This window comes from Pecten maximus, chromosome 19 (assembly GCF_902652985.1).
Source record: "Pecten maximus chromosome 19, xPecMax1.1, whole genome shotgun sequence".
NCBI classification, from domain to species: domain Eukaryota; kingdom Metazoa; phylum Mollusca; class Bivalvia; order Pectinida; family Pectinidae; genus Pecten; species Pecten maximus.
This window is the reverse complement of record NC_047033.1, coordinates 25,371,937-25,432,884: the sequence shown is the minus strand read 5'-3', so window position 1 is coordinate 25,432,884 and position 60,948 is coordinate 25,371,937. Positions and strand designations below refer to the sequence as shown.

Below are 60,948 nucleotides of genomic sequence, written 5' to 3'. Positions count from 1 at the left end.
GTGTATACTGACAGTATAAGACTACCAGTCCTTACAGTTTCTGTACTGACAGTATAAGACTACCAGTCCTTACAGTTTCTGTACCGACAGTATAAGACTACCGGTCCTTACAGTTTCTGTACCGACAGTATAAGACTACCGGTCCTTACAACTTCTGTACTGACAGTATAAGACTACCGGTCCTTACAGTTTCTGTACTGACAGTATAAGACTACCGGTCCTTACAGTTTCTGTACCGACAGTATAAGACTACCAGTCCTTACAGTTTCTGTACTGACAGTATAAGACTACCAGTCCTTACGGTTTCCGTACTGATAAAGCTAGTAACAGTTTAACTAGTATCAGCAAGTAAAACTCTAACAGTAACAAAGCTATATATAACATTAAAGCAACTAAAACAGTTAATCTTCAAACACCATTTTGTGTGTTATACTCAAGGCTTTCACAAAGTATCCACTATCTAAAATATGCGTTGAGTAAAATTTGGCATTGTTATCCAGTAAATCAACAATCTCTTGATAAAGAACATGGCAGTTATAATTTGCTTACACAATCGTGTGTAATATGTGTATGTAAAACAAGGGTTTACCAAGCTGTTTAAAGAACACACAGTTACACTGCCCCTCCAATACAACTGTAAGTCCTTCAGCTGATACTAGAATTGTCTTTTGGAGCTCTCCCTGAACCTCTGAATGACCCAGAACTACTTTTTCTTTTTTCAAATGAAAACAATCTGTTTTTGGGTATGATCTAAGTGGCCCTACTGTCTTGAAAGCAAAAGATTAAATAAATAGCATATCATATATATATACACAAACACACACATTTTTTTCCAACTTTCAAATGAATCAAATTTTGCACTAATTTTATGAGTTTTCAATGAAAGGTTGGCATTCTACTGATATGGCTTCCAACAGTCTATTAGCAGACTTAAAACACACACACACCGCTCACACCCCAACAGTACTATTGGTAGCCCCAACACACTGACCTTTCATACCACAATCACAAGGAGAGTCGGTCATACTCGCTCCCGCAGAGCCATCAGAAATATACCCAATCAGAGCCATCAGAGATATACCCAATCAGAGCCATCAGAGATATACCCAATCAGAGCCATCAGAGATATACCCAATCAGAGCCATCAGAGATATTCCAATCAGAGCCATCAGAGATAAACCCAATCAGAGCCATCAGAGATATACCCAATCAGAGCCATCAGAGATATACCCAATCAGAGCCATCAGAGATATAGCCAATCAGAGCCATCAGAGATATAGCCAATCAGAGCCATCAGCTATACTCGCATACACAAAGCCATCAGCGATATACCCTCACACCCAGAGTCATCAGAAACCTTATACTCACATAGACAAAGCCATCAGCGATATACCCTCACACCCAGAGTCATCAGAAACCTTATACTCACATAGAGCAAAAAAGCAACAAAATGAAGAAACATTGGTTAACGTTGAGTAAGAAATGTTGAAGGTCAACGATCTGTTGCTCTATTGCCTGCCTGTCAAACTCTTTGACAGGACTGGCTGCATGTCAGCCAATCTAATCTGCTGTCTGTTCACCTCAGCCAATCACATCAGCTTTCTTATCCAGTTATTTGTATGTCTGTTCATCCCCAGCCAATCAAATCAGCTGTCCTATCCTTGTATGGTATGTGTTGTCTGTTCATTTCAGCCAATCAAATCAGCTTTCTTATCTAAGTTTTAAAATTGGGCATACTCAGTTTGACTGCATGCTCACTCAGTCAATCACCAGGTAATTTCAGAGTCTTTTCCAAGTATCCTACTTACTGTCTATTCTCATCAGCCAATCAAATCGGGGTTTGCCAGCTTACCTCAGCCAATTACATGAGGTGCCTCATTCAAGTACATGTATTGTACAACAGTAATTTTCGTAATATAACTGTCTACAAAATACAAAAAAAAACTGAACTTGATATCAATGAACAAGAGGCCCAGAAGGCCTGCATCGCTTACCTTGATTTTTCAGTAATTATGGTAAAATACTCTAACTGAAGTTAGATTTTTAATCAGTTGATATTTACTTAAGTTATCGTGTTCACAAGGTATAATATTAATATTATTACAAAGGGCAATAACTCTGTGAGCTACAATAAAATAATTTCCATTTTCAAACTTGTCCGAGAACTTGACAATATCTGACTGCATACAAAGTTTCATCAACTGGGTTGATATTTAAGTTATCATGTTCACAAGGTAGCAACGGACAAACGGACGGATGCCAGACGCCACGGTATATATGGCATAAGCTTACCTTGGTCCTTTGGACCAGGTGAGCTAAAAATGATCTGTTACATTAGGTTTTTGGGTATCTAGTGTAACGAATGTCATTCATTGAAATGTTTACTCAGCAAGTCTATCTGGCCAATCGTGTGTACATACGAGTGACTGGTGCTAGAGCCTACATACATATGTCTGGCCAGTCATATGTGTACACACATGTCTCTAAGCAGTCGTATGCACATATATATATGTGGCCTGTTATGTTTACATATACCCAGCCAGTTATTTGTGCAAATATGTCTGGCCGGACATGTGTACACATATGTAACCGGCCTTCTTTATAAATTACGATTAATGATAGTTGCCTTTGATTCTCACACAAAATAACAATGTTTAACCACACAAATATATATATATATATACATAAACTCATAAATTACACCATCTAACGCTTCATGTCATTGATTAATGCTCAACCTTTAGACAAACCGCCATTTGTCTGCTATCTGGAATATTTGACAGTGGCTAGTGACAGTCCACAGTTTTCTAGTAAGACAACCAAGAATTGAATTTCGTAGATCTGGAGACAACTTAAGCTTCAATATAAGCAGAAAAGCTGATGACTAGAAGGACTGTTCACACAACAACATCCTTCAGCAGTCTAGCTGTACAAAGGGGACAAGAAGTTCACCATGGACAATACTTCTGTACGACCTTCAGCTGTACAAAGTAGACTAGGTCACCATGGACATCACCTCTGTATGACCTTGTCACCATCGACAACACCTCAGTATGACCTTCAGCAGTCCAGCTGTAGAAGGAGACTAGAAGTTCACCATGGACTTCTGTATGACCTTCAGCTGTACAAAGTAGACAAGGTCACAATGGACAACACTTCTGTACGACCTTCAGCTGTACAAAGTAGACTAGGTCACCATGGTCAACACTTCTGTACGACCTTCAGCTGTACAAAGTAGACAAGGTCACCATGGTCAACACTTCTGTAAGACCTCGTCACCATGGACAACACATCTGTACGACCTTCAGCTGTACAATGTAGTCTAGGTCACAATGGACATCACTTCTGTATGACCTTCAGCTGTACAATGTAGTCTAGGTCATAATGGACAACACTTCTGTACGACCTTCAGCTGTACAATGTAGTCTAGCTTGAGTCGCCATGGACATCACCACTGTACGACCTTCAGAAGTACAGCTGTATAAAGGAGACTAGAAGGGCTCTCTTCACGATACTTTTCTATGATCTTTAGTAAACTGCCGTAAGTTAAGCTGTCTTTAAAGTCTCTAGTTTTTTTACTACACGGGACAATCACAGTTGCAAACAAGTAATATCCAAAAGTCACCAGCACAATTGTCTCAGCACTTATAAGGTGCTAGCACTGACAAGGTCACCACAGTCTCCGGGCTAGCATAGTCTGGCACAATTCTCACCCAGACACTCATCATAACATCCTCAGTACAGTTCACACAAACCCCCTAAGAACACAGAGACAGCAGCCTGAACATCCACAGATCTTCCTACAGTTTGTAAATGCATACCCAGCCTCATGTTTCATCACAGTCACACTGTTTATAATCGTCCACACGAGATCTTAGGTCTTCTCCGACACACACACACCAGTCCTTCAGGTAAAAAACACAAATGCACTATGGAAAAAGATCTATGCCCACATGATTTGTGACTAGGAGCTGACTTCTTCCTTAATCTTGTGTTCCACGGCTTGCTCTAAGGTAAGAGAGTTACCTCCCCTGGCGGCCCCAAGTGATGCTGTTGTATGGGATCCTTGTGTGAGGTTCAGAGGCTGTCCATCTGGACTAAATCTGTAAACAGAAATACCATGTATCACTTAATCTGGACAAAAAGACAACGAATCATTAAATCTGGACAGAAATACCACGTATCACTTAATCTGAACAAAAAGACGACGAATCATTATATCTGGACAGAAATACCACGTATCACTTAATCTGTGGACAGAAAGACCAAGTATCACTAAACCTGGACAGATCAAAGACCAAATATCACTTAATCTGTGGACAGAAAGACCATTGAAGTATCACTAAATCTGGATAAAAATACCAAGTATCACTAAATCTGGACAGAAATACCAAGTATCACTAAATCTGGACAGAAATACCAAGTATCACTAAATCTGGACAGAAAGACCAAATACCACTTAAATCTGGACAGAAAGACCAAGTATCACTAAATCTGGACAGAAAGACAATGAATCGTTAAATCTGGACAGAAATACCAAGTATCACTAAACCTGGACAGAAAGACCAAATACCACTTAAATCTGGACAGAAATACCAAGTATCACTAAACCTGGACAGAAAGACCAAGTGACTCACTAAATCTGGACAGAAAGACAATGCATCACTAAATCTGGACAGAAATACCAAGTGTTACTAAATCTGGACAGAAATACCAAGTACAATGTATCACTAAACCTGGACAGAAAGACCAAATACCACTTAAATCTGGACAGAAATACCAAGTATCACTAAACCTGGACAGAAAGACCAAGTGACTCACTAAATCTGGACAGAAAGACAATGCATCACTAAATCTGGACAGAAATACCAAGTGTTACTAAATCTGGACAGAAATACCAAGTATCACTAAACCTGGACAGAAAGACCAAATACCACTTAAATCTGGACAGAAATACTAAGTATCACTAAATCTGGACAGAAAGACAATGCATCACTAAATCTGGACAGAAATACTGTGTCATTAACAGTCATTGTGTTAATCTGAAGCATTATTTTATTTACACTAGTCTTCAATAATTGTATGTTAATTAAAACCTCTTTGGAAAAATCAAGCATTTGTCTTTTTGATCCATCAAAAATTGTGAGTAATTCTAATGAAATATAACGAGAGGCCCAGAGTCTCAAAGCCCATGGTCGTAATTTTGAATTGTCTGTTTTCAATAGCCAGTCACGCCCTTCAATAAAGCGACTAAATATACAGTGACAACAACAACTTCCTGTTGCTGAATAGTAACCTACCTAACTTGTGGGCCCTGCCCGTAAAATTGAGCTATTTGCTGCATGCCTGCCAAGTGCTGGTTATAACCAGGCATCATATTCATAGTGTGCATTGAAGAGTAGGCTGCCCCGATAAAGGCAGGGTGCATGGCATTAGGATACATTCCTGGGCCGAACATTCCCGTGTTGGGGACCTGCCCCTGGGAATTGACCGGCATGTGCCCCTGGAAGCCGGGTACTGACTTAGTCAGAGGAGATTCTGTAGTGGATGGATTGCGGCTAGTTTCTACATTGCTGTCATTGTCCGAGGCCTGTCCTGGATTTTGACCAATCTTGTGGAGATTTTCCATACTGTCATATTTCCTCATCAGTTTGTCTTTCAGGTGGAACATGGTTGTTGCATGTAACTGTTCCTTTTGGTTTCCTCGACTTGCCATCTCCGCATCTGGTGGGTGCGAGAGCGCTGCTGCCAATCCGTTATTGTTGAGATACACACCGGAAGATAGAGGAGGAAGGCCCTGTGACCCCAGTTGTAGCGGAACATTGACCATCCCCGCTCTATTCGGCGATTGCAAATGGGCCAAAAGCTGCGGATGAGCTTCACCCGCAGAGAGTTTTGGCTTCTGAAGTTTGGGGGACTTTGAATGGTCCAGTTTAGGCGGGTCCTCTATGACAATAGTAGGTGTGGCAATCTTCTGTTCAACTCCCTCCGTAACCAGATGCTTATACTCAGTTTCCCCCTCGGTAGCCTGGATCATGTGTTTACGCAGCTTGTCAAACTTCTTGTGGAACACCTGAAGGATGACCAAAATATGAGTTAAACATTGCTAACTCTTACATTAATATTTAAGTCCTACATTATCAGCAAGCGTACTGGGTATTGCTAAGCAATAAATGTCCCCTACTGCCTCCCTCTAAAAATAGTAACAGTGACCTTGACCTTCACCCAAAAACTTTTAAACTCAAACTTCACCTGATTTTTCTTTTTTTGAAATAAATAATTTTCAAAATAACTAAAGATTGGCTTCTTGGTTTTTTGTCTTGTTACTTTCTCCTTTTAGTTCAGTTCACTATTATCTGTCTGACCAATCAGTTGAGTCAATATCAATCAATGTGACTCATTCATGAAAAACCTTGACTTACAACTAGCATGAATCCATTATTAATTTGCTTTAAACCTGAATTTAAATTTGTAAATGCTGATCACTAACAACACATCATCTGTTTTTTGTAGAAATGTGAGAAACAGACAGGTATAATTTGGCCAGACAATAAATGGTTAACAGACACTGTGCCGTTCCATGACATAAGCTCTCTTTCCTTCAAGAAGGTGAGCTAAAAAAAAATGTTCTTGTTGGGGATACGATCAATAAATATATGATATATACAGGGCTCAAAGTGGATATTTTTACTATGTGGCCTATTCGGCTACCAAGTCATAAAATTTAGGCACCAATTAGAAAAGTTGGTTAATTAGTTAATTTGCACAATTTTTTAGTGGCCATGCAGGCGCCTTATAGGTCAATAACTGGTCGCCAATGGTGAATTTAAGGCACCATGGCCACTAAAATAGGCGCCACTTTGAGTCCTGTATATATATGATATACCTCCACAGGTGGGTTGTCATCATCCGCCTGATCTGTAGACATCGGGGACATGGGCTCCTCCATGTCATCCTTAGGTTCCTCCGGTTCCTTTGGATGGGACGGCGTGGGCGTAGGGTTGGGCCACTGTTGTGGGCGACATGGGACGGGGATTCGGATGGACGACACACTGTCAAACGCACTGTTGTCATCACCCATGTGGATAGCCTAATGTAACAAAAAAGACAAAAATACATATGGGTATAATCATGTGGTCAAGAAAAGGCCCAGAGGGCTTGTGTCTCTCATTTATTATAAGACATGTAGTCCAAATAAGTTCGATTACTTGTTTCTGAAGAAAATTCCTAGCAAATTCGATTGTAAAACATATATCATCTTGATTTCCTATATTACACCCCTACTTTGTTCTTAATCAATTACTGTAACACTCAACAGTTGATGGAGTGGTCTCCCTTACCTGTGCGGTTGATGTCAGATCGGCCATCAAGTGATGCTGTTCAGTCTTCCTTTTTATTGAGTCAGAAAGTCGTGACAAGTATGCAGGGTGGCGGTCAACCAAGAGAGACTTCTTGCGTGCATGGAGATTGTAGGAAGCTCCGACACTTCCTCTTCTCATGTCCGGCATTATTGCGCTGTTGAAGTCCTCGGAAGTGAGCCTCTCGTGCTCCGGCTGGTAATTGATGGCCATCTGTTGCTGTTGTGTACTGCCACGCGAAGCTCTACCCTCGCTGTTCATGTGGAAACTGTAGCAGCGTCGACGACTACCAAAATCATCCGCACCCATTGAACCCGATCGGGAACGAGGGTTCGGAGAACTTGGCGAGGAACCGTAAGGAAGTAATGTGTCACGGTTCATAATCGTATCCCGCGACATCAGCATGTCACGATTCATCGATGGACTGGCCCGAGAGCTACAAGCACTTGAATCAGCCGGCGTAGAAATGGGTATGAACTCATGGTTACGATTTAGATAGTGTTGATACTCCTCGGGAATGGGACTACTGGCAGCACTATTACAGATGGACGGTGGCATGCTATCACCGTGTATGGCAGCCCGCTTCTCTAACTTATCACTCAGTTTGTTCACCATTTTATTGATGTAGTCCCTGTCTAAAGTATTCCTACGCCTACTACCCTCTTCAATGGTGTGTAATCGCGGCCGAGACACAGTCTCTCGGTCAAGGGTGTGACAGCGGCGTCGCGGAACGTCGGGGACGAGGCCGTAGAAACTCTCCTCACGGTAGAATGTTCCGTAGGGAGTTTTAAGCACAACCTGTTGCTGGTGCGTCTGAACATCAACTGGACCTCGCAGTGGTACGACTGGGGCCCCACTGACCTCCACCGTGGGGTCATAACCGATGGCACTCAACGAAGGATCCGACGGGGAGGATCCCTCAGATCTATAAATAGACAACAAAGATAAGATATATTTGGCTTCTTTCCTCTGGGACTGTCTTTGTTTAAAAGATAAAAGATTTCATAATTTTCAGTGAGGTATCCCTATGCTTTGTTTTTACTCTAACATGGTGAAAATCTAGATCATGAAACACATATTTTGGAAACATTTATAAGTAAGATGTAATCTCGTACTGTCAGTGAAGTATTTCCAAGTGTGTGTATAGTAACGTCACATTTAACTGTAAATTTTGACATCAAGGAAATTTAAAGCGGCTAGACGGTAAATGCCATCACAAAATGAACCCTTGCATCTTTCGACAATTAACCATTTTACAACACCATAAAAAAAAACTGGTTTCCCTCCTGATGAGTGTGATCGTGGAGTAATTCTCATGATTGTTGATCTCAGCAATATTTACAGAATTTCTACCTCATTATACTCTTGGCTGTAAAGCCAAATAAGGACCTAACATTTTCACATCTCGCCCAAATCTGTAGTATATAACATTTTCACATCTCGCCCAAATCTGTAGTATATAACATTTTCACATCTGGCCCAAATCTGTACTATATAACATTTTCACATCTCGCCCAAATCTGTAGTATATAACATTTTCACATCTCGCCCAAATCTGTAGTATATAACATTTTCACATCTGGCCCAAATCTGTACTATATAACATTTTCACATCTCGCCCAAATCTGTAGTATATAACATTTTCACATCTTGCCCAAATCTGTACTATATAACATTTTCACATCTCGCCCAAATCTGTAGTATATAACATTTTCACATCTCGCCCAAATCTGTAGTATATAACATTTTCACATCTTGCCCAAATCTGTCATATATAACTTTTCACATCTTGCCCAAATATGTCATATATAACTTTTTCACATCTTGCCCAAATCTGTAGTATATAATATTTTCACATCTCGCCCAAATCTGTAGTATATAACATTTTCACATCACGCCCAAATCTGTGGTATATAACATTTTCACATCTCGCCCAAATCTGTAGTATATATAACATTTTCACATCTCGCCCAAATCTGTAGTATATAACATTTTCACATCTCGCCCAAATCTGTAGTATATAACATTTTCACATCTCGCCCAAATCTGTGGTACATATAACATTTTCACATCTTGCCCAAATCTGTCATATATAACTTTTTCAGATCTTGCCCAAATCTGTAGTATATAACATTTTCACATCTTGCCCAAATCTGTCATATATAACTTTTTCACATCTTGCCCAAATCTGTCATATATAACTTTTTCACATCTTGCCCAAATCTGTAGTATATAACATTTTCACATCTTGCCCAAATCTGTAGTATATAACTTAACATTTTCACATCACGCCCAAATCTGTGGTATATAACATTTTCACATCTTGCCCAAATCTGTAGTATACATACTGTATAACATTTTCACATCTCGCCCAAATCTTTAGTATATAAAATTTAAACATCCCGCCCAAATCTGTAGTATATAACATTTTCACATCTCGCCCAAATCTGTGGTATATAACATTTTCACATCTCGCCCAAATCTGTGGTATATAACATTTTCACATCTCACCCAAATCTGTAGTATATAACATTTTCACATCTTGCCCAAATCTGTAGTATATTAAATATAACAGACATTCTGCTTTCCCCTATTACCTTACCTGGAGTCAATAGCCTCTTGTAGATTGGCCTTTAAATCCATATTGTCACTTTCTGAACCATCAACACCATGGCAAGCTTGACCTGAATAAAAAGCAAGATTAATTACAATATTGAATATCATTAGTGTTATCCTCAGAGGTTAAGATTACAAAATTACCCAAACAGTTATACCCAACCAGTGACTTTATTTATAGATCTACCCATTGAGTGATGTCTCCAAATGAAGAGTATTTATAGATCTACTCATCGAGTGACATCTCCGAATGAAGAGTATTTATAGATCTACCCACCCACCCAATGACCTCTCCGAATGAAGAGTATTTATAGATCTACCCACCCAGTGACTTCTCCGAATGAAGAGTATTTATAGATCTACCCACTCAGTGACTTCTCCGAATGAAGAGTATTTAAAGATCTACCCACCCAGTGACTTCTCCGAGTGAAGAGAATTTATAGATCTACTCACCCAGTAACTTCTCTGGGTGAAGAGTATTTATAGATCTACTCACTAGTGACTTCTCTGAGTGAAGAGTATTTATAGATCTACCCACCCAGTGACTTCTCCGAGTGAAGAGTATTTATAGATCTACCCACCCAGTGACTTCTCCGAGTGAAGAGTATTTATAGATCTATCCACCCAGTGACTTCTCCGAGTGAAGAGTATTTATAGATCTACCCACCCAGTGACTTCTCCGAGTGAAGAGTATTTATAGATCTACCCACCCAGTGACTTCTCCGAGTGAAGAGTATTTATAGATCTACCCACCCAGTGACTTCTCCGAGTGAAGAGTATTTATAGATCTACCCACCCAGTGACTTCTCCAAGTGAAGAGTATTTATAGATCTACTCACCAGTGACTTCTCCGAGTGAAGATCGAGTATTTATAGATCTACTCACCCAGTGACTTCTCTGAGTGAAGATCGAGTATTTATAGATCTACTCACCCAGTGACTTCTCTGAGTGAAGAGTATTTATAGATCTACTCACCAGTGACTTCTCTAAGTGAAGATCGAGTATTTATAGATCTACTCACCCAGTGACTTCTCCGAGTGAAGAGTATTAAGTGTACGCAGATCTGTCGTCTTCATCAGTAGTTTGGCAAACAATGTATTATCATGCATATGGTTAGTGTTGATGATGGTTTGTAGGCTTTCGGTCAACTTGGTCTGTACTTTCTCGATCTGCTCCAGGTTCCGCAGGCCCGGACGATCTGAAATACATACAGATGTGAATTAGGTCACAGGAAAAATATCTGAAGCTCTTAACATGGAAAAATTTAACAATTATTTGAAATTGCAAAATGTGTTCACTTCCGGACTAAAGATAACTTACTTACATCACAGAGAGCAGTAATAAACATAATAGTAATAACAATGTATGACAGACTGATACTTATACTGTATATACCAACACGTTTTTCAGTTAAAGTGGTCTATGGACTTACGAAAAATGATGACATTTAGGAAAGAGGGAATTATCACACCATATTTTTTGTAATATCTGTGGAATTTTTGGAACAAGTTAAAAATAAATTGTAGAAGTAATTGCACGTAATTAGTTTACCTATTGAAATCACAATATTGAATTCCTGTGAAATAACCATGTTTAAAGTATCTGCGATATTCAAGTTGCGTGTAAATTACCTGGAGATAAGAGCACCACAGCGGAGAACAGAGCTATCTCATCATCTGTCAAATTCAGCTTGTTGAAACGTTCAGCAAAATCAAACATGGAGTCTAATAGAAAACCAGCACTAGTATTCACCTGTAACGGTGAATATAACAATTATATACGAAAGAAACGACTAGGGAAAACATTGTCCTGTATACTGTGTATGTCCCACACTACTCAGTAAACCCCGTACTGTCTACTATAGATGTGTTTCACACTTAGTAACCTCTGTTTATTTAAGGTGGATGTCACATATTCTCAGCAAACCCCTCCCTGTTCTCTGTAGATATCACACACTCAGTAATTATAAAACCTCACTTTGTTTACTTATGATAGATGGCCGTCACACATAAACATCATCCTGTTTACTTACGATAGATGGCCGTCACACATAAACATCATCCTGTTTACTTACTATAGATGGCCGTCACACATAAACATCATCCTTACGATAGAAGGCCGTCACACATAAACATCATCCTTACGATAGAAGGCCGTCACACATAAACATCATCCTTACGATAGAAGGCCGTCACACATAAACATCATCCTTACGATAGAAGGCCGTCACACATAAACATCATCCTTACGATAGATGGCTGTCACACATAAACATCATCCTATTTACTTACGATAGATGTTGATCACAAATAAACATCATACTGTTTACTTACTATAGATGGCCGTCACACATAAACATCATCCTTACGATAGATGGCCGTCACACATAAACATCATACTGTTTACTTACGATAGATGTTGATCACACACTCGGTAACCTCCCACCTTGTTTACTTATGAAGAAAATGTCTCCCACACTCGGTAATTATAAAACCTCCCTTTGTTTACTTACGATAGATGTTGATCACACACTCGGTAACCTCCCACCTTGTTTACTTATGAAGAAAATGTCTCCCACACTCGGTAATTATAAAACCTCACTTTGTTTACTTACGATAGATGGCCTTCACACATAAACATCATCCTGTTTACTTACGATAGATGTTGATCACACACTCGGTAACCTCCCACCTTGTTTACTTATGAAGAAGATGTCTCCCACACTCGGTAATTATAAAACCTCCCTTTGTTTACTTACGATAGATGTTGATCACACACTCGGTAACCTCCCACCTTGTTTACTTATGAAGAAAATGTCTCCCACACTCTGTAATTATAAAACCTCACTTTGTTTACTTACGATAGATGGCCTTCACACATAAACATCATCCTGTTTACTTACGATAGATGTTGATCACACACTCGGTAACCTCCCACCTTGTTTACTTATGAAGAAAATGTCTCCCACACTCGGTAATTATAAAACCTCCCTTTGTTTACTTACGATAGATGTTGATCACACACTCGGTAACCTCCCACCTTGTTTACTTATGAAGAAAATGTCTCCCACACTCGGTAATTATAAAACCTCCCTTTGTTTACTTACGATAGATGTTGATCACACACTCGGTAACCTCCCACCTTGTTTACTTATGAAGAAAATGTCTCCCACACTCGGTAATTATAAAACCTCACTTTGTTTACATACGATAGATGGCTGTCACACATAAACATCATCCTGTTTACATCAGCTAAATGTCTCTTACACAAACCGAAACTTCACCTTGTTTACTTACGGTAGATATTTGTCACACTCTCAGTAACCTCGCCCTGTTTACTTACGGTAGATATTTGTCACACTCTCAGTAACCTCGCCCTGTTTACTTACGGTAGATATTTGTCACACTCTCAGTAACCTCGCCCTGTTTACTTACGGTAGATATTTGCCACACTCTCAGTAACCTCGCCCTGTTTACTTACGGCAGATGGCTGTCGCTTGAACAGTTTCCCACATGTGAACAACATGGTGTTTGTATCCGGATCAAATAAAGCTGCAAGTCGTACGAGGAGTACCTCAAATGTTGATGCCTACGACAAAATAATCCATGTCAATTACAAAATAATCCATGTCAATTACAAAATAATCCATGTCAATTACAAAATAATCCATGTCAATTACAAAATAATTTATGTCAATTACATAACTGTACAAAAATCAGTTACAAACATGTCAATTTAAAAACTCTACCTCTGATAGACTCAGTATCATAGTTTAAGATTTCCTGGTTCCCCTTCTGTGCCCCATAAATCTGTCCCCATGTGGTCCACACCTGTTCCCATGGGGCCCAAACCTGTCCCCATGGTGTCCACACATGTCCCCATGGGGCCCACACCCACCACTTATACAAGAATGTCAAGGTTTGGTTTGGTTTATTTTGCTTAACGTCTTATTAACAGCCAGGGTCATTTAAGGACGTGCCAGGTTTGGAGGTGGAGGAAAGCTGGAGTACCCGGAGAAAAACCACCGGCCTACGGTCAGTACCTGGCAACTGCCCCACATAGGTTTCGAACTCGCAACCCAGAGGTGGAGGGCTAGTGATAAAGTGTCAGGACACCTTAACCACTCGGCCACCACGGCCCCTGTCAAGGACAAGGACACCAAGGAACTGAAATATACTTGATACTTGTATATTACACACTTAGCGAGCAATCGGTATTTGAAAACAAGATACTCAGGCAGATCAATTCAACTCCATTCAATAAGTATGTTAGCTAGAGAGACCTACCTTTAGTAATGTAACTTGATCATCAGCATTCAATAGGGCAAACCCTGGAATGGCTTTGGCAAAGTCGACAACTGACTTGATAGCTGGCGAAAAAAATTCGGAGAAATCTTCCCAGCAGTTGTCATTTGGATCTGTAGCAAGGTTGGCATTGAGTGGGCAAGCCTGGCAAAAAAAAAAAAAAAAAATTAAACATCAGAAGCAGAAAAAGGTACTGTTTGAGTCTAACACTACTGTTAGAAACAGACAAATATACTGTTTGAGTAAACTCACTACCATTAGACACAGAACAAGAGGCCCATGGGCCTTAACGGTCACCTGAGATATATGTAAGCATATTTGACCCCTGGGGACCTTGAATTAAGGTTAAGGTCATTCATTTGAACAATCATTATAGCCCTTTACCCAAGAATGCTACAAACGCAATATCAAATCTCTGGGCCTTTTAATTTGGTTATCAAGAAAAAGTTGTTTACAGATTGGAACATATTTGACCCCGGTGACTTTGAATTAAGGTCAAGGTCATCCATTTGAACAAACTTGGTAGCCCTTCATCATAACATGCTACAAACCTAATATTGGGTCTCTGGGCCTCTTGGTTATCAAAAAGCAGTCTTTTAAAGTGATTTAAAAACCGTTAGAAACAGAAAATACTTTTTTAAATTCACAACCAATAGGAAGAGAGAGGCAAAACAATAGTGACACTGACCATTTGAGCAGGACAGTTGACAAACTCGCCCGTCTGCACGGCTGCTTGGCGCATGCTCTTTACACGGTCCAGCGTGAAGGCACATGTTTGTCGGTGCGCAGCAATGACGTGCTGAACCAAGTCGAGTGGATTCTGTAGGACGCCACTCAGCTGATGGCTAGGAGTCTGTGAATTCATTTTCTGCATCTGTTCGATGATTCGTGCCTTTTCTTTTTTCGGGACCCTGCCGAAACGCACAGCTGTGAAGAAACAACAATGTTAACTTAGAATTTCATATTGTAGACTGGTGAACAAGCTGAAAACTGACATGATTTTACTTTCCATCCCCAAGGTCATTGAGGTCTCAGATAGATCAATAGAAAGTGTAAAATGTTTTAGTCAGGTAACTCTTCAAAATTTCTTTATGAAAGTAGAAGAAACAGCGTTACTTAAAGTAAGAGAACATTTTAAGATCAGGATATCAACATGAGGATGCCCATAAACTTGTGTTACAGTGACTATCGTAACATTTTTGACATACATGAAATTCTTTACATACCATCTCGAGACATCCCAACAGCTATACATTTTTTCAATCTGAAAATGAAATCACATACTGAGTGAAACGCTGATAAGGTATATCATCATAAAAAGTGAGGACATTGTTAACAGAAGCATTCTAACATACCATAAAACTAACCATATCACCAATATAACACTGGCCCTTTATTATACCCAGTACTGACATTACATGGGCCCTTTATTATACCCAGTACTGACATTACACCAGCCCTTTATTATACCCAGTACTAACATTACACCGGCCCTTTATTATACCCAGTACTGACATTACACCGGCCCTTTATTATACCCAGTACTGACATTACACCAGCCCTTTATTATACCCAGTACATACATTACACCAGCCCGTTATTATACCCAGTACTGACATTACACCGGCCCTTTATTATACCCAGGACTGACATTACACCAGCCCTTTATTATACCCAGTACTGACATTACACCGGCCCTTTATTATACCTAGTACTGACATTACCCCGGCCCTTTATTATACCCAGTACTGACATTACACCGGTTCTTTATTATACCCACTACTGACATTACACCGGTCCTTTATTATACCCAGTTCTGACATTACATCAGCCCTTTATTATACCCAGTACTGACATTACACCAGCCCTTTATTATACCCAGTACTGACATTACACCGGCCCTTTATTATACCTAGTACTGACATATTACACTGGCCCTTTATTATACCCAGTACTGACATTACATCAGCCCTTTATTATACCCAGTACTGACATTACACCGGGCCTTTATTATACCCAGTACTGACATTACACCGGCCCTTTATTATATCCAGTACTGACATTACACCGGCCCTTTATTATACCCAGTACTGAGATTACACCGGCCCTTTATTATACCCAGTACTGACATTACACCAGCCCTTTATTATACCCAGTACTGACATTACACCGGCCCTTTATTATACCCAGTACTGACATTACATGAGCCCTTTATTATACCCAGTACTGAGATTACACCGGCCCTTTATTATACCCAGTACTGACATAACATGAGCCCTTTATTATACCCAGTACTGAGATTACACCGGCCCTTTATTATACCCAGTACTGACATTACATCAGCCCTTTATTATACCCAGTACTGACATCACACCGGTCCTTTATTATACCCAGTACTGACATTACATGAGCCCTTTATTATACCCAGTACTGACATTACATGAGACCTTTATTATACCGAGGACTGACATAACACCGGTCCTTTATTATACCCAGTAGTGACATTAAATGAGCCCTTTATTATACCGAGGACTGACATAACACCAGCCCTTTATTATACCCAGTACTGACATTACACCAGCCCTTTATTATACCCAGTACTGACATTACACCGGCCCTTTATTATACCCAGTACTGACATTACACCGGCCCTTTATTATACCCAGTACTGACATTACACCAGCCCTTTATTATACCCAGTACTGACATTACACCAGCCCTTTATTATACCCAGTACTGACATAACACCAGCCCTTTATTATACCCAGTACTGACATAACACCAGCCCTTTATTATACTCAGTACTGACATAACACCAGCCCTTTATTATACCCAGTACTGACATAACACCAGCCCTTTATTATACCAAGTACTGACATTACACCAGCCCTTTATTATACCCAGTACTGACATTACACCAGCCCTTTATTATACCCAGTACTGACATTACACCAGCCCTTTATTATACCCAGTACTGACACAACACCAGCCCTTTATTATACCCAGTACTGACACAACACTGGCCCTTTATTATACCCAGTACCGACATTACACCCACTCTTTATTATACCCAGTACTGACATTACACCGGCCCTTTATTATACCCAGTACTGACATTACACCGGCCCTTTATTATACCCAGTACTGACATCACACCAGCCCTTTATTATACCAAGTACTGACATTACATCAGCCCTTTATTATACCCAGTACTGACACAACACCGGCCCTTTATTATACCCAGTACTGACATTACACTGGCCCTTTATTATACCCAGTACTGACATTACATCAGCCCTTTATTATACCCAGGACTGACATTACACCAGCCCTTTATTATACCCAGGACTGACATTACACCAGCCCTTTATTATACCCAGTACTGACATTACACCAGCCCTTTATTATACCGAGGACTGACATTACACCAGCCCTTTATTATACCTAGTACTGACATTACACCAGCCCTTTATTATACCCAGGACTGACATTACACCAGCCCTTTATTATACCCAGTACTGACATCACACCAGTCCTTTATTATACCCAGTACTGACATTACATGAGCCCTTTATTATACCGAGTACTGACATTACATCAGCCCTTTATTATACCCAGTACTGACATTACACTGGCCCTTTATTATACCGAGTACTGACATTACACCGGCCCTTTATTATACCCAGTACTGACATTACACCGGTCCTTTATTATACCCAGTACTGACATTATACTGGCCCTTTATTATACCCAGTACTGACATTACACCAGCCCTTTATTATACCCAGTACTGACATTACACCGGCCCTTTATTATACCCAGTACTGACATTACACCGGCCCTTTATTATACCCAGTACTGACATTACACCGGCCCTTTATTATACCCAGTACTGACACAACACGGGCTCTTTATTATACCCAGTACTGACATTACACTGGCCCTTTAATATACCCAGTACTGACATTACATCAGCCCTTTATTATACCCAGGACTGACATTACACCAGCCCTCTATTATACCCAGTACTGACATAACACCAGCCCTTTATTATACTCAGTACTGACATAACACCAGCCCTTTATTATACCCAGTACTGACATAACACCAGCCCTTTATTATACCAAGTACTGACATTACACCAGCCCTTTATTATACCCAGTACTGACATTACACCAGCCTTTATTATACCCAGTACTGACATTACACCAGCCCTTTATTATACCAAGTACTGACATTACAACCCAGCCCTTTATTATACCCAGTACTGACATTACACCAGCCCTTTATTATACCCACGTACTGACATTACACCAGCCCTTTATTATACCCAGTACTGACACAACCAGCCCTTTATTATACCCAGTACTGACTACAACACTGGCCCTTTATTATACCCAGTACGGCATTACACCACGCTTTATTATACCAGTACTGACATTACACCGGCCCTTTATTATACCCAGTACTGACACTACACCAGGCCCTTTATTATACCCGTACTGACAATTACACCAGCCCTTTATTATACCCAGTACTGACATTAATCAGCCCTTTCTTATACCCAGTACTGACACAACACCAGCCCTTTATTATACCCAGTACTGACACAACACTGGCCCTTTATTATACCCAGTACCGACATTACACCCACTCTTTATTATACCCAGTACTGACATTACACCGGCCCTTTATTATACCCAGTACTGACATTACACCGGCCCTTTATTATACCCAGTACTGACATCACACCAGCCCTTTATTATACCAAGTACTGACATTACATCAGCCCTTTATTATACCCAGTACTGACACAACACCGGCCCTTATTATACCCAGTACTGACATTACACTGGCCCTTTATTATACCCAGTACTGACATTACATCAGCCCTTTATTATACCCAGGACTGACATTACACCAGCCCTTTATTATACCCAGGACTGACATTACACCAGCCCTTTATTATACCCAGTACTGACATTACACCAGCCCTTTATTATACCGAGGACTGACATTACACCAGCCCTTTATTATACCTAGTACTGACATTACACCAGCCCTTTATTATACCCAGGACTGACATTACACCAGCCCTTTATTATACCCAGTACTGACATCACACCAGTCCTTTATTATACCCAGTACTGACATTACATGAGCCCTTTATTATACCGAGTACTGACATTACATCAGCCCTTTATTATACCCAGTACTGACATTACACTGGCCCTTTATTATACCGAGTACTGACATTACACCGGCCCTTTATTATACCCAGTACTGACATTACACCGGTCCTTTATTATACCCAGTACTGACATTATACTGGCCCTTTATTATACCCAGTACTGACATTACACCAGCCCTTTATTATACCCAGTACTGACATTACACCGGCCCTTTATTATACCCAGTACTGACATTACACCGGCCCTTTATTATACCCAGTACTGACATTACACCGGCCCTTTATTATACCCAGTACTGACACAACACGGGCTCTTTATTATACCCAGTACTGACATTACACTGGCCCTTTAATATACCCAGTACTGACATTACATCAGCCCTTTATTATACCCAGGACTGACATTACACCAGCCCTCTATTATACCCAGGACTGACATTACACCAGCCCTTTATTATACCCAGTACTGACATTACACCAGCCCTTTATTATACCGAGGACTGACATTACACCAGCCCTTTATTATACCTAGTACTGACATTACACCAGTCCTTTATTATACCCAGGACTGACATTACACCAGCCCTTTATTATACCCAGTACTGACATTACACCGGCCCTTTATTATATCCAGTACTGACATCACATCGGTCCTTTATTATACCCAGTACTGACATTACACCAGCCCTTTATTATACCCAGTACTGACATTACACCAGCCCTTTATTATACCCAGTACTGACATTACACCGGCCCTTTATTATACCCAGTACTGACATTACACCAGCCCTTTATTATACCCAGTACTGACATTACACCGGCCCTTTATTATACCCAGTACTGACATTACACCAGCCCTTTATTATACCCAGGACTGACATTACACCAGCCCTTTATTATACCCAGTACTGACATTACACTGGCCCTTTATTATACCCAGTACTGACATTACACCGGCCCTTTATTATACCCAGGACTGACATTACACTGGCCCTTTATTATACCCAGTACTGACATTACACCGGCCCTTTATTATACCCAGTACTGACATTACACTGGCCCTTTATTATACCCAGTACTGACATCACACCAGCCCTTTATTATACCCAGTACTGACATTACACCAGCCCTTTATTATACCCAGTACTGACATTACATCAGCCCTTTATTATACCCAGTACTGACATTACACCGGCCCTTTATTATACCCAGTACTGACATTACACCGGCCCTTTATTTAACTCAGTACTGACATCACACTGGCCCTTTATTATACCCAGTACTGACATTACATCAGCCCTTTATTATACCCAGTACTGACATTACATCAGCCCTTTATTATACCCAGTACTGACATTACACAGGCCCTTTATTATACCCAGTACTGACATCACACCGGTCCTTTATTATACCCAGTACTGACATTACATGAGCCCTTTATTATACCGAGGACTGACATAACACCGGCCCTTTATCGGCCCTTTATCGTACCCAGCACTAACATTCATTACACCTAGAACCTAGAATGGTGATAGGTATATATATATATTGTGTGATGTAAGACCCTTCAGTCAATGTACTGGGAATGCCTCCATTGTTGTGCTATAACAGAAGCTTCTAATTCACCCTTGTAGATGTATATCTATATATATATGTTGTATATAAAGCAAGAATACATTGACCTACTTCTGAACAGAAAACTTGATATGGTAATGAGTCTCCCACGCCATCCTGTTATTTACCAGACTGCGACACAAAAATCAATGGCTGTTGGTGGGGGCGACACCACAATCTATTTGCGGCTTCCAATCTAGTGTTAATGTCATTTACCATTTAATAGACCCAAGGGTATGTTTTGATATACCGGCAATGCTGAATCTTGCTCTTTAAATAATTCTTAGAAAGGTAGCAATTGTCAAAATCTAAATTAGCAGCTGAAAACGTACAAAGTCCGTTCTTTCAAACAGTCTCAAAATCAAATGTGCCAGGATTACCGAAAATTTAAGAACTTTTGAGAATGATATGTCGAGTATTTCAGAGAAATAAACGTACATATAATTTTGAGAAATATTCTTTTCTGTATCTAAGTACAAGCTGTCACAGTTAAAATCTAAGATGGTCAACTGCCAATGAGCACCTATATTTCAGAGAAATCAACAAACATTTGTTCTTAAGATTAAGAATGATTTGTCCAGTATTTCTGAGAAATAAACGTACATTTAATTTTGAGAAATATCCTTGTCTGTATCAAAGTACAAGCTGTCACAGTCAAAATCTAAGATGGTCAAATGCTAATGAGCACCTATACATGGAGTTTAATGAAGATCCTGAATGCTCATGAAATTTACAGCACAATGCTTTAGATGTAAATGTCAGCCAAGTTCAAGAGTGTGAATAGTACTATGAATTCTTCTCATTCCAAAATGTTGAACTTTGCATTTTTGGATGCCTTTCACATGAAGACCTGACGAAATTAAGGTCCGGACAAGCAATGCTTCAGAACAAACTGACAAAGTAATGAAAGAAATTCTTGTTAAGACTGAAGTCTGACCGTTAAATATCTTACCGACAGTATTGGCATCTGTTGCGATTCACTCGCATTATATTACATTGTTGATTCTTCAGACATGGACGGTACTGTATCTTCTGTTGGATGCTGCGTCGGAAAAATCCCTGAAAATATTAGCAATGGCTGTTTATATTTAACTCATCATCAGTTGAAATGTAAACATTTGTTCAGGCATAAAACAGTATAACACTGTCATAAGACCAAATACACAATGTACCTCCACAGGTACTCACTTACACTGTACCTCCACAGGTACTCACACAATGTACCTCCACAGGTACTCACTCACACAATGTACCTCCATAGGTACTCACTCACACAATGTACCTCCACAGGTACTCACTCACACAATGTACCTCCACAGGTACTCACTTACACAATGTACCTCCACAGGTACTCACTCACACTATGTACCTCCACAGGTACTCACTCTCACAATGTACCTCCACAGGTACTCACTTACACAATGTACCTCCACAGGTACTCACTCACACAATGTACCTCCACAGGTACTCACTTACACAATGTACCTCCACAGGTACTCACTCACACAATGTACCTCCACAGGTACTCACTTACACAATGTACCTCCACAGGTACTCACACAATGTACCTCCACAGGTACTCACTCACACAATGTACCTCCACAGGTACTCACTCACACAATGTACCTCCACAGGTACTCACTTACACAATGTACCTCCACAGGTACTCACTCACACAATGTACCTCCACAGGTACTCACTAACACAATGTACCTCCACAGGTACTCACACAATGTACCTCCACAGGTACTCACACAATGTACCTCCACAGGTACTCACTAACACAATGTACCTCCACAGGTACTCACTCACACAATGTACCTCCACAGGTACTCACTCACACAATGTACCTCCACAGGTACTAACTCACACAATGTACCTCTACAGGTACTCACACACACAATGTACCTCCACAGGTACTCACTCACACAATGTACCTCCACAGGTACTCACTCACACAATTTGAGATCTCCACAGGTACTCACTTACACAATGTGAGGCGCCTGCATGGCCACCAAAAAGATTGTGTAAATTTGCAATTTGGTTAATGTTTCAAAGGTTGCAGTCAATGCTAAGATGACAGTCACCATCGAAAATGTTACAGAGAGATGTTATACTGATCTAAAGAATTGAAAGGTTTTTTTGTTTTTTTTTTCAAACTTCAGACAACTAGGTCAGGCAACTAACTTTTCCAATTGGCACCTATATAGCTAGATTTTATGACTTGGTAGACAAATAGGCCACCTGGTAAAAATGTCCATTTTGAGTCCTGAAGTTTGTATGTTATGCTTTGAAATTCCTAGTCTCAATGAAGGATCCCAGTCTTGATGTACTCGAAGTATCTTTAAGGTTTTAGTGATCAATGATAATGTAAACCAATAAAATCAATATATACTGATCAGGGCTGGCCTAAACCCTGCCCATTGTTCACATCGTCACAACAGTCCTACATTTTGTAAGATTCACTTCAGAATCTGCTATATATGGTTCCCTCACTAGACTTCTGTAGACGTTTTAGTATATGTTTATATTATGACAGCAATTCAACAATAATTTCTGTGGTCACAAAAGCCAGTTCACTGAAGCATGAAAATTTAGGGATGATACAAAACATAATAGCCAGGTCACTCAATCACATGACCCACTCCACTCATTCCAGGGGAATGCCTGATATACAATTTAGTCGGTGAGAGTGTAGGCCAGCAGAAAACAAAATAATGATGCGTTTTTGCCCAAAATACAGGATCTTGTATACAACACACTTATGGTGTATTGTTGGAAATCTGTGGTATAAGCTAACTTTTGACATTTAGTCTACCAGGTACCATATAAGTTATTTGAGCAGAATACATAAGACATTCCACATTTTACACGTATGAAGAATATAAGCAATTTGAAGAAGCACTTAATGATAGATGGTCCATTATGGACTATTTCCTGTTAGCCTAAACAGTATTGTGAGATGGAAGAGGAAGACGACAGGCGTATTTTCGAGCTGGAAGGGTTCAAAAGACATATTTTGATGGCAATATTGATTGTGGTACTGCAGTAGCGGTATGCTGCAGGACTCGGTGTGACCCAGTACATTTCACAATCAATACTTCTCTACTAGGTCACTGACCGAGATATCAGTATCCGAACTGTACCCTGTAAAACAATGAAAAAGAATCTACTGTTTTCAACCAGAAAACATGGCTCAGCTATCCCCAACAGACATTTCTTTTTGGAAACAGAATAAGTCTGTTTAATCATATCACACAGGAAGGCCTAGGGTTCACATGTACAGTCTACCAAAGTCTGGTTATACAGGAAGGCCTGGGGTTACAGTCTACCAAAGTCTGGTTAGAGAGGAAGGCCTGGGTTACACAGTCTACCAAAGTCTGGTTATAGAGGAAGGCCTGGGGTTACACAGTCTACCAAAGTCTGGTTATACAGGAAGGCCTGGGGTTACACAGTCTACCAAAGTCTGGTTATACAGGAAGGCCTGGGGTTACACAGTCTACCAAAGTCTGGTTATACAGGAAGGCCCGGGGTTACACAGTCTACCAAAGTCTGGTTATACAGGAAGGCCTGGGGTTACACAGTCTACCAAAGTCTGGTTATAGAGGAAGGTCTGAGGTTACACAGTCTACCAAAGTCTGGTTATACAGGAAGGCCTGGGGTTACACAGTCTACCAAAGTCTGGTTATAGAGGAAGGTCTGAGGTTACACAGTCTACCAAAGTCTGGTTATACAGGAAGGCCTGGGGTTACACAGTCTACCAAAGTCTGGTTATACAGGAAGGCCTGGGGTTACACAGTCTACCAAAGTCTGGTTATAGAGGAAGGCCTGGGGTTACACAGTCTACCAAAGTCTGGTTAGAGAGGAAGGCCTAGGGTTACACAGTCTACCAAAGTCTGGTTATACAGGAAGGTCTGGGGTTACACAGTCTACCAAAGTCTGGTTATACAGGAAGGCCTGGGGTTATACAGTCTACCAAAGTCTGGTTATACAGGAAGGCCTAGGGTTACACAGTCTACCAAAGTCTGGTTAGAGAGGAAGGCCTAGGGTTACACAGTCTACCAAAGTCTGGTTATAGAGGAAGGCCTGTGGTTACACAGTCTACCAAAGTCTGGTTATACAGGAAGGCCTGGGGTTATACAGTCTACCAAAGTCTGGTTATACAGGAAGGCCTGTGGTTACACAGTCTACCAAAGTCTGGTTATACAGGAAGGCCTGGGGTTACAGTCTACCAAAGTCTGGTTATACAGGAAGGCCTGTGGTTACACAGTCTACCAAAGTCTGGTTATACAGGAAGGCCTGGGGTTATACAGTCTACCAAAGTCTGGTTATACAGGAAGGCCTGTGGTTACACAGTCTACCAAAGTCTGGTTATACAGGAAGGCCTGGGGTTATACAGTCTACCAAAGTCTGGTTATACAGGAAGGCCTGTGGTTACACAGTCTACCAAAGTCTGGTTATACAGGAAGGCCTGTGGTTACACAGTCTACCAAAGTCTGGTTATACAGGAAGGCCTGGGGTTATACAGTCTACCAAAGTCTGGTTATACAGGAAGGCCTGAGGTTACACAGTCTACCAAAGTCTGGTTATACAGGACGGCCAGGGGTTACACAGTCTACCAAAGTCTGGTTATACAGGAAGGCCTGGGGTTACACAGTCTACCAAAGTCTGGCTATAGAGGGAGGCCTGGGGTTACACAGTCTACCAAAGTCTGGTTATACAGGAAGGCCTGTGGTTACACAGTCTACCAAAGTCTGGTTATACAGGAAGGCCTGAGGTTACACAGTCTACCAAAGTCTGGTTATACAGGAAGGCCTGGGGTTATACAGTCTACCAAAGTCTGGTTATACAGGAAGGTCTGGGGTTACACAGTCTACCAAAGTCTGGTTATACAGGAAGGTCTGGGGTTACACAGTCTACCAAAGTCTGGTTATACAGGACGGCCAGGGGTTACACAGTCTACCAAAGTCTGGTTATACAGGAAGGCCTGGGGTTACACAGTCTACCAAAGTCTGGTTATACAGGAAGGCCTGGGGTTACACAGTCTACCAAAGTCTGGTTATACAGGAAGGCCTGAGGTTACACAGTCTACCAAAGTCTGGTTATACAGGAAGGCCTGGGGTTATACAGTCTACCAAAGTCTGGTTATACAGGAAGGCCTGAGGTTACAAAGTCTACCAAAGTCTGGTTATACAGGAAGGCCTGGGGTTATACAGTCTACCAAAGTCTCGTTATACAGGAAGGCCTGGGGTTACACAGACTACCAAAGTCTAGTTATACAGGAAGGCCTGGGGTTATACAGTCTACCAAAGTCTCGTTATACAGGAAGGCCTGGGGTTACACAGTCTACCAAAGTCTCGTTATACAGGAAGGCCTGGGGTTACACAGTCTACCAAAGTCTGGTTATACAGGAAGGCCTGGGGTTACACAGTCTACCAAAGTCTGGTTATACAGGAAGGCCTGGGTTACACAGTCTACCAAAGTCTGGTTAGAGAGGAAGGCCTGGGGTTACACAGTCTACCAAAGTCTGGTTATACAGGAAGGCCTGGGGTAACACAGTCTACCAAAGTCTGGTTATACAGGAAGGTCTGGGGTTACACAGTCTACCAAAGTCTGGTTATACAGGAAGGCCTGGGGTTACACAGACTACCAAAGTCTGGTTATAGAGGAAGGCCTGGGGTTACACAGTCTACCAAAGTCTGGTTATACAGGAAGGCCTGGGGTTACACAGTCTACCAAAGTCTTGTTATACAGGAAGGCCTGGGGTTACACAGTCTACCAAAGTCTGGTTATACAGGAAGGCCTGTGGTTATACAGTCTACCAAAGTCTGGTTATACAGGAAGGCCTGGGGTTACACAGTCTACCAAAGTCTGGTTAGAGAGAAAGGCCTAGGGTTACAGTCTACCAAAGTCTGGTTATACAGGAAGGCCTGGGGTTACACAGTCTACCAAAGTCTGGTTATAGAGGAAGGCCTGGGGTTACACAGTCTACCAAAGTCTGGTTATACAGGAAGGTCTGGGGTTACACAGTCTACCAAAGTCTGGTTATACAGGAAGGCCTGAGGTTACACAGTCTACCAAAGTCTGGTTATACAGGAAGGCCTGGGTTACACAGTCTACCAAAGTCTGGTTATACAGGAAGGCCTGGGGTTACACAGTCTACCAAAGTCTGGTTATACAGGAAGGTCTGGGGTTACACAGTCTACCAAAGTCTGGTTATACAGAAAGGCCTGGGGTTACACAGTCTACCAAAGTCTGGTTATACAGGAAGGTCTGGGGTTACACAGTCTACCAAAGTCTGGTTATACAGGAAGGCCTGGGGTTACACAGTCTACCAAAGTCTGGTTATACAGGAAGGCCTGGGGTTACACAGTCTACCAAAGTCTGGTTAGAGAGGAAGGCCTGGGGTTACACAGTCTACCAAAGTCTGGTTATACAGGAAGGCCTTGGGTTACACAGTCTACCAAAGTCTGGTTATAGAGGAAAGCCTGGGGTTAGAGATCTAGCTACTGACCATACTACGCTGTCTTCCCTCATCAACTATTAACATCAGTTAATGTATTTAACTGGTGACCTAGTGACCAAGCAGTATCAGGAATGACTAAAAGCCCACTTGACCACTGTCCCCATGCTGACCTTTCCTGTCTTTGACCACTTGCTGCGATATCAACAGGAAAACCAAGGATACCATCAAATATGGCATCACGGTTCTAAGCTGGCAAGATGATTGAAGGGCCATTGTGATGGTGAATCAATATCTGACCAAACCCATGGGATCCAGGCACAGTTTCAACCCAAACAGGTCATGTAGAGGTCAAATAATGGTCAGTCTGATCAATACACATTAGCACAGCACTAGGCCAACAGTTCAGAATCTAAATAGGATTCAGGACCTGCATGGTTTCCATTTTTAGTGTATCGGTCAGGACATTCTTAATACAAAAGTATAACAAAGTATCTAGTTAATATTCATGTGAAACTACCCTGAAATGAGACGTGTCAGGTGGAACTACCCTGAAATGACATGTGTCAAGAGAAGCTTCCCTGAAATGATACGTGTCAGGTAAAACTAACCTGAAATGACACGTGTCAGGTAAAACTACCCTGAAATGACACGTGTCAGGTGGAACTACCCTGAAATGACATGTGTCAAGAGAAGCTTCCCTGAATTGATACGTGTCAGGTAAAACTAACCTGAAATGACACATGTCTGGTGAAACTAACCTGAAATGACACGTGTCAGGTGAAACAAGCCTGAAATGACATGTGTCAGGTGAAACAAGCCTGAAATGACATGTGCCAGATGAAACTACCTTCACCTAACTTTTTATACCCCAAATCACACCTGCACAATACAGTAAAACATTGTGTTAAGCTCCAGAAAGTGCAGCCTTCTGGATTCTAAGATAATCTTCAGAAAACAAAAACACCGATGAACAGACGGACAGATAACTGAGAAGTAAATTGGAGCAAAATCAAAAACGGTTACAAATATTAAGTTGTAGTTCCTTATTCTCCTTGCATTGGTGCCTGTAAAGAAGAGTATATATTCATATCTGTTACCAGTACATATGAATATTAATAAAGATGTCTGCTTACCTTGCAGCCTTCACAGGCATGTACTCCATAGTGGAAGCCACTTGCTTTGTCGCCGCAGACACGACACAAGACGGTATCTCCGTCAAATTCTGAAACAAACATATTAAAATGAATTTCTGAATTCTATCCTAGAACAATATACAAACATATATATATATATTACTAATCAGTATAAATACTGTGAAACCTCTCTATTAAGACCACCTGGAGGTTGGAGTGAAAGTGGACTGAATAGCGGGGTGGTCTTAATACTGAAGTGGACCAGATTGACCTTTGACCATCAAGAACCGTAACTCTGTATGATACCAGTAGAATAAATGTGTATTGTACCATTTCAAATGTTAATCCTTTATGACCATTGCTTTTAATTTTGATATCCAACTAAATTGATAGTTATTATAAATCAATTTGTCATTTAGTCCAACAGCTGTTGTTTAATTGACGCAAGAAGACTAAGACAAACATACTGCATTTGTTCAAAATAACAAGACAGAGTATGTATATAAGAGAACTTTCTAATGGCATTAAAGAAACAAAGGACTGATTTTGGTGTTGGAGACTTGGCTGGTGAAGGAAATTCAAAGTAAGCAATCCTGGTTTTTAGTAAACAAAATATCGATAACACGCTTCAAGTCCAGGTAGATAATCCGATAATTTGTTCGAATAACAGATTGAATGTCTGATAAGCGGTAAGCTGTCCACGGCTCACTGCACACTGTTTGTTTGACCACAGGTGACTGGTCGCAATCAAGGGTCAATTAAACTTAGTCTTTCGGATTGTCCGAAGAGGTCATAATATAGAATATCGGGGTGGTCGTATTACTGAAGCAATGATACAAAGACATATAGAGAGAAAATAACCGATACAAAGATATAAAATTTATAACCAATACCAAGATATATAAATAACCAATACCAAGATATAAAATAACCGATACAAAGATATTATAAAATAACCAATACCAAGATATAAAATAACCGATACAAAGATATAAAATAACCAATACCAAGATATATAATAACTGATACAAAGATATATAATAACCGATACAAAGATATATAATAACCGATACAAAGATATAAAATAACCAATACCAAGATATAAAATAACCGATACAAAGATATAAAATAACGAATACCAAGATATATAATAACTGATACAAAGATATATATAATAACCGATACAAAGATATAAAATAACCAATACAAAGATATAAAATAACCAATACCAAGATATATAATAACCAATACCAAGATATAAAATAACCAATACCAAGATATAAAATAACCAATACAAAGACATTTGGAGAAAAATAATGGGCCTGAAAAGAAGTGCCCTTATAGCGAGTGGTCGTAATTTTGAGGTGGTCGTTAAGTGAGGTTTCACACAGTACATTGATCACAAAACGTTCCCACTTAACCTGACCTCACACTTTAGTTTTTACAATATTTTCTTACAATGTATTTTAACCTCCTCATTTTGGCAAAATATCTATTTTCTTACAAGATCCTTATTCATAAAACAATTTACAACCAGTAATATAACATTGGCACACTTGAAGGAATTCTTAATAATTTTCACTTGATTCTGAGCAAACATTGTGGTGACTTCAATCAAGGATATGAAAATTAACATAAATGCTATTTCACCAGTACAAATTTTATTATCATTAAGATTTCCTGGAAATTGCTCAACCTTTTACTGTAAAAGGAAGAAGTAACAAAAAATACCCTGCCCACTCTACATTGAGCCCCGAACTTAAGTGACACTCTATTGAGCAGACGCCCTATCGCTTGTCTACAGGGAAATTCTCGCCTGCCTAAGCTAGTAAGGTGTGATAGCCCTACTTTTACATATTCAGCTATTTCAAATCATCAGTATTTCTTGTTTATTTTTTTCCTCTGGGCAAAACTTACAAATAAATTCAGTAGTGATCTCACTATGAAACAATACATTAGCCAGAAACAGCCAGTCTCAAGTGTCGAAGGTATTAGGTAATAGGTCAGTGAAACAACTGGCTAGCAAGAGGCCTATGTACCTTAATGGTCATCTGTCTATGTAGAAGTATCAACGACCTGGTAGCCAGCTCAGGCAGTTGGCTGGTCTATGGAAAATTCCATATTGTTGGCCAGATTGTCTACATAAAGCTTACAGATCTTATATTTAGCCAAGTCCTGATAACATAGGCTATTTAGTTTTTCTGGAAAATTGAAGAGCCAAGTTTAGTGTAGAATCTGATAGAGTGAGAAACAATTGTGCAATATATTGATCGGTGGAATAAACACTGACAATTAATTCAATTTAACAAGAGTGTAATTATTTAATAAATTTATATCAACAATTTTGAATTATGTCACTCTTTATAATTAACATACATACTTATTTTCACCATTTTCAGGCTTAATTCGTTGTTATTAAAAATTTGAAAAAAATAGCATCTTTAGATTAAATTCATTTAATTATATATAAGTCTAGATTGATTCGCAACCCATCTGAGACATATAGTACAAAGCCTGGCTGTGACAAAGAATCACATCATAAGATCTGGACTGCATCTATGCATTCATAGATGCAGTCCATATTAAGTGAAGTAACGATAGACCGTGGATCAAAATGTAGATATTGGAATTTAAAGTTTCATATTAATTCTATAGACAAAACTGCAAACTTATATAGGCAAAGATGTTGTAAAACAGCCATCTATACAATAGGTACATCGATTATCTAGCTTTTAGTATGAAAATTATCCACAAATGTGTCAATGTTTAATAAGATCTTATATATAACATCTTGATTAATAAATAGATTTTTATAACATGTAAATTCATTAATAAATTAGTTGCATACTTCGGCTTGAATTTGGTCATGCTTCCACAGAACCGAAGCCTGGTTACGGTATTTGCGGATTTATATATGGAAGACCTAGACACAGACTCCATATATATAATTTATATTCTTACCATCTGGTAATGACGTCATTATGCTCTAACAATGGCTACCTGCCATACCGGTTACCTGGACACCCCCTCAGTCATATGAGTCAAGTTATAATATATGGGACAATTTCAAGTTTTTGAAGACTTTCCTATTATAATTTATACAGTAAATTTTGAAGTGAGACAAGAAAATCCCTTATTCTTTCTCGAACATTATCCAAGCATGGCTGCCTAAACTTTAACAGTATAGTGACACAACATTATAGTTTGTAGAGCGTAGACTACACCAAGGTGAAAACGCCATGGTTCTCAGCAGGCCTGATCATCACCTATTAACCCACTTCAGGGATGACTGAACAGCTGGCTGTAAACAAGTGCTGCTTACATTTAGCTGGTAAGACTGATGTAAATGGTTCAGTCTATAGATAGCTGGTAATGATTCAGTCTATAGATAGCTGGTAATTAAGCTGGAAAGACAGGTATAAACTTTACGATCTATATATAACTGTTAAGAATGATATCAACAGCACAATCTTTATAGCTGATATATAGCTGCAGGTATGAATGGTATTTAGTACTGGTATGACTGGTATAAACAGTACTGTCTATATATAGCTGGTATGACTGGTATAAACAGTACTGTCTATATATAGCTGGTATGACTGATATCTAGTACTGTCTATATATAGCTGGTATGACTGGTATAAACACTACTGTCTATATATATAGCTGGTATGACTAGTATAAACAGTACTGTCTATATATAGCTGGTATGACTGGTATAAACAGTACTATCTATATATAGCTGCTATGACTGGTATAAACAGTACTATGTCTATATATAGCTGGTATGACTAGTATATCTATATATAGCTGGTATGACTGGTATAAACAGTACTGTCTATATATAGCTGGTATGACTGGTATATAAACAGTACTATGTCTATATATAGCTGGTATGACTGGTATAGACAGTACTGTCTATATATAGCTGGTGTGACTGGTATATCTATATATAGCTGGTATGACTGGTATAAACAGTACTGTCTATATATAGCTGGTATGACTGGTATAAACAGAACTGTCTATATATAGCTGGTATGACTGGTATAAACAGTACTATCTATATATAGCTGGTATGACTGGTACATCTATATATAGCTGGTATGACTGGTATAAACAGTACTATCTATATATAGCTGGTATGACTGGTATATCTATATATAGCTGGTATGACTGGTATAAACAGTACTGTCTATATATAGCTGGTATGAACAGAACTGTCTATATATAGCTGGTATGACTGGTATAAACAGAACTGTCTATATATAGCTGGTATGACTGGTATAAACAGTACTATGTCTATATATAGCTGGTATGACTGGTATAAACAGAACTGTCTATATATAGCTGGTATGACTGGTATAAACAGTACTGTCTATATATAGCTGGTGTGACTGGTATAAACAGTACTGTCTATATATAGCTGGTGTGACTGGTATAAACAGTACTGTCTATATATAGCTGGTATGACTGGTATAAACAGTACTGTCTATATATAGCTGGTATGACTGGTATAAACAGTACTGTCTATATATACCTGGTATGACTGGTATAAACAGTGCCATTTATATATATAGCTGGTATGACTGGTATAAACAGTACTATCTATATATAGCTGGTATGACTGGTATCTAGTACTGTCTATATATATAGCTGGTATGACTGGTATAAACAGTACTATCTATATATAGCTGGTATGACTGGTATCTAGTACTGTCTATATATAGCTGGTATAAACAGTACTATCTATATATAGTAGCTGGTATGACTGGTATAAACAGTACTATATATAGCTGGTATAGACAGTATACTGTCTCTATGGCTTGTTTTCTATGGTTCTGATGTAATCATTGAAGCATATAACCATTTAATTCTACATAGGCCCTATATTGCAACAGAAATGACTTTTAAAAAAACTTGTTATTTCAGCAGGTGAAAACTTTCTTCTTTGAGGTCATTGATCACCAACTCCACATTTTGTGGCAAGGTTGAAAGCTTTCGACATTTATGTTTAAACAGTATATCTTATAATTAAAACATGCCTATTGGGATGTCTCTCCATTGCTTACTATATGTCCAGCACAAGACAGTGACCTGTACTATGGTAATTAGCCAGCTAACAGGTAAACAAGTGATGATTCATCCAATAAGTCATATGTGATAGTGTTGAACGGGGTTTAATGGGTAGCCCCATAAAAATACAAGTTGAAACACTGTATATGAATCTGTTTTCAATAAAAAAAATCCATTGTCCAAGATCATAATGAATGTCCTGTTTATGGATTTTGTCCCTATTCCGTGACCCCTGTTTGACCTGACCTTTAATTTACACTCCATGTAAGGCATGCCTGTAAACATCTCATGAAAAAGTATAGTCAGTTTCTCATAATTTAATTTTGAACAGGGAAGTGGGATCAGCAAACTATAGTCTGTTTCTATGGTACTATAGGCAGGAAGACTAGAGCTTCTGAAGGGGTCATTATCACACTAACTTAACATCCCTGGCCCCATCTAAATACAAGAGTACTAGTGGTAGACATTTCGTCATTGGTAAACAAGCGGAGGACAAAGAGATCTCGTTACAAATTCAACTACCATATTATTAAAGACAAAATGTACATTCTAACCGCATCATTAATGAAATTTTCTACAATTTAGCACCAACCAAATATTGATGATACAAAACTGGTATTTGATTAAGTCCACAAAGCATGAAATGTAATTAAAATTCAGTGTCCACAAGATGGCTTCTGCAGAGAGCAATCCTAGCTATGATATTTGTTTTCTGTACATAGAAATCAGGCTTTTTTTTCGTCTATGTATTTGGAGTCAATATTTGACATGATTCCAAATTATTTCCAGAAATTCTGTGAGTCCAATAAAAATTGTACGAGTACAGGACTCGGGACTCACATCTAGATGTATCACTGTCTGTGCTGAGGGACGCTGTTTGGGACATGATGGCCTCTTCTTCATACAGTCCAACTTTTCCCACAATTATTTACAGGATTTCAGGGTGGCCAATCAAATACTGGGACATTTTATTTTGATGTAAGGTAACATGGATGAACAAGACAAAGGACATAAGGGGTCAAACCCTGATTACAATAATATTATATCTGACAGCTGTAAAAGGCCGTGGACAATTGCAAAGATGTGATAGGTTTACACGACACGAAATCCTTCCCAAAACCAAACTAGACCATACCCCAAATCTTATCCTTTTCCATAACATGTGCGTACACATGTGTCAGAATATCTCTATTTGACACATATTTAGAAAAAGTGTTAATCTGTTAACCATGGTTCGATTGTGAATAAATTCTTCTGTGAATAACAAACATCTCCAGAAGACAAATTGGAATCTATTTATGTTACAAAGGTTAACGGTCCTTGACTCATAAATCGTAAAACGTCGAGCAATGAAGCCTTGTAAATGACCAAGCCAGATTAGAGCAATGACCACTAAAATATAAAGACAATACGCTGAATTACAGTTCTCCAACAGATAAGAAATAATCTGAATGCAGGAAGGCATAGATGATATATATTTGTGTAACGTAGGACGAGCGTTGGATAAATGTTACCCCGAATGAATAAGGTCAACCTATATATTATATACCCCAAGTATGACGTTTCAGCAACAGGTTATGTAGGAGACACAGTGGGGACAGACTTTATCTTTAATGTAGGTTAAAGGTCAAAATGTAGGTCAAAGTGACCAAATTTTGATGATATATTGCCTCATCTAGATGAACCCATGCCTCAAGTATGAAGTTCCAAGGTTCCAGTGTCAAAAGCCTGGACAATATAATGCGGCTGCCCATACTGGGAATCGAACCAGTGACCATTTGGTCATATAACCAACCAACGAGTTCTACCACTAGTCAGTCCTGCTGCTTGACAACTTTGGACATTCGCAGACTTTTACACCACGGAGGACATTCGGAAAATCCCTCGTGTATTTTCTGAGAAACTGACGGACTTACCTAATCCATCCAGACTGGCCTCCTTTCCCATTGTTGTCATACTAATATACTCAGATTTACCTAATCCCTCCAGACTGGCCGCCTTTCCCATTGTTGTCATACTAATATACTCATCAGACTTACCTAATCCATCCAGACTGGCCTCCTTTCCCATTGTTGTCATACTAATATACTCATCAGACTTACCTAATCCATCCAGACTGGCCTCCTTTCCCATTGTTGTCATACTAATATACTCAGACTTACCTAATCCATCCAGACTGGCCTCCTTTCCCATTGTTGTCATACTAATATACTCATCAGACTTACCTAATCCATCCAGACTGGCCTCCTTTCCCATTGTTGTCATACTAATATACTGACTTACCTAATCCATCCAGACTGGCCTCCTTTCCCATTGTTGTCATACTAATATACTGACTTACCTAATCCATCCAGACTGGCCTCCTTTCCCATTGTTGTCATACTAATATACTCAGACTTACCTAATCCATCCAGACTGGCCTCCTTTCCCATTGTTGTCATACTAATATACTCATCAGACTTACCTAATCCATCCAGACTGGCCTCCTTTCCCATTGTTGTCATACTAATATACTCAGACTTACCTAATCCATCCAGACTGGCCTCCTTTCCCATTGTTGTCATACTAATATACTCAGACTTACCTAATCCATCCAGACTGGCCTCCTTTCCCATTGTTGTCATACTAATATACTCAGACTTACCTAATCCATCCAGACTGGCCTCCTTTCCCATTGTTGTCATACTAATATACTCAGACTTACCTAATCCATCCAGACTGGCCTCCTTTCCCATTGTTGTCATACTAATATACTCAGAGACGTGCTCCTCTATCTTTTCCTCCTTCAGATCATCTCTGCATGACCTCCGCCACACCTACAAATCAAATTCTGTATTTTAGTACAATTTCTTCATTCGTACTCAATGATTTATCAAGGTAGGAAAGAAGAGCAGCAACTCCAGAGTCCAGGTTTGAAAATGATCCTGCCGACATGTGAGATGTGACAATGAGACTTATGTCAGCTGTATGCATCTTTAGCTAACAACTAATATTTTTCAAACTTGCAATGTTCCTGTTAACTTTGAATAAAAATTTGATATATATTAACACAAAACTAATGGTCATGGTGGTGAGTGACATTATGTAAGCATTCATGTCCAGTCAAAACAATCCACGGGTTTCCCAATCAGCTATGCGTAATTTTGAAGGTGTCAAATAAGTTTCGCAGGTATTAGGACAAAGCCTTTATAAAGGATGACATGAAGATGTTCTTAACTAATTTTACCATTAAGCATGGACCTATATCTACAGTAGTGCTTTCATAAACACAGCAGGTTATGTTTAAAATTTATCAAATGGACCATCATTACGAAAAAAAAAACATCATAGTTTCTGATTCAAATAAAACATAACCTTTTAGAGGCTCCGTTACAAGGTATTCTAATTTTAATGTCGAGAATGGACCATTTTGGTGCCTCTACTTTGCACCAACGGTCATTATCATCAAGAAATGAAGACAGTCAAATGCTTAACACTGAATTAAATAATATACTATTATTAAACCCAATATATAAATGTGCAATTGTTCTTTACCTGGCCGTCATTAATGTTACACATTACTCCTACATTGGATTTGTTAGGTATTACGTATCAGGTATATGGTTGCTTGTGCCTTAATTTACACTTTGCCAAGATTTTTGTTGACATTGACTCAAGCTCACTTTCTGAAGCATAATTTTCGTATAAATCAAACAGGTTCATCAATATCTATTTAATTTTGTTTGAACTGACCGAAGGTTTACCATAATAACATGCTGTATTCTGTATCCTCGCAACGGCACATTTACATACTGTATCCTAATTACTTGTCATGGTATAATGTGCTGTATCCCTGCCACAACATAATTACATGCTACATCCTCACCACAGCATAATACCAAGCTGTATCCTTGTCACATCGTAATTACATCAGTATATTTTTGTTTAACAGCCAGTGTCATTTAAGGACGTGCCAGGATTTGGAGGTGGAGGAAGGCCGGAGTACTCGGAGAAAACCACCGGCCTACGTTCAGTAACTGGCAACTGCCCCATGTAGGTTTCGAACTCGCAACCCAGAGAAGGAGGGCTAGTGTTAAAGTGTCGGGACACCTTAACCACTTGGCCACCCCCCCCCCCCCCCCCCCCCCCCCAGCTTATAATTACATGCTGTATTTTTGTCATGGCATAACAATATGCCATATCCACTCCACAGCATAATAGCTGTATCCTCAAACAGCTATTTCCATGACAATAACAAGGTATGGAAATATGGGTATAACCAATTTATCATCAATTCATTGACATTTTCCTCATAAATGCTATCAAAATTTTTTTCCAATCATTGTTAAAATCTGAAGTCTGCCATTTTGAATCACGCTGACGTACACGATACTCGAGGTTGACATCAATCTAAATTGTACCTGAAAATTAGCCAATACCAACAGGGATCACTATAGATCTGGACACCAAATAATTACCATGAATGAAGGGGGGTGTAAATCCAAAGATATCATGGGTATTCCTTTCCTCAAACCATAACTAGACAAATCCATCTCGGAAAACATTATGCACAAAACTTCACTGTTCCTTCAGGATGTGTATACGTAGATCTGACCACTGCCTTCTGATTGGCCTATTTGAGAGTCAGACCCTGATATTAACAGACACAGGTTGTTTATCACAGGTACAGCTAAAATCGATGTCATGTGTCTCCATCAACCTCACCTCCAAATAACTTATTTGTTACACCGTCTAAGTAGGTTATAATGAAGTGATCATGTTTCCATCTTATTTCTTTCTCAAAACACCAGAATGCCAAAAGTCATATCCCTCGGACACCTGGAGAGGCCGAATCCTTTAATTATAAAATAACCGTGTGTACTCATTATCTTATAATTAATATTCAGACCACAAGAGATCACAACAGCCTTAGTACCACCATTGAATGATCTTTTTTGGTCCATGTAAAATTGATCTTTTGATTTGGTTTGGTATCGTATTAATGTATTAAAGATCTATGCTATGGACATTTAAGGACAGCCGCCCATGTGTGGGCGAGATGCACGCATGTGGCGAGTAACATTTTGGGAAGCTGCGTTATGTTTGTCTCCTTGTGATAGTGTCGAACTGATGTCGACCTTTATAGTGTTGCCTCACTGATCCATACAGCTGAAGAAACTCAGCAGGATCGACACTCCAACCTGTCATATTATTCTGACAATGGGCAAACCAGTCGTCCCACTGCCAAAAATGCTGAGCGCTAATTAGCAAGAGTAGCAACTACCAACTTTATAGACTCTGGCCGTGGTATGTCATGGATTGAAAAACAGAACCTAAAGCCTTCTTCAGAACGGTAAACACTCAACTAAAAGACAAAACTGAGATAGTGTCAAGGGAGACATCAGGAAGAATGAAAAAGAAGAAAAAAGATTAAGGTCCAAAATTTAGTCACCACTTAGTCTTACGATCATGCAATGGGGATAGCAGGTACAATTCTCATGTCCTACAAGTCTGCAGCAGTGCAGATCCATGATCTTTTAAAAACATGAGGATAGCAGGTACAATTCTCATGTCCTCAAGTCTGCAGCAGTGCAGATCCATGATCTTTTAAAAACATGGGGATAGCAGGTACAATTCTCATGTCCTCAAGTCTGCAGCAGTGCAGATCCATGATCTTTTAAAAACAATCTAAACCTTTACATGAAATCTTAGAAAGATCCATGAAAAAAAATTCTGAGAAATATAGAGATGACCAATTTCAACTGTGACAATTTCTTGTACATGTAAGATGGCCAACTGTTGAGCACTTTGTTTTTCGGATCAGTCTCCAAATTCAACATACGTTGTCTAGGGCTGTACGGATACGCTTATGCCACGATACAAATTAATACATTTTGTACCTATCGGGATATCCCAGGGCTTTTTCTCACTGGTTTGGGATGGGGCCTTTTTCTCTTATTTTGGGAAGAAAATTGGTGAATTGAGAAAGTCTATTTTAGGAGTAAACTGCAAATTTTGGGAATTTGGCTTAAATATAAATTATTTCCATTGGGAATGGGGTCCATTAACAGCCCCAAAAAGCCCTCAGAAAAAGCCCTGTATCCATCCACAGTATGATACATTTCGATACAATACAAATTGTCGACAACCCAAGTAAACCTTCACAGGTAAGTCAATAAATGTTTTTATGTTTTTTATTATCATTTGTAACGATGTAACAGTAAAATAACTTAGCTTACATCGGCAAGCATATTTGGCATGTTGGCAACAATTTGCTGTACAAGTTTTCTCGAAACCTGAAGCATTGCCAAACAAGAGAGTGATAAGTTTTAGGAGGGTTTTTAAGTCTCATCTCTGCCATGTTTTATATAAACATTTCTATGTACTTATTTTACAACGGTACCTGCTATAGGACAACATTTAATACGAGAGCCAATAAAAATGAGTAATAATGTAATGTTACTTCCGACCAAAATCGGGTCAATACTAAAAACCACTAAAGTTCTGTCAAAATGAAAATGGAAAGCAAGATTGTAGTGGAACTGGACTGGGATGAATGCCGGCGACCAGGTAGCTCAACTGGTAGAGCATCCGGCTAGTATTCGGAGGTCCCGGGTTCGAATCCCGGTCTGGATGTGCATTTTCCCTCTCCTATTACACATAGTGCCCAACTAAATGCCCACAGAGTTGGTATGGGGTCTCGTGTGTGTCTTCGGGGTCGAAGACTTTGTTGAAGAAGGGAGGAATGTATATGAACAGGACTGAGATGAACGCCGGCGACCAGGTAGCTCAATTAGTAGAGCAACCAGCTAGTATTCGGAGGTCCCTGGTTCGAACCCTGGTCTGATCTGGTCAAGATTATATAAGTAGTGTAACCAAACATACATGTACAGCATGATACCTACTGTCACACCTTGATGTATTTCTGAACTTTTGAAATTATTATTTTGTTTGTTTTAAGATCATTTTGTTTGTCTGTTTGCTAAGTTTTTCTATGGGCGTATACGTATGATAGTTTTTGGAAAATGAAGTAACTTTTGTAGTGGTCTAAATAAAATTATGTGCTTTTTGTGTACGTTTAAAATTGACGATGTTTTGGTCTGACGTAATGCCGGCTTAATTACAAAACTAGGACATGTCGAATAGGACCCAATGGATTTTTGAAAATACGGATTATTGACAACAGTGTGCATAATCTATAAGACTATATCCCATAAGTATGATAGTTTTTGGATAATGTAGTAACTTTTATAGTGGCCTAAATAAAACGATGTGCTTTTTGTGTGTATTTAAAATTGACGATGTTTTGGTCCGACGTAATGGCAGATTAACCAGAACATGTCGAATAAGTTCCAGTACATCGATACACACATGCGCGATTTACCTGTGCTCGCGTGTGTTTAATAGGGGACAAGGCGCTCTCGATAAGGGATATGCTTGAGTGGTCAGGAATAAAGGGAGCCACCACTTGTACGGGAAAATAGCGATGCTACTTATCTCTCTATATATGTCTCTGATGACATGTAGTTGTCATTCCCAAAAGGAATTTTCATTGCACTACTTTGCAACAGTTACTGCACTTTGTTTATTTCAGTAGTTGATTTTTTTTTTGTCCGGCATTCTCCTATTTTTCAACTGATTTCTTTGAAACTTGGTAGGTTTTATGATCATGATAAATGGTTGTCTTTTCCTGGAGAGCATTTTAATTTGACTTTTCTTGAAAATGGTCAAAACATCTTCCTGTAGGCACAGAAATCTACAGTGTTGATATATTGGTAATGTTAGCTGAAACACGGGTAGTTTCATTTAGAGATGACAACCGTTTGATAATTTATTAAAATCAATAATCACCCACCACCTAATAGCACCAGTGGGGTTTAATGTCAAGATACTTATATCTAAACAGGTGAACAAATTAGTCTTACGGTATCATTCCAAATTTCACAATATTGTTGTAATCTCCTGTCAATTACACAAACAAGGTCAAATGGAATTAACACAACAATAGGGCATTGACAGAAGACATGCCAATACAACACCAACTAGCCTACTGACAACATACGTCAGCCCAGAAGCCTGAGGTTGTGCTTTTATTAGCACAAGAGTGGACACTCGGTATACCTACCATGCATAACAGTACACAACATCAGTTGATCATACTATCTACTGACTGCTTTTAACATGTATTTTACAACACTCTATGGTTCCTGTTAAGGTCCAAAACTATACTAAATATGGTACCGGAATACATCTTATCGTAAACCACCAAAATAAACAAGGTTACAGGTAACCCAGTACACTATCACCGGCATTCCAGTAACCGAGCCGGCAAGGCCACAAAACAAGCCCACTTAGACAAAGAAATTCACAACAAAATAACAAACTGACTACTGGGAATGAAAGCTTACATACTGGGGGTCCAAACGAGCTGACTCTGTAACCCTCGTGTGCCGGTCATCCGTCAATATAGGAGCCGACAAAATGGTCTCTGAGCTGGCCTTCCTGTGTTGTTTGAACTCTGAGTGACAGAGTGACACACATTTCAGACCATAGCCTGACCCATTTCCTCGCCCACCAGATTCTCGCTTTTGATTGGTCAATAGACGGACACTGACATTTACTACTTCGAAGCAAATATAACAGCTTTCACACATAAAATGATAACATTTTTCTCGTTTTATTACATATTAAATATCACATATGTATTACGCAAAGATTAGATGTAAACGAGTGTTGTGTGGAATCTTATGATAACAGAATTTGGTTTGTTTTCGGACTATTGGGGAAATGTAGGTCAGAATGTCTAGCCAATCAGAAGCGGTTTTACATAAATGGGCTTGAGGTGCATCGAACTATGTGTTCCATGCGAGAAAAGAAGTAAACAACTATATATAGAACCGTGTCATGCCGAAAACAAGCTATAACCAGCTGATCGGTCTAATATTAGGCTTTATACAAAAGGGGCACAGCTGGTCACTTTGTAAGATTTAATTCTGTTCTAGGACAACATTATCACTTACCTTGGAGTGAGACAAGTGCTAGGCTGACCAGTTAGGCGTTAGAGTATCAATAACGTCATCAAACACGTCAGTTACTAGCTAGTGACCATGGCAATGACCACGACATCAATTCTGTGACCTTCACAACCTCTCCATAATCTATAATGTTTTCGTAACATTATTTGTCTCGCCATATGGGTTTAAAAAATGTTAAATCTTTGAAACGCCGAAGCTCATGATATTCAAGGTCAAATGATACAATACAAGGCCAGCTCTTGTATCTGGTGTTCATAAACACGGTAACAGCATACACACATCAATAAGCGCTTATATTGTATAAATTCACCACAATCATCAAAATTGATGGCGGTGACCACACAATGAAAATACACACTTGTAACGCATCTACTTAGAGTTCTACTGCCCTTTTTTTAATTCGCAACTTTAGACTGGTTCAAAGAGAATTTCCTCGTTTCGATATATCGTATAATTTGTTACGGGTCTATTAATTATATATCTAACTTGCACCGTTTTATTTTTTATTCTATTTGTGTAGAGTACGATAGATATATGTTGCCTCTTCAATTCCCATACTGCCTTCCAATGCTTCGCGCTTCAACAAGAGTTAGTAGGCCATTAACTGTCAGCCATAACGGTCACTAGAAATCACGATATCTAAATTTCATAAAGAAACGATTATTTGTTTCTCATTATAAATCTGGATTTCATATTTCCCTGGCTGAAAGAAATTTGTCATTTTGCTAAACTTATTTTGAATGAAGACTGGTAAGAAAATCAAACAAAATAGGTCCTATATATATATAGATCTAATCGTTTTATTCAATCAACGCCTGATATTTGCTTATTTAGTTTGCAAAAATAACGTCCGCTAATGCTCTGGAATTGATTAAACTTTTATTGCTCTTTGCACGCGACTTTATATTTAATACTCCGCACGTGAAGAATCAAAATATAGAAAAACGTGCAATCAGATTAAGATTATCTGTTTTAATAAGATTGACAAAAATGTTTTAGTTTTTTCTTCTTTTTTTTTCTTTTCTTTTTTTTAGTGATAAATTATTAGAATCTGACTTTGGACTGTTGTGTATATAAAATAAACATTTTATCAGATTCAGTATAGCTAATATATATATATATATAATACATTAATACGTAACTCGGCTCTGTCTGGTACTTAACAACCTTCTTAGGTTTTAGATTATTTCTTTCCCACTTTCCTACATTCCGCGAGGTAGTATTGGACTGAATACATCTCGTTTATGCATACCGAGGAGACACAATTTCCTTCATTTTAATTAGTACCGTGTAAAACTGACAATATGGTTACTGTGTAGGCCTAGAAGAATTACCTCCCTTGATTATTATTAGAAGAATATTGCTACACGCGCGTGTTGCTCTGTACAAACAGCTGTACAAATGTTGCTACACAAATGATACACTGCACAGATATGCACGACTTTATATAATTATAAGCGCATTAGTTACTGTAATTTGAAACAGTTTGGATAAAATTTGAAAATCAATTTAAGTATGCAGTTATATTCTTTAATTCAAGAATACTTTTTGTTGTTCAAATGTAATTAAGTAACAGCACAGAACTGAAAATTATACCAAAACGACAATCTGCAACATTGGTGTCTTTAATATGAAGTTCTTGTTTTGTTTATAAACTATCCATCAAAAGCTATGAAAAACCCGTAAATCAAAGATTTCATGGTGTGAAATCATTTTGAAAGAATTCACTAATCAGATCTTTAAACAGTATATTCTACGTAGTTTTATTGGGCAATTTTGAAGACTCCTCACCCTTGGTCAACACCGTTTTTCCACAAAATTTGAATAATTGATATAAGACATGTCTTACAATTATTATTTCTTGGAGTAAAGAGGTATTTTATCGATCAATCGCATACTGTATTTTACATGACTTTTTTTTTTTTTTTTTTTTTTTTGTAATTTCCAAGCTACAAATATTATATTGAATGCAAAATATTAAAATTGCAAAGGAAAGTGCTTGGACAAGAATTGTGAAAATTTCTGATATTGAGTCATAATGTGCGTACAAATACATGATATATGTCGCATTCCTGAGAAATACGAAAGGAGCAATAACTGTTTAATCAGTGACATCTTAATTAATATTCTACCCACGCACAATACCTCATTTACACATCTTTTTTCAGTGCCATATTTCCCAACTACATTACGGATCACGCCGTTGTTGTTTTGCATCAAACGGTGTAAGCTCGCTTTTTTTTTTATTGAATTGAGAAGCTTGGCAAGTACAACAGTTCATGTTATCAGACATACGCACTTGAATTATACATACGTAATAAAAATGGCAATCTGATTAAAACCAAGGCGTAGGTGTATTTAAGAGATGTATTTCAATCAGATTGTTAAATTGATAATGTTTCACCAGCTGCCACTATCCTCCGATTAAATCTCTAAAATAAAATGTGTTGTAGATTTTTTAAACACATGTGAATTAAAGTACAAAACACATAAAACGGAATGTTTGAAACATCAAAGTTACTTCAAAATGAATTTAATACCGTCAAAGTGCCAAACTCCATCGCAATATAGAAACGGGAAGACATAGTTGTCAGTATCCTTCTCAGACCGCTAAAATGGAAACGATCCATACATGTATGAATTGGCTTGTTCGAATGAATATAAGAAAAGAAATCAAACAAAGAGGCTTAAATGCTTAATGGAAGCCTCTTGATACCAAAATGTACATCAGACCACATGTCACTTGAACTTATCTTAAAGACGGTTTTGGGGTAGGCTGCGGAAACTGTAATATATATATATTTCACACCACGACGGGATAGAAGCGACAACCACGTCACAGATGATATCAGGACGGGATATCTGTCACAAACAGCCAGGCCCACTCGTCACAGATGATATCAGGACGAGATATCTGTCACATACAGCCAGACCCACTCGTCATAGATATATCTGATATCAGGACGGGATATCTGTCACAAACAGCCAGGCCCACTCGTCACAGATGTATCTGATATCAGGACGGGATATCTGTCACAAACAGGCAGGCCCACTCGTCACAGATGTATCTGATATCAGGCGGGATATCTGTCACAAACAGGCAGGCCCACTCGTCACAGATATATCTGATATCAGGACGGGATATCTGTCACAAACAGCCAGGCCCACTCGTCACAGATGTATTTGATATCAGGCGGGATATCTGTCACAAACAGGCAGGCCCACTCGTCACAGATGTATCTGATATCAGGACGGGATATCTGTCACATACAGCCAGACCCACTCGTCACAGATGTATCTGATATCAGGTGGGGATATATGTCACAAACAGCCAGACCCACTCGTCACAGATGTGTCTGATATCAGGACGGGATATCTGTCACAAACAGCCAGACCCACTCGTCACAGATGATATCAGGACGGGATATCTGTCACATACAGCCAGACCCACTCGTCACAGATGTGTCTGATATCAGGACGGGATATCTGTCACAAACAGCCAGGCCCACTCGTCACAGATGTATCTGATATCAGGACGGGATATCTGTCACAAACAGGCAGGCCCACTCGTCACAGATGTATCTGATATCAGGACGGGATATCTGTCACAAACAGCCAGACCCACTCGTCACAGATGTATTTGATATCAGGCGGGATATCTGTCACAAACAGGCAGGCCCACTCGTCACAGATGTATCTAATATCAGGACGGGATATCTGTCACAAACAGCCAGGCCCACTCGTCACAGATGTATCTGATATCAGGGCGGGATATCTGTCACAAACAGCCAGACCCACTCGTCACAGATGTATCTGATATCAGGACAGGGATATATGTCACATACAGCCAGACCCACTCGTCACAGATGTATCTGATATCAGGGCGGGATATCTGTCACAAACAGCCAGGCCCACTCGTCACAGATATATCTGATATCAGGACGGGATATATGTCACATACAGCCAGACCAACTCGAAACAAATACGTCTGATATCAGGACAGGGATATATGTCACATACAGCCAGACCCACTCGTCACAGATGTATCTGATATCAGGACAGGGATATATGTCACATACAGCCAGACCCACTCGTCACAGATGTATCTGATATCAGGGCGGGATATCTGTCACAAACAGCCAGGCCCACTCGTCACAGATATATCTGATATCAGGACGGGATATATGTCACATACAGCCAGACCAACTCGAAACAAATACGTCTGATATCAGGACAGGGATATATGTCACATACAGCCAGACCCACTCGTCACAGATGTATCTGATATCAGGGCGGGATATCTGTCACAAACAGCCAGGCCCACTCGTCACAGATGATATCAGGATGGGATATCTGTCACAAACAGGCAGACCCACTCGTCACAGATATATCTGATATCAGGACAGGGATATATGTCACATACAGCCAGACCAACTCGAAACAAATACGTCTGATATCAGGACAGGGATATATGTCACATACAGCCAGACCCACTCGTCACAGATGTATCTGATATCAGGGCGGGATATCTGTCACAAACAGCCAGGCCCACTCGTCACAGATGATATCAGGACGGGATATCTGTCACAAACAGCCAGACCCACTCGTCATAGATATATCTGATATCAGGGCGGGATATATGTCACAAACAGCCAGACCCATTCGTCATAGATATATCTGATATCAGGACGGGATATCTGTCACATACAGCCAGACCCACTCGTCACAGATATATCTGATATCAGGGTGGGATATCTGTCACAAACAGGCAGACCCACTCTTCACAGATATATCTGATATCAGGACAGGGATATATGTCACATACAGCCAGACCAACTCGAAACAAATACGTCTGATATCAGGACAGGGATATATGTCACATACAGCCAGACCCACTCGTCACAGATGTATCTGATATCAGGTCGGGATATCTGTCACAAACAGCCAGGCCCACTCATCACAGATATATCTGATATCAGGACAGGGATATCTGCCACATACAGGCAGGCCCACTCGTCACAGATGTATCTGATATCAGGGCGGGATATCTGTCACAAACAGCCAGACCCACTCGTCACAGATGTATCTGATATCAGGGCGGGATATCTGTCACAAACAGCCAGGCCCACTCGTCACAGATGTATCTGATATCAGGGCGGGATATCTGTCACAAACAGCCAGGCCCACTCGTCACAGATGTATCTGATATCAGGACGGGATATCTGTCACACACAGCCAGGCCCACATGTCACAGATATATCTGATATCAGGGTATGGATATCTGTCACATACAGACAGGATTTTGAGTGAGATATTGAAATATGTATGAATGTTTACACGTCGACGTGGATGTGGTCGTAAATGCTTATTTTGTGTCATATCTTGTGTTATTGTGATAAGTTGTAAAACATCAGCAAATAAAGAATCTGAATCTACATTCAAACGTCTCCCTCCGATATATTTGCATTGCCAAATCCCTGTGAGACGTCAGGAAAACCTCCAAAGGAAGCCAGCTCGAGACGATTTTTAAATCCACTGCAGAGACTCTTGTCGCTCTAAATATTTTTGACATGGAAGAAACAAAATTAATTTATCTGTGTATGACATTAGTAATTATGTCATGGGTCAGAAAAGCTACTTTTTTCAGGCTTTTTATGGTTTAGGATGGGGCAGACTGCCATACCAGTCGTTTATACGTTTAACTGCTTTCTCTAAAGGGCAGCAACACAGAATGCCCACATGATAACCAAACTACAGTGACTAAAAAATGTTAAAAAAGTTGAAAAATATTTGCACAGACAACAAAAGTAAGCGCCTTCTGCTTAATCGAAGACACCAGCCATACAATTCTAGATTAGATTTGTGCAAGTCACAAATTTTCTAGTCTTTCTAAAATTTTCATTAATTCTTTTTCCATTTAAACCAAATTCTTTATTAACCCAAATAGATAAAATCTTATTCAAACTATGTTTTTTTTTTCAGGCGAAAAAACATTTCATTTAACATGATTATCCATTACCTTAAGGTGAATAACTTACTTGCATTAAGAAAAAATCCTATAATGAACTATAAATAAAAATGTATATTAAAGTTATTGTGAAACTAAGGGAAATAACTCTGGCAGGAAAGATGAAGCTGGTTGTCGCTTGTTGTCGATTGAGATAAGCCGTATAAGGGAGGTAACTAGCATGCTATAGGTGCTTTGAAGCGATGGCGTTGAGTCCTCACACGATTATTGCCATAGGGTGGTAAGTGAATGGTGAATGTTGAATATTATGTTTGTCTCGCCGTGAGGAAGGTCATACGATGTCAGAGTAGGCACCTTATATAATTTAACACACACATGTCAATATATCAGGTTAGATGTTACTTAACTCGCGCATGACATTGCCATTAGTCCCAATAACGATGTAGATTTTCTACACTGCATTGTTGTGACTTATGTAAAGAGACTTATGGCATGCATCTATGAGAACTCCTACATTTCATTACATAGAGCTACTACGTGTATCCTTATATTGTAGGCCTACAACCACACGACGAAAAAAAATAATCATAAATTCATCTCGTGTTCATGGTCAGATAGTCCAACAAGTGCCCGGTGAAAAGATCCCTCTCTCATCAGCGATTCAGGACTTTTATTCAGCACGTCAACACGTTATACTTTTCCTCTCATTACATGTGTTATGTTTGAGGGAGTAGATAAGTTATTAGGTGTATGTAAAGCAAGTCGAGAGCATTTTCGTTTGCTACGTGCTAATTTAATCCGTGATATAATACAAGGGAAGTAACTTGTACAAAGTTTCCAGTTTCGAGGACAATTTTTTTTATCATTATAAATATTTATAATAAGATGATATATTTTACTTTTTTTTGCATGATTTTAGTAACTTTGGGATGAAAACTGTTTAAAAAATATCGAGACATACCATACAGCTACGTACTTACTTTCTATTATTACATGTGTACCGAGCATGTAATATAATAAAAGTTACCCTGTATACCACGTCCAGTTTGTAGTCCTTTGGCGACACCAGCCACGTGTTGATATGACGTTGAATTAATGCAGTGTTCATTTATGGTTTTAGAATTGTTGTCCCTAGTGACCCTTTTTATTGAGCGGACTGATTTTGGGATGTTTTATGCACTTACAATGGCATTGGCCATGAGTTTCCTCTGGCCCGGACACCCATGTCATGATCAGTGCACGTGCATTGATGTGTGTACAGCTGTGATATTTTATCTCCAGTGCAGAGACTTGTATATCAGTCCAGTGACTGTGCATTTCGGTCATCAGACCGTGATCACAACTTGGACTTATATTTAAAGTTAAACATAAAAAGTCAGTTTGATAAATATAGATAAAAAAAATCATTTAACACGAAAATTCTAATTTAGCGGTCGAATAGTGTGTCGTTAAATCAGGTCAGGCACACACCCCCCCCCCCCCCCCCCCCCCCCTCCCCCAAAAAAAATAGAAAAAAAAACAAGCAAAACACACTCTTCCCAAAGGGCCGCAATAGAAATAATAATGATAATAGGTCCCGAGCAGGTAGCCGGTTCGGAGTTCGTTGATCGATGTCCCACGAAGTTCCTCTAGGTCTATGAGGACCACAAGTACACTATATGTCATACCACGTATGAAATGTCTACCATTTATTCTCAAAACAAATCAAGAATCTGAACAATGAAACCTTATTTTCGTAAGTTATAAATATTTTCTATTTCCCGTTGTTTTTCAGGTCGAGTATATTTGTCGCCAGCTTCTTCCTGTATTCCAATGTCCACAAACACATGTCTGCTAAGAGGAGGGATATCCTGAGACAAAGACGTGAAAGGGCCAGAGAAGAACAATTGAAACAGAAAGAATTAGAAATGCAGACGCAGGCTTCGTGACGGGCTCGGATAAAATATATCTAAAATGTTTTAGATATGGTGAGGAGCCTGATAGGATAACAGCTGTGATATAGTATGAAGATGGTGTTGACTGGTATAAATGTGTGTAGAAAATATGTTCACTAGGAAAACTAGTCCGATGAAAAATGGCGGAGAGTATGATTGGCGACAGAGCACCATGTTGTTGTTATGACTACAGCTGACAGTTGAACTATCAAGTGTTTATCATTTGTTTCCGGGTGTGTTTTTGGTGTATATGTATAGATGGTGTTGATGTTCCTTCACTTTGAAGGTATGGCAGAGAAATCAAAGCACCTGCAGCAATTTCCTGAATGTCGACCTGGAGGCAGGATTCAAGGTTACATGCAACAATTTACTTCAAGGATTTCTCTAGCATAGCTTTACTGTCAGAGGAGTCCTATCAAATATATACATCAAATAAATATTTGTAAGATGTTTTCTTTCTTTGTTTTGAAAAGACATTTTAAGTTCATGCTTGGCAAGATGAGTCGCTCGGCATCCACAACACAATAGGCATTTCTTGCAGAATAACCCATCATACAAATCTAGGTCAAATCGACGACACATGTCATACAAAACTAGGTCAAATCGTCGACACATGTCATATAAATCTAGGTCAAATCGTCGACACATGTCATATAAATGTAGGTCAAATCGACGACACATGTCATACAAAACTAGGTCAAATCAGCGACAGGTAATACAAATCTAGGTCAAATCAACGACACACGTCATACAAATCTAGGTCAAATCAACGACACACGTCATACAAAACTAGGTCAAATCAGCGACAGGTAATACAAATCTAGGTCAAATCGACGACACATGTCATACAAAACTAGGTCAAATCAGCGACAGGCGTCATACAAATCTAGGTCAAATCAATGACACATGCCATACAAATGTAGGTCAAATCAACGACACGACATACAAATCTAGGTCAAATCAACGACAGGTAATACAAATCTAGGTCAAATCAACGACACACGTCATACAAATCTAGGTCAAATCAATGACACATGCCATACAAATCTAGGTCAAATCTGGTAACGATCACTAACTCAAAATGAGAGTTAGGGCGGTGACACCGGAATCAATAGGTGTGTCAACAAGCATTGAACATGTTTGACTTAATGTCGTACAAGGAAACATTTTTTTCCAAATGATGTCGACCATAAAGTTTCCGAAGTATTTCAATAGCAATTGCATCTCCATCGGAAATTGTGACCACAAGAACAAGTCTTTAATATCGAATCAAATGGGAAATGTAAACATCAAATGCTTGGTAAGCAGGAATGTTACTATCAAGAAATGGAAAATTAAAGAAGTGAGAAATTGAAATAATCACATTTATCTAAAGATAACGTCAGTATATCTATAGGTGAAATTGAAGGTCCTTGTTAAAGATGTAACAAAATAACCAGCCTATGTCCATGTAGAATGGTTGCTAACAAATTCTAGTCTTTATTACCAGTAGCTTTCGTAAGAGGTCTTTTGAACGCAACAAAAAATCGCAGTCCCTGCATGTACGGCATTGCTGTCTCCGATCGGTTGACAGGACGGGTTTTCGAGCCCCAACACGTGTAGGGTATTTACTTCTTCCTATTACAAATGTGTTCAGCTACAACCCTGCCTAACATCAACAGGAAGAGCGTTGCGTAGTGTGTTCGGAACAAAGTTGGTATTGTCATAGAGATTTGAACTGCATACATTAGTTTCCATTTTCAACTTGGCATACAATGTTAACCTTATTACATAGTCCGTCTTAAATGCTATTTGGTACACACAAACATTAATAAAACCATCATTTTCTTGTCATTTAAAAGTAACGATAATAAAATGCTTAACCGTGTATGGTTAAAATGAAACAGTTTTGACTCGAAATAATTGAAAAATTTCCAAGGAAATTCGTGAATTGAGTGTTGACATGAATTTAAAGCGACTATAACTGTAGATTTCGTAGACATTAAATGGTGATCGAATAAGTTAAAGATCCAGTGATATACAAGAGACACACAGAAAGCCGAATGGAAATGCTTAGTTTTATTATTTATATTCTGGAAACAATATTACGCCTGATAATGTTTTCCAACAGCTTTTTTAAAAGTTACAGTATAGTCGCTTTAATTGATATAATATAAAGTTAACGTAAATGTAAACTTGACATGTTTTGCTACAGTAATGAAACACGTTATATATCAACTTATATCAATCATTCGTGTTGGCCCGGATGGAAGCGCACAAGGTTTATTAGTATTTTACTGCAGGAGTAAACTGGAGTACTCGGAGAGAAAACACGTGACCAGGCAGTATCCGGAACTCCTCGGGTTTTTAGTCATCGAAACATTTCGCTAGAACACAAATTCATTCAGAATTCTCTGAGGAATCAAAATGTCGCTTGTTTCAATGATAAATCCCGATGAGTTCAGGATGGGACCGAAAATATTTTTTTTCCAAAACACCCTAACAACAAACTAGACAATCTTGTATCCTTCCTCGAAGTATTTGTTTGTGATTAAGTAATATGATTCACTCTTATATATTTGAAGACATTTGTAGCATTTAAATAAATGATAGAAAAACAGCTTAAATCGTACGCAATGACCTGCTTTATCGCTGAGTATTCTGAACTATTTTCTGTGCAAATTATTACGCTTGCTTTCTGGTTTATGCGAGGGGAGGTAACTCGTATACACTCTTATTCAATCGCAACATCTCTGGGAAATTTCCGGCAACACTCGGAAATCTACTCCGGAGTAGATTTCCGAGTGTTTCCGGAAATTTCCCCGAGATGTTGCGATTGCACTCTTATTGATGCGACATTGGAAAGAAATGGGCCTCGGCCGTCGAATACTGTTTTTAGTTTCGGATTTTCCACTTGGAAATCGATAAGCGAAATCTGCCATTGCTTTTACATTTGATACTTAAAATGAAAGTAGAATACTTCCGATTGGTTCGTCATTTCCGAGAAATTGGCCACACAAAAATTGCCGTGCTTGTTGAATTAGTTGAAGTGATTATGCGGCGAAACCTAACGTTAGCTTGTTTCCGCATCATAGATTCCGATAACAATAAAGAGGTTACATGTTTTAAATCATTCGATAGTGAAATGCTTGCACAAAGTATATCACATGAACGTGTGATTCAACAAGTCACCGGAACAGATACGGTAGACCAGTTCATCGGTCGGGAACACATTTCTGGGACGAGTTTCTTCTAACGAAAGTTGTCAGATCTCTAATCAGGATATAGATAAGTTTTTACACGGAGAGGAAAAGGCAGTAAATTCATAGGAATCTAATATAAAGGGAATCGCAATGTGGTTTATCAAGAAATATATAACGGACATCACGGATTAATCGATCTTAGAATTAACCTTAATCATTATTAGTATGCCAATTCAAGTGAGGTTTTAAAAACGTAACTCTTCATTGTTCATCATAACTTTAACGCAACCTCAGCCTTTTAAAAGTAAATACAATTCCTTAAAATGACATAGGATAATCATCAGTAAAACATTCATGAAGACACTTAAAAAAACAATAAAAATGTCCTCTTATTACATGCCATTTTATATTTATATAATATTTGCTGTTCTCCTCTCTTTCAGTCCCTCATGAACAGTAACTATAAGTGGCCTCGACACTTTGAATTTTCTGAGAAAAAACCCGAGGAGTTCCGCATGGGTCGGGTAGGTCACCCTTTACCTTTTCATGTCCGATCGGGGATTCGAACCCATACCGCATTAGTATAAGGCTATTCTATTACCATTGTGCCAGCTGATCAACCAATGAAATTTAAACATCTGACGTATAACTAGTAGCAGAAAAAACGTTATACATATACGTTTATCTGCATGTTAAATTTTGGTATATCGTTGAAATCGAGTGTAAGCTATTTTAAATCACAGACTTATATTAACTTTTTTTTTATAATCCTGCAAATAAATCTTAACCGCCAAATGATATGATTGATATCTCCATAGGTTATTGATATCACGTTGTGTCATGTTGCGGTAGTTTTAGAGGAAGTTGAGTGGGTAAACATTCCGGTGGTCATACGAACTACACGTGTACCCGATAATGGTTAAACAGATGATGGATCACAGCAGTTCAAGGTTTAACTCTCTCAATGACAAACAATCTGCCTATATTAACATAGTCGCTATCAGGATCTGTTTGAAAGGTTCACAATTTAACAACCGTGTGCTTTAAAATCCTGATAAAATCTTTTCTGGTAAAACTAACTTGATAAAAGTTTATGAAACTGTAACACTCGTCAGTGTCTTCCTACCCGGCCAATTGAAGGGATATACAGACTTCGGTTTTAAAGTAAATGAGAAATGAGATTTTCAAAAATGAATTGGTTAAGCAAATATCCTTTTAAACAAATTTTTTTTTTTTTTTTTTTTCTTTTCCCTAAAATTTTATTCAATATTTACAGATAAAAACGTCATTCAATAATTGGTAAGTAATATGGAATCAACATTGTAATTATTATCAATACATAACTCCTTTAAAAAAAACCCATTTTAAATAAATAAATAAAGCACAAAACCATCGATGTAATTATAAAAGAAACAGATCGGATACCAGTTTACCCTCTTGGATGGAGCCAGAATTACAACTCTTGATGTATTTGATTTTGAACTATTGAAGTCTCCGTTTTTAACCGTAACTAAGAGTTAGAATACCATATACAAATCATATACATGTATGTATACGTGTAACGTACAACCTTGATTTAGGACGAATTATAATATATAGCTATATTAAGTCTCTTGGGGTTTTCCCAATGTTTATTTGACAAATATAATTATAGAACCCTTTAAATTAAATTGAATTTTGGAGCTAAAATTTTGCATATTGATTAGCATCGTCAACTTGACGACGGCGATGCGAAACAAAACTAGGGGAGGTAACTCAAACTAGTTGATGTTTCGTAACGTGTATGTGTGCGTGCAGATTTTGATAAAGAGGTAATTGCGGAAGTTAAATAAAGCACATGTGAGGCCCCAAATATGCATACTGAAATTTGTGTGGTAACATCAAGGGAGTTCGTGTTTGATATACACTGTTGCAGTGGCCGACACCGGGTTATAAGGGAATTACCTGCAATGCTGCACTGGAACATACAGCCATAGAACTCTGTGCCAGAAAATTATAAATATTATAATCTACAGTTAAAGCAAGCTACGAAAACAGGTGAGAATATTAATTATCACTTGTCAATTAGGCCGTATAATTATATTAATGTATAAATCGCAGCAGTCTTGTCTAACGAAAAAAAACTTAGTTTACGTAAGAGAGTATTGTGCTGAAATGTTAGTAACACAAATTACTAGCGTACCGGTTGGCATGGGTGGGGCGGTCTCGCCTTTTCACACGGTTGTTATGTACATGTACCATTCATTTAAAGGTTGACGGCTAATATCTTAAGTAGAATGTTTAAAGCACGCATGATTCACGCATAGCTCACATGATGTGTACATGAACATTTTACTTATTTGTATAGTGTTGTGTACGTGCGGCCCCAAATATGCATAGCGAAACATATCTGGGTTTTCCTGATTCGGATCAGGCCATAATCCTCGTCGTTCGATACAAATCGATAATGATAACCAGGGCGAAATATTAGACCCTCATTTGGAACAGAGATCGGTTATTTTTATTTTTTTGAAAATGATATGTATACAATGTAAACATGTAAAAAAAAAAAATCACATGTTATTTAATTGTTGTTAGTTGTGGATGAACAATTTTGAAAAAAAAAAAAAAAAAAAAAATCTACATGATATCACTCTTGTTGGTCTGGAAGGAAGTGCAAGGGGTCTTAGTGTGAGTAGAAACCGGAGTTCCCATAGGAAACCCACGTGGTTAGGCAGGTGACCTTTTCACGTCCAATTCAGGAATCAAACCTAGCCGTGTATAGGTGATAGGTAAATTACTGGGTAATGGATACACGTGTCATTTACGTAGGGATTTCCTGAAAAAATGCCTGGGAATGACATCTGTAATACGTCAATTTGTTTGGATTTATTCGTTAAATTTCTGTTTTTTAGGATGATCATGCTGCGATGAATCACGTATACCAACTTGGTCGTTGTAAGGTCGAAAGCAACTTTTTTGATCAATATGCTTAAAGTTTTGTATCAAAATATGTTTCTAATCATCCTATTTCAGCAGCGAAGAGTCTTTCCCTTTGCTATTTTAGTTCAGTAGCCAAAGATATGAACATTATGATTTTAGAGGCAAGAAGGGGATAATAGTGAGACATACTGTAAATGAACATACTTAAGCGATCATCTTATTTTAGAGATAATCTTATTTAAGCTGTAATCTTATTTTAGTGGTAATCTTATTTTAGTGATAATCTTATCTTAGAGGTAATATGTTTAAGTGGTAATCTAATCTTAGTGGTAATCTTGTTTTAGTGATGATAGTATTTTAGCGGTAATCGTATTTTAGCAGTAATCTAATTTCATCGGTAATCTTATTTTAGTGATGAACTTTTTAGCGGTAATCTTCTTTTAGCGGTAATCTTATTTTAGTGATTATCTTATTTTAGCAGTTATCTTATTAAGCGGTAATCTTTACCTAGCGGTAATCGTATATTAGTGATGACAGTATTTTAGCGATAATCGTAGTTTAGCAGTAATCTAATTCCGTCTTTAATCTTATTTTAGTGATGAACTTTTTAGCGGTAATCTTATTTTAGCGGTAATCTTATTTTAGTGGTAATCTTATTTTAGCGGTAATCCTATGTTAGCGGTAATCTTATTTTAGTGGTAATCTTATTTTAGCGGTAATCTTATTTTTTAGCGGTAATCTTATTTTAGCGGTAATTTTAAGTTTAGCGGTAATTTTAAGTTTAGCGGTAATCTTATTTTAACATTGATCTTATTTAGCGGTAATCTTTTCTTAGCGGTAATTATATTTTAGCAGTAATCTAATTTATCTGTAATCCTATTTTAGTGATAATATTCTTTAAGCGGTATTATGTTTTAGTGGTAATCTGATTTCATTTCTAATTCGATTTTATTGGTAACTGATTTTAGTGGTTATCTTATTTCAGTGATACTTTAGTATCTTATTTTTGCGGTTATCTAATTTTAGCGGTAATATGTTTTTGTGGTAATCTTATTTAAATGGTAATCTTATTTAAGTGGTAATCTTATTTTTGTGGTAAACTTATTTTAGCGGTAGCCTAACTGTAGTAGTAATCCTAATTTAGTGGTAATCTGATTTTAGTGGTCATTTTATTGTAGTGGTTATCTGATATTATTGGTAATATAATTTAAGTGGTTATCTTATTTCAGTCATAATCTTATTATAGCGATTATATGTTTTAGTGGTAATTTTAATTTAGCGGTAATCTTACTGAAGTTGTCATATGGTTCAGTGGTAATCTGATTTTAGTGGTCATTCTATTTAAGTTGTCATCTTATTTTAGTGGTAATATCATTTTAGCGGTTCTGTGTTGTAATGGTAACCTTATGATTAGCGGTAATCTTATCTTAGCGGTAATCTGGTTTTAGCGATAATCTTATTTTAGTGGCAATATCATTAGTGGTAATCTTATTTAAGTGGCAATTTGATTTTAGCGGTTATCTAGTTTTAGCGGTTGTCTAATTTTAGCGGTTATCCAATTTTAGCAGTAATCTTATTTTAGTGGTTATGTTATTTAAGTGGTAATTTATTTTAGTGGTAATTAATCTAATTTTAGTGGTAATCTTAGTTCAGATTTATTCTATTATTAGTGGTAATCTGACTTTAGCGTTAATATTATTAATGTGTTGGTATTATTTTAGTGGTTATCTTATTATATTAGTAATCTAATTTCAGCGATAATCTTATTTTAGTGGTTATGTTTTAGTGGTAATCTTATTTTAATGGTAATCATATTTTAGCAGTTTTTGCACTAGAAGCATTGTGACTAATTATGATTGCTCTGACTAATTACACTTTTTTTACACCTGATAGATATGAGGATGTGTTAATTCTTTATAGTGATAATCTTTGATAATTTGGTATTACAAGTAAATCAAATGTGTCAAAATTATACAGTAGCAAATGAGTCATTACATAGAATATCCTGTGCATATAATTTTTTTTTTTGTTGGAATAAAGGTACACCAAACATATTTCTAGGATATTCTGGGATAAGAAGTTCCCATGGGTCGTGGAGGGAAGCAGGGCGGTGACACACTCACATGGAGAGAGGTTCAGGGACACAACAAACCTGACGATAAATGGTTAGTTATTGATGGACAGGTGTACAATATAACGAAGTGGGCAGGAAGACACCCTGGAGGCTCCCGGGTCATCAGTCACTATGCAGGACAGGACGCCACTGTAAGTGTTTATGTCAAATTACCATTATTAGTCAGTAAAATTTAATTTAAATTTTGCATTTCAATTCTTTTTCTTTTTTTTTAATGTGTGAAAAAAACATGTTTTATCAATTGATAAAAAGTTTTCCATAATTTGATCATAGAGAGAATTTTTTATACATTTTGTACACATGTCTATCTTAAATTTATCAGATCATTCACTATAGGGAAACCCCATGTACAATATATGTAAGATGTCAAATTCATAAGAGGATATTATATACAGCATTAATTTTCAGTAGATCTTGGTTTGGGTAGTAAAAATATCTTAGTTTGGGACTATAAAAGATCTTAGTTTGGTTGCTATAAAAGATCTTAGTTTGGGTACTATAAATTTTATTTTAACTAGAACTCATTCTGATTTTCTATTTGGTACATTCTGAGAAATCATGCACATTACTTTACATGTATAATGCCTGTTTACCATATAACTGACCCATTCTACCACGTAATATTCACGGCCATGTCATTATATATATAAATAATTATTGTTCAAATGAATGGCCTTGACCTGCATTCAAGGTCACAGGGGTCAAATAGGCAAAATCTTTAAACGACTTCTTCTCAATAACAAAGAGTTGTAGGGAGTTGATATTGAGTCTATAGCATGTTGAGGTGAAGGGCTACCACGTTTGTTCAAATGAATGACCTTGACTGACATTCAAGGTCATAGGGGTTGGATAGGCTAAAATTCTTAAACAACTCTTTCTTAATAACTAAGAGGCCCAGGGACTTGATATCGGGTCTGTAGCATGCTGGGGTGAAGAGCTACCAAGTTTGTTCAAATGAATGACCTTGACTGACATTCAAGGTCATAGGGGTTGGATAGGCTGAAATTCTTAAACAACTCTTTCTTAATAACTAAGAGGCCGAGGGACTTGATATTGGGTCTGTAGCATGCTGGGGTGAAGGGCTACCAAGTTTGTTCAAATGAATGACCTTGACCATAATTTAATTTCGAAAGATTTAAATTGGCCAAAATATTAAAAAGTCACCTTTTCAAATAAGTGCAAGATCCTGAGATCTTATATCTAGTCTCTGATACACTTGTTCTTAATTATGTTTATATATATAAAAAGGATAATCAGATAGCAGGTGATCAATTCAGGCCCATTGGGCCCCTTGTTGGAATATTTCACTGTGGGTGGAAAAGCTTTGATATTGTAACTGTGAGCTTACACTGTTGTAGATAGTACAGTTTAGCTGTGGTGTGTTAAATGGTCGTTACAGGTGTTGCTAGGTGTGTACCTGGAGGGATTAACATATCTGTACAGGTGAATTGATTCTACTTCATATCAAACAAACAATTTCTACAAGCGTATTCACACAGTTTTGACTATACATAATCCATTGTTCAACAATGACTCATAGAGTGACTGTGCAGAAGTAGAACTCCATTTTTTATTTGGTTTTAAGCGAATTTTGAAGATTTCTACTGAAAATCAAATTAATTTCTTTCTGGAATAGACTTTTTTTTTTTTAAATGAAAACAAATTAATTAGTAATGCTAATTAACTTTAAAGTTACATTCTGAAGGAGTATACACACCTTTAAATGGATAACCTTTGTAAAAAAAAATATTTTTGATGAATATGGTTACTCAAACATTTTTGATAATTTACATATGATTGACAGTTTCTATAATAATGAATGAAGTACCCTATCAAAGACCAATTTATACAGAAATTTTTTTTAAACTTTGAAAATCAAGAGGGTTTGTGTAAACCTACTTAATATTTAAAACACAATTTGGATTTGAACACTATCTAATGAAATTATCTGAAATGAATAGTATATACATGTATATATAATATAATTCAGTACAAAAAAAAAATTTAAAAAAAAAAAATAAAAAAAATTCTGATTGAGA

General features: G+C 38.4%; 2 protein-coding genes and 1 long non-coding RNA gene across 6 annotated transcripts in view; 2 read left to right on the top strand and 1 right to left on the bottom strand.

Moving 5' to 3' along the window:
- Window positions 1–713: 713 nt before the first annotated feature.
- LOC117317690 lies at window positions 714–42,274 on the bottom strand. 2 transcript variants are annotated; one of them, XM_033872565.1, is made up of 15 exons: window positions 42,143–42,274; window positions 36,460–36,571; window positions 28,683–28,771; window positions 22,036–22,142; window positions 15,505–15,542; window positions 14,967–15,205; window positions 14,261–14,422; window positions 13,455–13,562; window positions 11,606–11,726; window positions 10,996–11,172; window positions 9,961–10,042; window positions 7,341–8,283; window positions 6,887–7,090; window positions 5,301–6,073; window positions 714–4,103 (listed from the first exon to the last, which is right to left on the bottom strand). In XM_033872565.1, the coding sequence occupies exons 2-15, from the start codon at window positions 36,497–36,499 to the stop codon at window positions 3,965–3,967; spliced, it is 3,222 nt and encodes a 1,073-aa protein (XP_033728456.1). In that variant the 5' UTR covers window positions 36,500–36,571; window positions 42,143–42,274; the 3' UTR covers window positions 714–3,964. The 2 variants fall into 2 exon arrangements, with proteins under 2 accessions (XP_033728456.1, XP_033728455.1); XM_033872564.1 differs by having other exon boundaries at window positions 42,147–42,274.
- A 6,636-nt stretch (window positions 42,275–48,910) lies between these two features.
- LOC117317695 lies at window positions 48,911–51,121 on the top strand. The gene is made up of 2 exons (XR_004530230.1): window positions 48,911–49,017; window positions 50,512–51,121. It is a non-coding gene; the product is annotated as an uncharacterized LOC117317695 (long non-coding RNA).
- Window positions 51,122–55,728: 4,607 nt separating this feature from the next.
- LOC117317694 (acyl-CoA 6-desaturase-like) overlaps window positions 55,729–60,948 on the top strand; it is a 21,408-nt gene continuing 16,188 nt past the window's right edge. The window contains exons 1-2 of one of the 3 annotated variants that reach the window (XM_033872569.1): window positions 55,729–55,890; window positions 58,816–59,040. In XM_033872569.1, coding sequence (XP_033728460.1) covers window positions 58,861–59,040 — 180 coding nt within the window. In that variant the 5' untranslated portion in view covers window positions 55,729–55,890; window positions 58,816–58,860. Of the gene's footprint in view, window positions 55,891–56,411; window positions 56,524–56,552; window positions 56,625–58,815; window positions 59,041–60,948 lie in introns of those variants that run through there. The other 2 variants (XM_033872571.1, XM_033872572.1) reach the window with 2 other exon arrangements.

Excerpts from the sequence above, each read along its gene's own strand:
- LOC117317690 (XM_033872565.1), bottom strand. The coding sequence starts at position 36,499 with ATGACAACAATGGGAAAGGAGGCCAGTCTGGATGGATTAG. Across the intron at positions 13,563-14,260 it reads ATCAAGTTACATTACTAAAG|GCATCAACATTTGAGGTACT; the intron begins GTAGGTCTCTCT and ends ATTTTGTCGTAG. Across the intron at positions 7,091-7,340 it reads ATCTGACATCAACCGCACAG|GCTATCCACATGGGTGATGA; the intron begins GTAAGGGAGACC and ends TTGTTACATTAG.